The 72,089-nt window shown below is 37.7% G+C and overlaps 2 protein-coding genes across 2 annotated transcripts; both read left to right on the forward strand.

Annotated features, from left to right (window-relative positions):
* The first annotated feature begins 30,519 nt into the window (after positions 1-30,519).
* On the forward strand, positions 30,520-35,816 carry LOC136200614 (AP-4 complex subunit mu-like). The gene is made up of 13 exons (XM_065991024.1): positions 30,520-30,884; positions 31,078-31,172; positions 31,336-31,539; positions 32,178-32,294; positions 32,406-32,534; positions 32,753-32,879; positions 33,622-33,725; positions 33,818-33,922; positions 34,044-34,138; positions 34,755-34,842; positions 34,996-35,056; positions 35,167-35,240; positions 35,415-35,816. The coding sequence occupies exons 1-13, from the start codon at positions 30,827-30,829 to the stop codon at positions 35,511-35,513; spliced, it is 1,356 nt and encodes a 451-aa protein (XP_065847096.1). The 5' UTR covers positions 30,520-30,826; the 3' UTR covers positions 35,514-35,816.
* A 17,546-nt stretch (positions 35,817-53,362) lies between these two features.
* On the forward strand, positions 53,363-56,642 carry LOC136201474 (alcohol acyltransferase 9). Its single transcript, XM_065992152.1, has 2 exons — positions 53,363-53,984; positions 55,598-56,642. The coding sequence occupies exons 1-2, from the start codon at positions 53,553-53,555 to the stop codon at positions 56,513-56,515; spliced, it is 1,350 nt and encodes a 449-aa protein (XP_065848224.1). The 5' UTR covers positions 53,363-53,552; the 3' UTR covers positions 56,516-56,642.
* The last annotated feature ends 15,447 nt before the right edge of the window (positions 56,643-72,089 follow it).

Consider the following 72,089-nt stretch of genomic DNA (forward strand, 5'->3'; position numbering starts at 1 on the left):
ACCACTTGTTGATTATATAAATGACACATAAGTTTAATTTTCATATAAGAAAAAAAGAGAAAAGAGGGAGAGACATATATATATTTATCATGTTTATAATCTCATCTTATACATTGATATTTTTCTTTAGTAGTTGATAATTTGTTAAAGTTGTTCTTAAATTGATTTCCATTTTAGAATGTTTCAAGTTTTATAAAAGAAATGAATTTTTAAAGAAATGGTTTTATTATAGAAATGAATTTTGTTCTTTTTAAAGAAATTGATTTTCTCCCAATACACCCTTGTGGTGGGACCCCTCCCCGGACCCTCGCTCAGCGGGGACGCGTAATGCGACCGGGCCGCCCTTTTTTTTTATATATATATATCATCATTAAAACTAGTTTATAAAATGAGTTTCACATAAGCAAAATTATGAAAAGATGAAATAAAGTTTTATTTTTCTTACGACTCTTATGGGGCGTTTGGTTCAAACCTCGGAATCGGAATCGGAATCGGAATGTTACGGAATCAGAATCGGAATGACTATTTAATTCATATGTTTGGTTTAATTCGGAATCGGAATTCGGTTATTTTTAGGATCGTTTGGTTCAAATTTCGGAATTGGAATCGGAATCAAAATGGAACAAAATTAATTTTTTTTTCAAATATAAATTTTTTATTAGATAATATAATAAGATATTATATTAATGTATGATTTGATATATCATTTTTTTTTTGAAACTTAATATATCATATTCTATATAATATATGTTTGAAAAAAAAACCTATATGTTAAAAAATCTATTATTATGGATATATGGGTAGTTATTGGAAGCAATAGTGCTTAGCAGTATATAAGAAAATCGTGGGTTCTCAAAAAAAAAAAAATTTGAAAAAATATAACAAAACGTAAAACGTGGGATTTATTTTATTTTTTTTGTTTAAATTGAAAGGGAATGGGAATGAAATTTCATTGATGGGAAAGGAGGAGGGAATCAATGATTCCTATAGACAAGGGAATGTGATTCCTATTCTTGAAATAAAATGGTAAAATCAAATATTAAGAAAGGGAATGAACCATTGTCATTCCCATTCCATATTATATAATTGTCTAACCAAACACCCCCTTAAAGATTTAAGAGTAATGACGCTTATGGTATTTTGGCGATCGGTAAAATCGGCGGCCGACAACGGAGACCGGAAACGACATTTTGGTAACTGTATTTTAGATTTAAATTATTTTTTAAAATGTTATAAATATGATTTTGAGTAAGTTAGGTTCCGTTTCGTTTAATTTTAATATGTTTACGAGTAGTGATTTATCAAGTCTATATTTTACTAATTAAATATAAAATTTAGAGAGTTGTCCTTTAGATGTATCGAAGTGAAAGTTCGATTTGGTATTAAGGCTTTTAGTAGCACTACGAGTTTAGAGATATATCGGTCTAAATTAACAACATCGGTTTAAATTACTATCTTAGATATCAAAATAGACCAATAAAAATAGTTGATTATTTTATATGGTATTAATATAAAATTTGTGCAATCGTTTGGAATATAAAATCGGATAGACTCGTAGCACTGTCATGAGTCTAACTGAACCTTCGGACGGAGTTAACGATATCAGTTTAGTTTACACGTTACAATTTCAGTGACAAACGAGAATAATTCGATAAAAGTGTTTGGTTTAAAATTAGTTTTAAGTTATTTGATTAATATTTAAGTGACTTTAAATTGTCGAGTTAAAATAAATTATAAATTAGAAGGTTTAATGTTGATATTTACCAATTAGAGTCGGTATAAAATAAAATATATAATTGGTACATGAATTTGAATATGAAATTAGTAAAAATAGACTTATGATAATATAACGAGTCTAACCCTATATTCAGTCTAAAATAGCTATTACGATGACAAATAAAAATAAGTTTCAGTTTTAAATTATTTGAGTGGCTTTGCATACGTTTTATTAAATCGTTTAAAATATATTGTTTTAAAATATTTATATACTTGTGATTTTGATTATTTGAAGAATAATTATTTATTATCGTGGTATTTTGAAAATTTGGTCGAGAAAATGAATTTGACTATTTTATGCAAATTATTTTTGGTTTGAGAAAGCTGTTGCGGTTATTGTTGTTATTATTTATGTGATTTGGATTGAAGTCCAAATATGATTTTTATGTTGTGATATTTTGAACGATTGATAAAAATGGTTTTGTCCATCTAGGATTGCCCGGGGTAGGGGTTGTAAGTTGTAAGACCATACCTAAGGGCGGTATGGCCAAAGTGCACAGCTGGTAGTCCTAACGTTAGGCAAGGCGAGATATGAATGTGATATCTCGATTATTGATATGATTGATGTTATGATAAGCTACACGGGTGGAATTCGAGGATGGACACACACGAAAATTTAGTATTATGTTTTGAAAATGCTTGATGATTTGAAATATAATTTTATGCTTGTTTGAATATGAATTTGGTTTGATAAAGCTTCGGTTTGATGAAACGTTGTTCGACTTGATTGCGTTCGATGAAACGTTGTTCGATTTGATTCGTTCTGATAAAACGTTATTCGATTTGATTCGTTTTGATAAAATGATATATATATATATATATATATATATATATATATATATATAATTATATAGTAATCAAGTGAAATATACAATTAAATCATTAGCGTGTCAATCAACGTGTCAATAAGTTAAAATCAGTCAATAACTTAAGAGAACTACCTAAGTTAAGAGAACTACCTAAAATAGGTAGAACTACGTGGCTTTGATTCCCGATTTAAAAGATTAAAAGATGTTCGGGATACGTAGGAAGCTTGATAGAATTATCAAGTCCAAGCCAAATAATTAAATAAACTTTAGGTAGTCCAAATAAATTTGTATCTATTAAAAAATAGATTCGTATTTCAGACCGATAGGCGTTCGTTATCCTATTTTTCATTCATACCTGATGCCGTTTTGGGTCGGGTGTGACAGGAATTTTGTAAAATTGAGATTTTTCACGATTTTGTTTTTTATTGTGAAATTATGGTTCAAATGAAGCTATTGACTATGCTTCTATGTGAATTTTAGATTTTACTTGATTATGTTGATTTAAGGCTTAATTGGGTTGATTTACATATATACATATATGTTTTTGGCAGTCTTGATCACATGCACCTTAATGAGCATGTAAAATTTGCTCATTCACCGTTAGATCTAGGCTTATTAGAATCCTAAGGTGGAGATTCAAAGCATCCCGAGGCTTAGATTTAATAAACATATATCTAACGGTGAATGAACAAATTCACTTGCTCATTAAGGTGTATGTGAAAATTCCTGATGTTTTTGGTTTCAATAGTGTTGGGTAAGACCATATGGGATAGGCAATGTTAAGAGACGTCTCGACTATATATGTGGTTATGGATTGATACTTAAGGGGAGAAACTCGAGGATGGATACAATATTTTAAGTTCATTTGGATTATGTTTTCGGTTATGATTGATTTTGATATAAGGTTTTACGTTTGATTAAATACGAGTTGGTTTGATAAAACACTTATTTGATTACAATATTTTATAAGGTTTTGAACTCAAGAATGGATACAAGATTATATATTTTTATGGTTTTGGTTTACTACTTTGACTATATTATTATAGTTGATAATTTCTTACTGAGATTTTTGTCTCACGTTTTTAAATGTTTTAATGTTTTTAGGTGAGAAAGTACATGATATAGAGAAGGTTACCGACCGATTAGGCGAGGTTTGGAAGTTGGCTGCTTATAGTTAGAATTATGGTTAGAACTTTGGTATTGCAATTGTAATATAATGATATTTGGTTAAATTGGAGACTCCTAAGTATTGATTATGATCTTTCTATTTCACGTCCGATACCGATTGAGGTCGTTTAGGGTCGGGTGTGACACTTAAAATGTTATAGTTAAATTTATACAATTTCATACATTATGGTTAAATTTGTACTTCACGTGAAACGTTAAGATTAAATTTGCACAATTTCATACGTTAGCAATGCACTAAATATTTAATATCAACGTTTCAAATGAAGTCCAGATTTAATACTAACGTACAAAAATATGCAAATTTAACATAACATTTTCAAATAAAATCAAATTTAAATTTTACTCCATGATTCAGAATATCACCTTAAGGCCCAAGAGGCCCACCAAACGTCCACCAAGCAAATGGGCCAGGACGGCAGAGGCCCCCCAGGCCCAAGTCAAACCGATATAAATAGGCAATTAAAGGAAGGAGAACGGATGGGGTAATTCATATTCTCACTACTTCATTCACACTAGATTACTAAACTCTCTAAGCATAACTAACTGTCTTAATCTTCGGAGTGTCCGCAGGGACCGATCCCCACGCAGAGCCGACCCCCGAAGAAGCAAGACCTCCCCGACGGAGATCCGGATCACTATTCCGCATTCCCTGATTATTTGGTGCGGTGAAGGTGGAGATCAAGTGACTTCGGAGCTCCAAAAAAAATGCAAACCCCTACTGAATCTGCCCCGATTACAGTTCCCGAGATGGGAGCAACTAGCTCCATGACGCACGCTGAGCGCTCCACCCCGAACATTCTGATTTCCCCCAGAAACCTAGGGCCACTGATGGAGGAGGTGAGCCCTGAAGAAGAAGAGACCTACAACACCACTCAACTCCTTAGTGCAATCCAAGGTTTTCAGGCAACCCAGGGGTTCATACAGCGGCCCAGATGAAGATCATAGACCAACAAAGGAGCTTGCAGGAGGAGAATGCCAAAATCTGGCAATACCTTAAAGAGGCAACAGAAACGCAAAGAGAAGGGACGCTGCCAGGGGAGCCCGCGGGGCCGGTGGTCATCACAGGAAGAGGAGCTGGGGCCATTGTGACCGGTGAGGGCGGAGCGCGGCGTGAGGAGACTGCAGCTGCGAATAGCGAAGACTTGTTGGAACTGAAAATCCAGCGTTTTCTGGACAAGAGGGCCCTCGGGAGCGTCATGGGAGGAAGCATCACCTCCAGAAAAACGCCACTGGTGCAGAGGATCATCGAGACGAGGTTCCCACGGGACTGGAAAGCTCCTCGACTGTCCCAGTATTCAGGGACCGAGGACCCCAATGACCATGTGGCATCATTCATGAGCACCATCAACTTATACTCGAAGGACGAGGACATCATGTGCAAGGTCTTTCCGACCACCCCTTCGTCTAGTGCGCAAGAGTGGTATTGAGGACTTGCTCCTGAATCAATTGACTCTTTTGATCTCCTAAAAGATCTTTTCCTCTCCCGGTTTGCCGCAGCAGCGAAGGTTAGGAAGATCAGTTCGGACCTCAACGGGCTCAAGCAGCGAGCGACTGAGCCTCTGCGCAACTTCCTCTCAAGGTTTCACCATATGGCCTCACAAGTTAAGGGCCTTAACCTGGAGGTGGCTCATGACGCCTTGGCAAAAGGGACCTCGTGCGAGCCTCTAAAGCAGAAATGTTTTCGAAAGATGCCAAGATCTTTCGAAGAACTCATGCCCATGGCACAGACCTTCGTCAGATACGATGACTGTGACCGGCCCGCCGGCTACGAGGAGTTAGACAGGGACAAGGCCAGAGGAGACACGCACAAGCAGGAGAAAGGCAGACCGATCTCGGAGGCACGTGAGGAGGCCCGAGCCCGCAAGGAGGCCCCAATGTCTTTTCCGGCTCGGACCGAGCGGGCAAACTTGGAGCGTAGGGGAGATTGATCCCATGGCAAAGAGATACATTACGCTGCACAGAGCCAACCTCGCCGATTCACACAGCAAATTCCATCCGTCGACAAGAACAAGACCCGAACAGAAAAAAAGTACTGCAAATATCACAAATCCTCCGGACATTCCACGGAAAACTGCTATCAGCTACAAAAGGAGATCGAGCGAATCACGTAGCAGGGCGCGCCACCAAAGGTGATCAGGCAAAGGGAGCAGAGCCCGAAGCAGCGAGAAGCAGGTCGAGCAGAGGAGCCAAAACGGTCAAGGTACCATGGGGAAATACATGTCATAAGGGAGGGGGCGCCAGCGCTCTCCGCGCCACTAGAGAGCTCCCGTAAGAGGAACGCAGTCGGACAGACCCTGACAGTACAACCGCCCCTCTGGACCAGCCATTCGGAAGCTCTTGTTGTCACCATCAACATCGCCGGCTTTAAAACACACCGAGTGCTAGTAGACACGGGAAGTTCGGTGAACCTGCTCACCTGGACGGCACTCCGCGCGATGAAGAATATTCACACCGCCCTTCGAGCCGGAACTTTCCCCCTGGTTGGCCTGTCAGAGATCGAAGTCCCGGTGAAGGGAGTTATCGCATTACCGACTATATTCGCCGAAGGCGTCGAGGAAATCGAGGACACTGCAGAATGGGTGGTGGTCGATATCCCTCTGGCCTACAACGCCATCATCGGAAGGTCCCTGCTGGCCGCCTTGAAAGCCACGATTGATATCTCCGGATTATGCTTGACTTTGCCACTTCAGCACGGAAGGATCACCATCCAAGGACATCGCATGTTGGCCAAAAGATTGCAGTGGGAGGCAACTCAGCCTCGGGCAACGCTCTACCTGAAGGACGGCCTGATGGAAATGAGGGGTTACAATCCCGTGCCCATTGAGCCGGTCGATGACTGTGTCCTCGGGGACAACCAGACAGTGAAGATTGGGACCAGGCTCGTGCCCCCTTTGGCCGATGAAATCAAGGCTGTCCTATTAGAGCACTCGGATGTGTTCGCCTGGTGCACCGAGGACATCACGGGAGTCTCACCTGATCAAGCAGTGCACAGACTGAGCATCGACTCCTCCGTCGAACCCTTGAAGCAGAAGATGCGAGTACAGGCAAAGGACAAGCAGGTCGCAGTAAAGGCAGAGGTTGACAAACTCCTAGCTGTAAAGTTTATTCGCGAGGTCCACTATCCGGACTGGCTTTCTAACGTAGTACTTGTAAAGAAAGCCAGCGGAAAGTACCGCATGTGTGTAGATTTTACGAATGTTAATAAAGCTTGCCCCAAGGATTCTTACCCGCTGCCTAATATAGATCAGCTCCTTGATCAAACTTCTGGTCGCAAGATCTTGTCTCAGTTCGATGCCATCGCTGGATTCCAGCAGATCCCTCTGGACCCAGCCGACGCCGAGAAAACCTCCTTCATTACGCATGAAGGCACTTATTGTTACAATGTCATGCCTTTCGGGTTAAAGAATACGGAGGCCACGTACCAGTGATTAGTAGATAAGATGTTCGCCCATCTCATTGGCAAGACAGTACAAGTGTACATCGATGACATGGTGGTCCTAAGCACTGAAGAAGGCGACCATCCGCGAGATTTGGCGGAGGTGTTTAAGATTTTCAGAACCTTCAACCTTAAGCTAAACCCGGAGAAATGCTTCTTCGGAATTCGCAACGGTAAGTTCCTGGGTTGCGTGGTGTCAGAGAAGGGCATCGAGCCTAACCCCGCAAAGATCGAAGCAATCTTGGCAATGGAGCCACCACGCGACCTGTAAGGGGTTCAAAGACTCAATGGAAGGATCATCGCTTTAGGACGATTCATCTCTTACTCGGCACAACGGTGTTTGCCCTTTTATAAAGAAATCAAGAAGGACCATCTGTTTAAGTGGTCTACGGATTGCCAGGCCGCGTTCAACGCCATCAAAAGTTTCCTCGCCACACCCCCACTGCTGTCGGTGCCAATACCAGAGCGGGATATTCACCTATACTTCGCCATCGCCGATAAAATGGTAGGAGTCGTTTTAACTCAGGAAGAGGGGACGGAGCTTTACCCGATCTACTTTCTGAGCAAAGTATTGAAAAGAGCCGAAATCCGATACTCCGAAGTCGAAAAGGCTCTGTTCGCTATAACTCAGGCGTCAGAGCGTCTGAGACCGTACTTCCAAGCGCATACGATCGTGGTCAGAACCAATTACCCGCTGAAAAAGGCCGTCTAAAAACCAGAGGTCTCCGGTCGAATCACCAACTGGTCCGTTCGACTATCTCAGTTTGACATAAGGTTTGAGCCCAACACGACGATCAAGGCTCAGGTACTGTCCGACTTTATCGTCGAATTCACCGGCTCGTCTATCACCAACCCCAAGACAACGACAACTCCCACCTGCGACGTTTGGACCATGAGCATAGACGGGTCCTGCGCTCCAGGACGGGCAGGCGCTGGCATAGCCATTCAAGGACCTAACAATCTCCACATGCGGTACGCCGTCCGACTCGATTTCCCAACAACAAATAATCAGGCAGAGTATGAGGCTTTGATCGCAGCTCTTCGACTGTCGAAAACAATAGTGAACGGACAGCTGACGATATACTCGAACTCAAAGCTCGTCATCAGCCACGTCAGTGACACCTACAAGGCAAAAGATCCGACGATGTGCCAATACTTAGCCCTCGCCACATCCTTGATCAACGACCTCAAAACAAAAGGAATAACCCTCAACCTCATACTGGTACCACGAGAGGAGAACGAAGAGGCGGATGCTATCGCTGCTCTTGCAGCAGGCGAACAGTCCAATGACCCGCACACCCTCATCGAGATCGCCGGGGCCCCGACCATTCGCGTGGAAAGCTCGCTACAGATCGATTCAGTGGACGCCGCGGCCGGGGGATAGAGAAGTCCAATTATCAGATATCTTCAGGATGGAACACTCCCCGCGGATCGGACACAGGCGTCCCTCGTTGTCCGGCATTCTTGGCGTTATGCATTGCATGGTGGCTTACTTTATCGGAAATCTGCCACGCATCCCTAGTTGCACTGTATATCCGAGGAGAAGGGGGATCACTGCCTAAAGGAAATTCACCAGGGCGTCTGTAGCTTGCATCAGGGCACCCGAACGATCGCGAAGAAGGCCCGGCTACAGGGGCTCTACTGGCAGACCATGGATTCTGATGCAATGCATCTAGTTCGCAGTTGTCAGGCATGTCAGCTACACGCCAACACTCATCACGCCCCGACGGCTCCATTCAAAGGCATTGTCACACCTTGGCCATTCGCGGTATGGGGCATCGACCTACTCGGCCCTTTCCCGATGGCTTTAGCACAAAAGTGTTTCGTTGTAGTGGCAGTTGATCACTTTACCAAATGGATCGAGGCTGAAGCAATTGCCAAGATAACGGTAGATAACGTAATCAGTTTCCTCAAGCGAACAATCATATACCGATTCGGGGTCCTCCACTCCTTCATCACTGATAATGGGAGGCAATTCGACTACAGTCAATTCCGCGAGTTTTGCGCAAAATGGGGCATCAAAAGGCGATACACCTCGGTGGCGCGCCCTCAGAGCAATGGCCTCACTGAGGTAAGCAACCGAACACTCTTGCGAGGAATTAAAACACGCTTATCCGACCAAGGCAGGGCATGGCTCGACCACATTGCGGCCATATTGTGGTCATACCGCACTACCCCTCACTCGGGTACTGGACGCACTCCTTTTTTCCTCGCTTACAGGGCAGAAGCAATGGCACCGTCTGAGGTCATCCTTCGCTCCCCTCGGCAGACCAGTTTCGAAGAAATCGACAACAGCGCGGAGCTCGCGGAAGCTAGTGACTGACTAGAAGAGGAGCTCCTTAATGCTCTATTGCACATCACGGCCCATAAGCAGAGCATAGCGCGTTATCACGACAGAAGAGTTCGCCCCCACACTTTTCAAGTCGGAGACCTTGTGCTCAGAGACGCAGCGGCTGCACAGTCCCCATTGGCTCAAGGCAAGCTCGGACAATCATGGGAAGGACCATACAAGATCGACACTGTCCTCCACAATGGAGCTTACAAGATCGCCTCTTTGGACGGTTTGGTCTACGACAATAGCTGGAATATCCAGACATTGAAGAAGTATTATCAATAGCTTGTAAAGAAAATCATCAATAAAGGGTTCTTTTTCTCTATTTTCCTTTGTTGAAAAGCCCCATCTTGATGACAACAGGAAGCGAATTACCTGTTTCGGTCCTCGCAACACAAGAGCATCTATATGCTATCCAAAAGGCTTATCGAGCATCTCGATCGCCTTCGTAATCAACCAACAATCCCATATTGTTATTGATTGCTCAAAAGCGGGCACAACAACGCGTTTTCCGCTACAAGAGCATCTATATGCTATCCAAAGGGCTCATCAAGCATCTCGATCGCCTTCGTAATCGAACAACAATCCCATATTGTTATCGATTGATCAGAAGCGGGCACAACAACGCGTTTTCCGCTACAAGAGCATCTATATGCTATCCAAAGGGCTTATCGAGCATCTCGATCGCCTTCGTAATCGACCAACAATCCCATATTGTTATCGATTGCTCAAAAGCGGGCACAACAACGCGTTTTCTGCTACAAGCGCATCTATATGCTATCCAAAGGGCTTATCGAGCATCTCGATCGCCTTCGTAATCGATAAACAAACCCACACTGTTATCGATTGCTGTAAAGCGGGCACAACGATGCGTTTTCCACTGTAAGAGCATTTATATGCTACCCAACGGCTTATCAAGCATCTCGATCACCTTCGTAATCGACCAACAATCCCATATTGTTATTGATTGCTCAAAAACGGGCACAACAACGTGTTTTCCGCTACAAGCGCATCTATATGCTATCCAAAGGGCTTATCAAGCATCTTGATCGCCTTCGTAATCGACAAACAAACCCACATTATTATCGATTACTGTAAAGCGGGCACAACGATGTGTTTTCTGCTACAAGAGCATTTATATGCTACCCAACGGCATATCGAGCATCTCGATCGCCTTCGAACTAGCCTAGCAATCGCATATTGTTATCCATAATTTGCAGGCCAACACCGCATTGCGTTCCCCGCTGCAAAAGCATCAAAATGCTATCCACAAGGCTAGTCAAGCACCTCTGGTGGTCTCTTGGCCACCAAAACAATCTCGTGTTACAACTACATTATCATGCTCCGGTAACCAGTACTAGACAAACGTATTGAAAGCTCACTAAGGACATTTCAGGGTATACACGAAGAAGCAAAACTGCATAGACTTATATTTTATAACAAGCCAAACATTACACAAGTTCATAACAGAAGAAAGGCCCCAACCACGGCCAAAACACAGAAAACTACAGATCAAACACGTCGCAATCACTTGAGAGTAGCACAGATACTGTCAGGGTTCGGGATCGCATCCGCGTCCATAAGGGCTTGATGCATGGCTCGCCAATCGATGCATTCGTCGGTGTTATGCCCGTTCTGCCTATGGTATAAGCATGCTTTCCCCACATGAGTCACTCGGTGTGCCGGATCGGCCGGTATAGGCCCCAGAAATCCATGTCTCGAGAATTCAAGAAAAACTACGCTGCGAGGTTTCAACGGATCGACGAACGTCGCCCCATGGGGATGGCTCGGCGAAGCATGGCACCCTAGATGATGGTTCTCCAGCACAAGAGGAAGGTTCATAACCCTGTCTAGTTCATCGGCCAACAGCCGCCTAACCCAGGCAGGATGAGGATTTGTCACGGGTACCACTGACTCATCAGGGTTCAGGAACCCGATCCCATCCTGCGACCAGACTTTCTTCTCAGTAGAAGAAAAGGCGCTGATAAAAACTTCGCAGGAGTTAGTCGCAGATCCAGTATAGGGTGCGGAACTCTCACTCTCCCCGTTTCGACTTCTCCGCGAAAAACTTCGATTCATCCATACAAGAGAAGCATATCGCACTTTCTTGTCCAGCTCGTGATCATCCCTCGGGGGACAATACACATAGGGATGAGGCATCGCCGATATAGCTTTCTGGACTTCGAGCACCTTAGCAGAATCCACGACATCTCGGAGTGACATCACAACGAAACTAGGAGTAACAAAAGGCAACTAGAAATATGAGCACTTGAAGTAAGGGCACCACATGAACGAAAACCGCAAGCAAAAATCGACCCCTATTTATAGCAAAGAAGGACAAGACTTGAAAAACACATCATGCAAGCTCAAATCAAATCAAAATGCAAAATGATGATCACATTAAACTGCCACAAGATCCACAAAGATACCAACCGTACAGAAATTATTACACCTTTGAAAAACAAAAACAATGGATAACAGTCTAGATCACTTCTTCTTGAATCGAGCACAGAACTCTACGGCTTTCGCCTGGGCCGCCTTATCGTACACATTTGGAGAAAATATAACCTCCGGAGGCACATCATACCCAGCGGAGTGCGTAGCCGCGATCAACATCATCCTATCCATTTTGATTCAGCTTCTCCTCGCGCTGACCCGCAAGAGCGCGCAGCTCGCTAGCCTCCTTCCGAGCAGCTTCAAGCTCTCGCCTCAGTTTCTCGTTCTCCTCAGACAGCGCGTCAGCTTGCCCGCCTCTCTCGTCAATTTTCTCCTTCATTCGGCGAGTCCATAGGGTGGCGAACTTGAGCATAACTCTATAAGAGCGAATTTTCTCCACATCAAGTTTCAATTTTTTCGCCAGCTCCACCCTGCCTCCTGTCTCCACCTTTAGCTTCTTGGCCAGCACAGCAATCTCGCCCTCTCGGCGCTCCAGCAGCTCCCCGGCGGCGGTAACTTTCCCATTCGCCGTTTCCAGCTCTTTCACCGCGTTCCGCAGGCCTTGCTCCATATCCCGAAACAGGTTCTCGTCATTAACACACATGTCAAAGATAGTGTTAGCATTTTGAATGGCCTGCATCAAAATAGCATAACTCAGTGCACAGTGGTTGGGAACAAATCTAGGCGAACAAATCAAGAGAGCTTACCACACCAAGCGTCGATAGGGTCTCCATGCCAAGGTTCATCTTGGACACACCGTCCATTCGGACAACTTCCCCGAGGACCTTTGCTACACGAGCCATCGCCCAAGCTAGTTCAGATGTCGCCATATTCGAATGGACTGAAAAGCCCATAACATACTCACGGAACTTGGCAATCTTCACATCCATTCTCTTCATCATTTCAGGATGATCGCCTACGCGATCCATCATCCCTGCTCCGAGATCGGAACCACCCTCGGTACACGCTCACTTAGAGATGTCGGTTTCTCCACCAATATCATCCCCAGCATGAACTTGGTCGCTCTTCGTCCCAGCAACGGCCTTACCCTTGTCTTTCTTACGTTTCCGGGTAAGGGGCCCCTAAAGCTGCTTCTCAACCTGTTCCTCTTCAACAGCCATCACCTCAGCAGTTTGCTCGGCCTCCTGCTCCTCCACGGGCATCCCTTGTGGAATGTCTCCAGTAACCTCAAGGTCCTCATGCACCGAGAGCACACCACCCATGCTCTGAACCACCTGGTTCGCATCTTCAAGCGAAGAAAACGACGCTAGGGATCCGGAAGTAACAGCAAAAGCTTCCTCCGCGGTATCAAGGCCAACTCCAAACTCGTTTGGATCAAAGTCCATACTGACACGGGGATCTCCTGGACCTACATGATAAGGAAGAACGAGAAATTTAGACCACATAGACTACATAGTAACAATAGCACATCGAAAGAATTGAACAAAATCTACAAGCCCGACCCCTCACCTACAACAGCAACGTTCACAGAAATCGCTTCTAATTCCGCCAACTCTCCGGCTTTGAAGTTGTATCCACGTTTCCACCTCTCAAAGTCCGCCGCTGTCCATCCGGATATCTGAGCCATTCGCCATTGATTCCAAATATAGTACCCGACGGCTAACAAGTGACGAACAAGCTCGTCGACGTCTTGCTTACGATCTTTATCTGTTGGAAGCCCTTTTAAGTATGACACGAGCTGCACCTCAAAAGGCAACTTTTCTCGACACTTCAGCCAATGACTGGGATCCATGGCTTCCTCGTTCCACACTACTCGGAAAGGGAAGTCGCCGTCCAGCTTTCGCACCAAAAAGTAACGGTGCCTGTACTCATGAACTTTGTCTTTCAACCCACCAATCACCTTGAACTTTTGGTGCGAGAAGGTAACGTGTTGAGATCGGGGCCCCTTATTTGGCCGAAAGAACTCGCGGAATACCAACCCAGTTGCCCGATACCCAGCCGATCGACACAACAAGTAGAAGGCCACCATCATCCTCCACCCGTTCGGGTGAATTTGGCCTGGACACAGGTCATACTCCTTTAGCACCTCCATGAAAAAAGGAAGTAGGGGCAACCGCATCCCTAATTCAAGCTGCTCCTTGTAAACGATAAGCTCGTTCACGCCACCCGCATGATGAGCACGGATATCTTCCCCCGAGCGCGACTAACTCATAGGGCTTCCCCAGTCGATACACAGCGGAAATAGCGGCCAAATCCTCGGAAACAATAATACTATGCGCGTCTTCGACCGAAAAAGATTCCGGCCTTTTTGGCCGCTCCACTCCCTCAAACCGATGACCATCAATACTAGTGACCCTCGCGGCACGAGTCCATACCCTCTGGCGCATCTCTTTGTAAATCGAGGCCAGGGGACGCTGTTCGGTAATCAAACCCTCTGGTACTACAACCACTACCTCAAGAACTCCGACGGCGACTCCTCCTAACGGCCGCTCAACACTAGGCGGCGCACGCTCTACGTTTTTCTTCCTCTTTATCGCAGCAGAAGCACTCTCCTCTCCCGCGGTCGTCCGCCTTTTTCGTTTTACGACCCGCATTCGCGAAACGTCTCGCAGCGTAAAATCACCCGGTGTCACTGATGGCAATCTTCTCAGGGCTCCCCGTGAAGAACCCTCTGACATACTCCCCCTCCCCAGAAAAAACAACTAAAGAAAAGAGCGAAAGATAGGAGAAATTAGAGGTACGACTGACCTCGCAAAGGTTACGACAGACGTCGTAAGGAATGATCAGCAAAGCTCCGTCAACTAATATGACATGTACCCAGCAAGCGCGACTAGAATAGAAGAGCACCGACGGAGCGATCGGCAGGAAACAGCGGCTTCAAATATTGCACGAGACGATACAAAAACACAAAGGGATGAAACTCTGGCAAAATAAACCGCAAAAGAGGTTTTCCCCCTGCTTTTTATAGCCAACCAAAAACGGAGGCACCGGCAACGCACGATATTCAAGGTGTCTTTTACGGCGCATGCGGGGGAATTTAATGCAAGGGCAATAAATGATGCACTAATACCCACGGACGCATGCGCAGTTTTGAAAGGTCTCAAATGGGCAAATCGGGCACCTTTATGTCCAGCTGTCTACCACTTGTTAAAAGGGGAATAAAACTTATTAGACTCATGTCTCCTCGCATGAAATGCTCGGCTAACATCGCCGGGGGGACCACTTGATTCGGAATATCACCTTAAGGCCCAAGAGGCCCACCAAACGTCCACCAAGCAAATGGGCCAGGACGGCAGAGGGCCCCAAGCCCGAGTCAAACCGATATAAATAGGCAATTAAAGGAAGGAGAACGGATGGGGTAACTCATATTCTCACTACTTCATTCACACTAGATTACTAAACAGTCTAAGAATAACTAACTGTCTTAATCTTCGGAGTGTCCGCAGGGACCGATCCCCACGCAGAGCCGACCCTCGAAGAAGCAAGACCTCCCCGACGGAGATCCGGATCAATATTCCACATTCCCTGATTACTCCATAAAAAAATATTCAGTAATATAATTTTATTTTTATTTTTATAATATTAAATTTAAAATAATTATTCAAAAAAAAATTGTGGGCAGTGGCAGTTCTTGACAGGAATGCTGTCAACAACAAGCTAATAACGCCGTAATGGGTAATAAATTAATAAGAAAAACTTGTTTTTCTAACCCTGGTTGGCTGAAGGAATGAGTTGCCGTGAAGCTCTTAGTTGGTTGAAGAAGGAAGGTTATCCGAATGTTCATCTGGAAATGGATTCTCAGCTCTTGGTTCTTTGTAACCCCCCTCACTTGGATCACATGATATCTCACACAATATCAGTTATAGACATGCTTTAAATTCTCAACCATATAAACTTCCATCTCATATAAACTTTACATATTATACATAAGAGAAAGCATTTACAATACACGTTTAAGTCATTATCCTACATAGAGGATTTACAAAACAAAAGTACATCACAAGACTGCAAAATGCCTAGATGAGAATGGACTGACACTGCTGGTGCGACCTTAAGCAAGAAGAACTCCACCTAACCTGTAAAATCTGTTGGCAAGGGGTGAGCTGCCTACTCAATAAACATATTACACATATATGTATATACAAAAGTAATGTAAAGAGCACAAATCAAAATATATCATCAATACCAAGTTAGAATTTATTCATCTGTTTCACTTATTATAGTAATACTTATTTTAGAAAGGCCTTGTTGTACTTAGACAATATATATAAAATGGTCCTTGGGCCCAATCTGTATTCCGGCTCACTAAATTCGGAATACAATCATCTATGCTACGGAGGAGTTACACTCAACTCACGTACTCATATATCTCAACACATGTGCATCCGGCTCACAATATTCGGATAGCACTCTCAAATTGAACCATTTCACATATCCATCTAAGCAAGCTCATATTCATTTATAATTCAACCATTATTCAGTTCCAGTATGTGCACAAGGCTCAACATGCCGTATTTACAGCCAAATATGCACCTGCAAATGTGGCTACAGAAGAAGCAAAAGAGTTGAGGAAATTGTGAAAGATAGAGAACAACTTTTTGTAACCAAAAGGGCTAGATTTGATAGAGAGGGTCAGTCTAGCAGGCCATCAAAGAGAGGTGGATTCTCAGTTTCTTCTAGAGGCTATTCTCAACAATTTAGAGGTAGTAGTAGTATCCATCATGGTGGGACTAGATCACGGGGCGGATTTGGAGATGTTTTGAGTAGTGCTCCATCTGTTGGTAGTTACACTCAACTCACGTACTCATATATCTCAACACATGTGCATCCGGCTCACAATATTCGGATAGCACTCTCAAATTGAACCATTTCACATATCCATCTAAGCAAGCTCATATTCATTTATAATTCAACCATTATTCAGTTCCAGTATGTGCACAAGGCTCAACATGCCGTATTTACTCATAACACTGCAATATACTCAATCATATCACTTTATTATCAATCATGACGTATCACAAACACTCAAACATTATCCACATTATTCACATCAGATTCAACCACATCTCACACTCAACAAGTCACAAGGCACAATACATTCATACACATATATAAGCAATATGCTTACCGTCGCACTTGGTTCGATCTATTCAACACGATCGGGTGTGCGTTCAATTGCACCTTGCCCTCCTAATGTCACATAACATTTATACAATTAGCCTTAACATAAACTTAATGAAAATATAAACTAATAAATGCTATATGATTTACAAGACACTAACTCCACAAAGTTCATGCAATCTAATCCTTTTGTCTTAGATCATCACATGACCTACTTGCACACATTCTTCCATAACTCTCTCTATATAAACCCAAATGCCCTGTTTCTTGAACCTACTGAAACTAGACATATATGGGTATAACATATCTAAAATTCATATTAAGATCACTTCTACACAATCTATGGCATGCAAAATGATTCTGTCCTATTTCCAGCCAAGAAACAGACTACCCAGATTTGCATCTACCATAATGCACTCAACCTATCTCACAATAAACACAATGTATTTCCAAATTCTTTTACAGACATATACTTCAAGTAGTTAGGAACACTTATGTACAAAGAAACTTGCTCAAATTCTGACTCTAAGGTTCTCAAAATGCTACATCAACATGGCTGCCTCATATGACATTCAATTTCGAGGCAGTCATGTTCCATCTAGGTTTTCTTCCTCTATATATGGAATTAAAGTCCCATATTTTACAGAGGGTTTCATAACACATATAGGAACATAGTTTATTCTTTATGTATCTTCAAATTCGTACAATATCAATATGAAAAACATGCTCCAAAATGACTGAAAGCAGTACCCTAGATTTCTGTTTAGGGCACTTGATACATATCTTTCATTTGGACAGCCTATAACCACTTTAAACAACACCAAAACTCAACAAACTCAATCACAACAAATCCTATGATCATACCTAGGTATTTCAGAATCTCAAACTCATAGAAAACAAGCTAAAACAACATACTAACCTTCAAGTTGTGTCTATCACCTAGTATGCTTCCTAACTTAACTTGTTTGCCTTGAAAATGGAAGAAATTGGAAGAGTTTTGTTTGTAGGGTGTTAGGGTATGAACAAGGAAGGTTTTGCTGAAGCTTTGGTCGAAATTGTGGCTGGAATAGATAAAGAATGAGTTGTGTACATCTTTTTAAAAGTGAAGAGGCATCCTTTGTCTTACTATTGAGTGACATCATGCTTTGTGAGGTGCTACTTACTAAACTTCATTTCCAGCCCTCCATAAGTCTAATTTAATCAATTAAGGACATGTGCATTCATTCATTTAAGTCCAAACTCAATTAACCAATCGTTACATCTTAACGACACACTAATCGCCTCCTAATCGCACGGTAATCGCATTATGAATACGAAACTTCTAATGACCATGAGATGAATCTAAAATGCATGTATTCAATCATGAAAACATATATGAATGTGGGAAGACTCATATGTTAGGGTTTTAGGGATGTTACATTCTTACAATTTCTTGACATTATTGTTGATGATTGTAAAGCTCTGATTAGCGAGCTAAATATTTTATCTGTTTCTTTCATTAGGAGGTCAGCGAATAAGATTGCTCATATACTTGCAAGAGCGTCTGGTTCTGTGTCTGATTATGGGATATGGAAACATAATCCTCCAGTTCATTTGTAATGACTTAAGTGCTGATATTGAATAATAAAGTTTCTTTTGATTTCAAAAAAAAAACCCTGGTTGGGAAATAGTCCATTCTAGGGAAATATTTCCCAACCAGGTCTAGTGGAGCAATTTTTTTTTTAAATCGTCCCAAACAAAGGATTAACCCTATATTTTCTCTCCTAATTTTTTTATTTATTTTCTCCCATAAATTATTACTATAATTTTCATGTTTTCCTTATGTTAAAATTAGTAATTTATATATTCAATAAAAAATATAACCATTTAATTTTTTTCCCAATAATTGTTATATCTTATTTCAATTTTTTTCTTAAATTTAAATATCAATATGTACATTTAATATAAAAAATAATATAATTATTTCACATTACATAGATAATTACTAGTTTAGTACATAAATAATTCTAATTAGTATACTCATTACTACTTCACTATTAAGGTTATAAAAAATAAATAAGTAAAATTGTAGTCATTTTTCAGTTTTTCTCTTTTAGTTTTTTACTTTTTCTTTTTTTGTTTTTGTGTTTTACTTTGATCGTGTTAAAATCAATTGTTGAATTTTGTAATTATAGAAACATTAAAAATTTAGATTGGATTTTTATTTTTTGGTGGTATTTATCCATAAATGTTTTTATATTTTTAGCTTAGTTATGCAAAAAGACCAATATTTATTATTTTTCTTTTGAATCTTATGGTATTGATAACTTGCTGGATCCGATTTGATATTCCCTGCCGGAGTTACCTGCAAAACAGAACCGGAGACAGGATCTCTGGGAAAACTCTCCGACGATCAAGTCAGTTTTTGTAAGAGGGTTGGTAATTTGACAATAATATTGTAGGGCAAAAAATGTGAACGTACCTTTTTCCCTTGTTCTTAAGGCCTTTTATAGGTGTTTTTTAGGTAACCGCCGAGGGCGGTTACTCCTTAGTGGGCCACGTTATGAGGGCGGTTCCCCCTTTTTAGGCCATGTCCCTTTCGTGGCTTTCATGGCAACGAACGTGGTTCTGAGTGGGAGTCTTGATGCTCCGTTTAGGAATTCGGGGCAGTTACTCGCTTCACCCGTTTCCGCTTATTCGGGTCCCATTCGGGGCGGTTACTCGCTGCGCCCGCTTCCTTTATTCGGGTCCCATCCGATCTTAGACCATGGGTCTAAGTATGGGCTGGGCCTGCGAAATGAATATGACCCGGTTTAGCCTCGCGGGTCATCACATGCCTCCCCTTTAGTTTGATACAAGAGCCCCTTTAGGGTCTGTTCATAGGGGACGCTTCGTTTTTGCTTGTCTATTCAAAATTCAAAAACTTGTGAATTTTTCCTCTTTCGTTATTTCTTTTCCGGCGTCATCTTTTCCGGCGTTGACCTCTTATTTCCGTCACTTCTCTGTGTTGTCTTTCCCATGTAAGTTTTCCTCTTCATAACGTGTACCTTGTTCGGCTTTTTACTTCTGTTTATTTCTTTTCCTCAACATGTCAAACCCCGACCTCGACTTCGCACCGTTCGATGAGAACTACGTCCGCGAGGTTTCTCATGAAGTTGATGAGATGGTTGATGAAGTTTCAACCAGTTCTCATGGGTCTGATTCCCACCCCGCTGACTTCCTCCATCTGGCGAATACAACCGACGAGGGTCTAGATTTTGACCCTAAGAAGTTGATTCCGCCACCTGTCCCAACCCCCCGTTTGTTACCAAAGAGGGACAGGTCGGGAAGCCTAGTTTGTCGCGAGACCATTGAGGATTTGCGGGTGCAATATCCTTGGCTCCAAGGTCTCAAGACCATCATTCCCGGGGAGGATAGAGGACCGGGCGATTACCCAAAGGGGTATTTCACCATTTTCGTCGCCCAAATTATCTGCGGCTTCACTTATCCGCTGGCGGATGAGATTGCTTCCGTCCTCGGCGGTTACGGAATCGCACCCGGGCAGTTACATCCAAATGGATGGGCCGACTTGACCCTAGATAAATTTCTGGTGGATTGTTTGGAGGTTCCTTTCTCGCTCAAAATTTTCTCCAAGCTTCATCATTTCAAGAGTTCGGCGGGATATTTCACTTTCATCCGCCAGAGCGGATACTATGGTTTTGACGAGAAACTGAACAAGATCCGCGAGTGGGATCGCTCTTACTTTTTTATCAAGTTTAATGAGGGAAATCTGAACTTCCTTCGCCGTTGGGGCCGGCCCAATGTGAAGAGTTTGAACCTCGGTTACCCCAGCAAGGAAGAATCTGCTGTCATCGAGTTCCTGAAGAGTACCCCTCCTTTTGTATGGACATATGATCAGGCCTTCCATATGCTAAGGAGCGGAGTAGCGATTGCCTACTGCGAGGGGGATCGCGTGGTCTATATCCCTTATCGCGTTTTTATACAAGGTACTTTTTATTTCCAAGTTGATGATTTCTTTTAACCCTTTGCAGGGGTGATCCTTTATCTCAAATCGCTGCAGATCGGGAGGCTAAAGCCCTAGCGAGAAGGAAGAAGCGGATGGTTGGAACCGCTTCCGTTATAGGGGAGGATTCTTCTGGAGGAACGATTCCTTCCATTGAGGCGGCTTCTCCTGTAAGGGCCTCCGTTTCACAAGGTCCCGCTTCTGCCTCCGAGGATCTTCCTTTGACGAGGAAGCGGAAGATAAGTGCGGATACAGAGTCTTCTCGTCCCAAGAAGAAGAACACCTCCGCGTCCCTTACTGTTGGCGGTACACCCGTATCCGCCTCATCCAAAGGAAAGAGCAGTACCCCAATTCACGAGGTATCTTGATCTATTCCCTCTTTCTATATTGCTACTTTTTTCCTCATGAGCTATCTGCTGTTCTCTTGATATTTTTCTTTACGCCTTTGCAGCCAATTCCCGACATCAGCGGATGGTGGACTAGGACCTTTGGCATAGCCGTGAGTTTTTCTTGCAAGGACATTGTCTCTTCCATATGCAATGTCCTCGGGCGGCTTCCCTCTGCTTCCCGTGTGCGCGAACAAGTACCGCTCCCTACCGATGTGGAGGGGATCGAGAAGCGTTCTGTAGAGGTATATTGTTGCTTGTCATTCTCTTTCAAGGATCTTGCGTCCATTGTAACCGCCTATTTCTATTCGCCCTTTTTTATTCGTGAGCCGTCTTATATGCAGATTATCAATTTCGCTGAGGGCATTCTCCGAAGGGATGCCGAGCGAGCCAAGGAGTTGGAAGGTCTTGGTACTGAATTGGCGACTCAGAAGTCGCTTTATGATGATGTCCAAGGGAAGGTGAAGGTCCTAGAAGGCGCCCTTCAGAAGGCTGTGAGCGAGAAGGAGGAGGCTCTTAAATCTCTTCAGGCTAAGTCCGATGAGCTGCGAAAGGCCCTCGATGATCTAGCTGATTCCAAGGAGACACAAAAGAAGAGGGCTGAGGAAATTCTGGCTGAAGACGGTGCCCGCATCTACTGGTATGGGGAGCGGATTCATGCCGCTTATGAGCATGGACATCAGGGTCTCGTACTTAACCGCCCCAAGGTTCCCATCCCTGAAAAGGATTTAACTGAGAAGTGGGACAAGCTGGAAGCCGAGGATGCTGATATGGATGATGTACTCCTCTTAGATTGGAAGAGTTTTCAGGAATCTCCAATTATCGGCGAGATCCCTACCCAGAATGCGGAAGAAGGGGCACCGCAGGACATCTCTCAGCCTGAGCAAGAGGTACCACCCTCTGAAGCAGTTATTGATTCGAGGGTTGAGGATTCGCTTGAAGTAGATCCGCCCACTAGAGGAGATGAGGGAGTCGCTGGAGGCGAGGAAAGCAATAGGGGTGAAGGAGAGGAAGTTGTAGCATAGTTTAATTTATATTTGGACTTTTTGTATGTAACAAACTGCCCGTATATATTAATTTTCTTTCACTTGCCGCTTTGCCTATACGTGCGATTATTGTCACTTTATTTTCATGTATGATCCTTGCCTTTTGCCGACTTCATACTTGTAATTCTTCATAGTAATTTTTGCTTTCGCTAGGGTGGCCAAACCCTTTTTGCAATTTTTGAGCACTCGTTTATTCGCTTAATTTTATGCCTTACTCTATTATTTTTCTTTCGAAAATAATATAATCATAAGGTTAATCATAAGGTTTTGCGAGTGATGCGTAACCATGCATCCGTCTTTCTTTAATAGGCAACACATTTATGTGTTTTTTGAGTTTAACCCTAAGGGTTTTGCGAGTAATGCGTAATCATGCATCCACCTTTCTTTAATAGGCAACACATTTATGTGTTTTTTTTAGTTTAACCCTAAGGGTTTTGCGAGTGATGCGTAATCATGCATCCGCCTTTCTTTAATAGGCAACACATTTATGTGTTTTTTGAGTTTAACCCTAAGGGTTTTGCGAGTGATGCGTAACCATGCATCCGCCTTTCTTTAATAGGCAACACATTTATGTGTTTTTAAGAACAATCCCCATCCGGGCGTAACATATTGAATAAATATAATAATTGAATACCTTTATTGATAAAGAGAAAAGGTTTATTACATAGGTACACCAACTGTGTGGGATCAAAGCCTCATTAAAACCTTTTATCAGAAAACCCAATGGGAAAAACTCATAAAAGGAAAAAGAGTACTCGTCATTTCCTCGAACTACTCGGCCTTTTTATATAGGCGTAGATTCTCTAAATTCCAGGTGCGTGGGAGCTTCTTTCCGCTCATTTCTTCTATTTCAAAAGTGGCTGGTCCCAGCTTCTTGGATACTTTGTATGGTCCGATCCAGTTGACGCCCAGCTTGCCTTTGCCATCCCTGGATTGTATTTTATCCGCTTTTTTCAAGACCAAGTCGTTCTCGTTGATTATTACTTTTCGCACTCTTCTGTCATGATATTTCTTGATTCTATTGCGGTATACTGCCATTCGCATGTAAGCTTTTTCTCTTCGTTCCTCCACAGAATCCAAAGCATCTCTAATGTTGATAGGATTTTGTGTGTCGCAATAATAAATTATCCGATCTGTGGGCGACTTGATTTCAACAGGTAGGACTACTTCGGCTCCATAAACTAGCGAGAAAGGTGTTTCGCCTGTTGCTGCCTTTACAGAGGTTCTGTATGCCCACAACATATGGGGTATCTCATCCGCCCAACCTGTTTTTTTGTCTCCTAGCCGCTTCTTGATGCCTTGAATCATGGCCCTGTTGGTAACCTCCGTCATACCATTCGATTGGGGATGGTTTACGGAAGAAAAATGATTTTTGATCCCCATGCTTTCGCAGTATGCTTTGAACTTGGCACAGTTGAACTGGGTGCCATTGTCGGTTATAAGCTTTTGCGGGATTCCAAATCGCATGATAATGTTCTCTCGTAAGAACTCGATCATTCGCTCAGGTGTTTGTGCGGTTACTGCCTCCGCTTCTACCCATTTGCTGAAGTGGTCAACTGCAACTATCAAGTACTTCCTTTTCTTTGTCGTTTCTAGGAATGGACCCACTATATCGATTCCCCATGTTGCGAATGGCCACGCCGTCATTATAGCGATTTGTTCGGCTCCGGGAACATGCTTTTCATTCGTATGTATTTGACAATTGTGACATTCCTCAACCATCTTCTGGGAATCTTCCACCACCTTGGGCCAGTAGTATCCCATAAGTTTGACCTTTCTTGCCAACGCCGCCGAAGCTTCGTGCGCGCCACAAATTCCTTCATGTAATTCCCGCAGCACGTAGTCTCCTTCATTGCGACTAATGCATTTCAACCATGGACATGTGTACGATTTCCGATACAAAGTTCCATCCCGAACTGAGTATCGAGCTGACTGCCCAATTAGCTTTCTGGCTAAGCTCTTATCAACCGGTAAATCTCCCTGCTCCAGATATTGGCGAATGGGCATCCGTCAATCTTCATCGTCTTCCAGTTCTTCGATGACCATAATCTGATCGACCTCGAATGCTGGTGCCGATTTTATTTCCAAATTGCATGCCTTTTGACTCCATGGTTCTCTACTTGCCGCTGCTTTTGCCAATTCGTCAGCCTTTGCATTTTGGCCTCGCGGAACATGCACCATCTCCCAAACGACTCCCTTGTGCGTTAACTCTTGCGTCAATCTGCCGACTACCTGATGGTATTTTACTAGCTCCTCCTGTTTCACCAGATAATTTTTTGTGATCTGGTTTATCATGAGTTTGGAATCGCTGTAGATTACCACTCTTTCTGGGGTGAGTTCATTGAGCAACTTCAATCCGCATATCATTGCTTCATACTCTGCGGCATTATTGGTAGTTTTGAAAGTTAATTTTGCTGCATAGCACAGGCGAATAACCTCCGGGCCCTTGATGACGACTCCCAGCCCAGCTCCATCTGTAGATAATGCCCCATCTGTGTACATGCTCCACTCTTCTTTTTGTGCCTTCGGACATTCATCGTCATCCCAGGTGAATTCGTTCACGAAATCGGCGAGTACTTGGCTCTTTAGCGCTGGTCTCCCTTCATAGCGAATATCGAATTCTCCCAGGCGAATTGACCATTCCATCAACCGGCCGGATGCATCAGGTTTCTGTAATACCTTTCGCATTGGGATGCCAGTTCTCACAATGATAGTATGCGCCTGAAAGTATGGTTTCAATCTAGCCGCCGTGGTTATCACTGCGAGGGCCATTTTGTCCAACTTCGAATACCGGAGTTCTGCATCCTTCAGGACTTTGCTCACGTAGTACACTGGATATTGTTGCCCTTCTTCTTCTCGCACCATCACAGTGCATATCGCCATATTGGTGACGGATACGTAGAGAAATAAATCTTCTCCATCCTCCGGCCTACTCATTAAAGGCGGATAACACAGTAATCGCTTTATCCCCTCGAATGCTTCTTGACAATCCGGCGTCCATTCAAAGGACTTGGATTTTTTGATGGCATTGTAGAAAGGTAGACATCTCCTAGCTGAGCATGATATGAATCGCCCTAATGCCACCAACCGCCCATTTAGTCTCTGTACTTCTCTTATGCTCCTCGGCGTTTTCATCTCCATTACTGCTTTAACCTTCTCGGGATTCGCCTCAACTCCCTTGCCGCTAACAATGAAACCCAGGAACTTTCCCGCTCTTGCTCCGAATGTGCATTTTTCTGGGTTCAATTTGAGGCCATATTTGATTAGCACTTCCAGGATTTCTTTGATATCCTGCGGGTGGTCTTGCATTTTCTTGCTTTTGATGATCATGTCATCAACGTAGATCGAGAAGTTCTCGCCGGATTTGTCTGAAAATATCTTGTTCATCATCCTCTGGTATGTTGCTCCCGCGTTTTTCAATCCAAAGGGCATCACCTTGAAGCAATAAGTCGCCTGGTGAGTTATGAACGATGTTTTGATTTCATCCGCCTTCTCCATGGGTATCTGATGGTAACTGGACTTCACGTCGGTGAATGATAAAACTTCATATCCTGCAGTTCCATCTACCAATATATCAATGTTAGGAAGCGGATACATATCCTTCGGACATGCCTTGTTCAGATCTTTGAAGTCGACGCACATTCTGTACGTTCCATTTGGCTTTTTGACTAGCACCACATTGGCTAACCACTCCGGATAGGTGACTTCTCGAATTGCATCTGACTTTAGCAAATCCGCCACTGCTTTTTCAATCGCCTTTTGCCGCTCAGGAGCATGTCCTCTCTTTTTCTGTCGCACTGGGGTTGCACCTTTGTCTACATTCAAACGATGGGTTGCTACATCTGGACTTATTCCTTTCAGTATTTCATTTGGGGCGGCAAATTCCGACTCACATTGGACCAGCACCTCGGTAATGGCTTTCTTCGTTTCTTCGGGGAGGCCCGTCGCTATTCGCACATTTTTGTCGCTTGAGATGGCGAATAGTTCCGTTTCTCCCAATGCTTCCGCTGGCAACTTCTCTTCGACTTTATCCTCTTCATCTGGCTTTGGTTCGAGTGACAATGTATAGGCCTGTTGAGATACAAGTTGATCACCTTCAACTATGACTCGCCCTTGGTGTGTTGGCAAATATAATGTTAAATGTTTCATTGAGATGAGCGACTCCGTTTCCGACAAGAATGGGCGTCCCAGAATTATGTTGTAGGCCAATGGGAGATCAACAATTGCGAATTCTAAATCACCTCGCCATTTTAGGTTTTTATCGCCCATTTCTGCCTCCAACACCACCTGTCCACTTGTTTGAGAGGATTGACCCCCAAAACCAGTTACATCCATGAAGGTGTGTTCCACTCGCTCGTCATTAATTCCCAACTTGTTGAATGCAGTCCGAGTAATAACATTACAAGAACTGCCAGTATCAATAAGGACCCGCTTGACGTCCCATCCTTCTACAGCCATTGTAATCACCAAAGCATCCGCATGCGGCTCCGTGATTCGTGCGAATGAGTAATTGAGGACATCCCCCCTATGAGTGTTGCTTTTTCGCTGTTCACGGCGAGCTCTTTTTGTTGGAGGCTCATAGATCCCGTCGGCTATCACGTTTATCACTCCTTTTTTCTGCTTCTTTTCGGGCCTTGCCTCTTCTTCATGTGGTAACGTTGCTTTCTCGTCACTAGTCTCCTTTCGTACAAATTGATTCAGCTTGCCCCTTTCGATCAGCCTTTCAATCTCCTTCTTCAATTCATAGCAATCGTTCGTGTCGTGGCCGTTCAATCTGTGGAACCTGCAATATTTGTTAGGATGTCGCCCCAAACTGGTTCGACCTTTTACCTCGGGGAACCGCACATCCTTCTTCAGGGGGCTCTTTTCGATCCAAAGTAACACCTCCTGGCGAGTCGTGTTTAATGGTGTCTGATATCCGCCACTTTGAAAGGGGCGATCGCCTCTTCGAACAAAATTACTTTTGGACTGGGTCTGGCGTCGATTGTCCAAAGTGGATCCAGCGGCATCTCTTTCTCGCCGGGTTTGAGCCCTATGTTCCCTGTTGACATCATCCACTTCCATGAATTCCTTTGCTATTTTCATGAGTTCGGCCACTGTGCGCGGCTTGTTGCGGATGATTTCCTCCCGCATACTCCAATCTGTGGTTCCATCTGCCATGATGTTGCGGATGCTCACGATATCCGGGTTTTGCAATCGCACCAGAATATCGTTGAATGCGACAACAAATTCCCTTAGGGAATTATAGTTCCTCTGTTTGATCTCCTTCAGCTGCCTATCCGTCACATCCGCTGCTTTACAGCCCATAAATTTCGCACAGAAATCCCGACTATATTGATGCCAATTGTGAATAGATTCTGCGGGTAAAGATCGAAACCAATCAGATGCGGCTCCGCCCAAAGTTGTCGAGAATAACCTGCAAATGATGCTTTCACTCGCTCCTGCAACATCCATTAGTTCTCTGTAGTTCCTGACATGAGCCTCAGGATCAGAATTTGGATCCCCCATAGTATTTAGGTATCGCGGGCGCTTTGATTCTGTGATCTGGAATGAATTCCTGCAACGAAGGGGCAAAAGGTGAATCGCTCTGGACCTCTGCTCTCGGCCTAGGTGAGTACCCCATTCGCTCCATCATGCTCCGTAATTGATCTTCTAAGTCAATATCGGGTACTCGCCGGACTTCTTCCATCCGCTGCTGGTGAATTCTGGGTGGCATCCACCCGCCCATCGGTGTTGAGACGTGTGCCTGCTGGGGGACTAACCGCTGTCCCGTTATAGGATCAAAGTTCCATGTGTGCTCTCGCCCAGGAGTCATCAACTCCGAATGTCTGTGAGGAAAAGGTTCCACTTGCTGTAGCGGAAGAGTGCCTTGCACTCCTGGCAACGGTTGGGATGGCTGCCAGGTCGGATGTATCATCGTAATGAGATCTGGGTGCGAGTAGTTGCTCGGGTGGCTGTGTGGGTTTGTGCGACTACTCTGGCCCACTTGATTTGGCGCCTGAGATGGCTGCGGGAGGGCCGATATGACAGGGATAGTCGGTGATTGTGTTGAGATAACCACAGGTTCTTGAGGAGCAGCCGCCACAGCGGTATTGTGTTCGGTGAGGGCAGTTAGTAAATTAATCATTCGATCTCCAGCCGCCTGGCTCATGTTCGAAGCCAAGACTTGTCCTGCCATCTGCACGAAATCACTATTGGACATTTCCATCTCAGTTTGCACTTGGACTTCCAATAAGGGACTCAATTGTCCCGAAGGACCCGATGAGCTAGGCACCACAGGCTGTGTACTTGCAGGTTGCGAATTCGCAATCCGTGGTCCCTTGGAGTTCATACTGGTTGATCTAGTGGTAACGCCGGTCGTTCGTGATGGTTCTGACATGTTCTTCGCGTACCTTTAACCAAATGTTGGTAAAAAAGGTCCACATTCACCGCACCAATGATAACTTACCGGATCCGATTTGATATTCCCTGCCGGGGTTACCTGCAAAACAGAACCGGAGACAGGATCTCCGGAAAAACTCTCCGACGATCAAGTCAGTTTTTGTAAGAGGGTTGGTAATTTGACAATAATATTGTAGGGCAAAAAATGTGAACGTACCTTTTTCCCTTGTTCTTAAGGCCTTTTATAGGTGTTTTTTAGGTAACCGCCGAGGGCGGTTACTCCTTAGTGGGCCACGTTATGAGGGCGGTTCCCCCTTTTTAGGCCATGTCCCTTTCGTGGCTTTCATGGCAACGAACGTGGTTCTGAGTGGGAGTCTTGATGCTCCGTTTAGGAATTCGGGGCGGTTACTCGCTTCACCCGTTTCCGCTTATTCGGGTCCCATTCGGGGCAGTTACTCGCTGCGCCCGCTTCCTTTATTCGGGTCCCATCCGATCTTAGACCATGGGTCTAAGTATGGGCTGGGCCTGCGAAATGAATATGACTTGGTTTAGCCTCGCGGGTCATCAGGTATAAATTTAGCATTATGGATTTTGAAGGAGAGTGAATTTAACTTTTACGTAGAAAACATTGCATTCTGAACACATTTACGAGTTGGTGCAATTTCAAGCCTAGTTGAAAAAAAATGGCTTATTGAAGCCTGATAAGCCATTTCCTTACCAAACAAAAGGCTTGAGGTCAAGTTCTTTTCAAAAAATGGAGAATGATGAGGGCATTTCATTAACAGACAAAAGCAAGAATAACCGGATGCAGCAATCGACTCAAAGGGGACACAGAACGGAGCGTGAGGAGGAACAAGAACAAGAAGTGTTCAGGATGAGTCTAGGTATTAGACTTGCTGAGTCATATACGGTGTGTGAGATAGAACCTCCCGCACGGAGTTGACTCGCCGAGTCTACTTTTGAGGTGATTTTCACTCGTTTTTTTTGCTATAATTTAGATGTTTTTACCACTTTTTTGTGTTTTCTTGTCTTTAAGTAATTATGGCGTTGAGGTAATTTACCATTTAAGGTTAGAAGGTTATAAATTGATTTATTTATAACGAATAGCCACATTTTTCAGCATAACCTAACCCTTAGATTTATACCTAAAATTGATTTTTCAGTTTCTTCAATTTGAATTTGAGAATTTCTTTATTGATTTACAATTAAAACATTTCTTATTTCTTTCTCTCAATCTCTATTTGCATCAAACTTAAACCTAACAAAATAAGGATTAATTTTTTTTTTTTTCCAATGAATTAAAGAATTGAATGTTGAATACAAATAAGATTGGAATAGTAAGAATTCAAGTAACTTAAGCTTAAGCTTGAAAGCCCAAATTCAAGTTTTTAATCAGAAACCTCAAACCAATTTATTCCACCTGATTAAAAATCAATTTTGATTTATTTATTTTTAGATTAAAAAGGACAGTATTTTTCACATGGATCCTGATGACCACGTGAATTTGATCATTAGGTTGATTAAATCTAAGCCTCAGGAGTCTTTGAATCACCACGGTTAAAAACAAAGTGTACTTTGTACCCCAAACTCAACAGCCTGGTCCTAGGAAACTGACGACAACATCATAAATAGCTTGCAATTCAATTTTTCAATGTCACTCACACATTGAAACGCTTCCTGTTTACACTAGAATTGCACGAGAAAAGCTAGATATTTTGCAATGGACACATGGAGAAAGTATGAATTTTATTGAAAATGTCCTGATTGGAGTTGAGGATGAGATTTCCTTTTAGGAAAACGACTGCTAAACAAACCACGATTAACACACCATAATCGAGCGTAAATAATGAAAGGTAGCGTCTACACTACCCCCAATACATCTCTCTTCGTCACCAGATGCCGAAACCCCTACTCGGAATCCAACTCAACTCGGAATCCAGAAGCCAAGTAGTAGAGATAATCCATTTCTATCATGATCTCTCAGATCTTCGTCCTATCTCAGCGAGGCGATAATATCGTCTTCCGCGATTGTGAGTATCTCTCTCCCTTCCATTTCTGTTTTTATTGTTTTCATTGTATCTTTCCCCAAATTATTACGATTATTCATTGCCTTCATATCCGTGCTTGTATTGGAGGCTATTGATATGAATTTCTTTCTGTTCATTTTGCTGATTTATCATCTGCCATGTGAGGATATTTTGTGATGTTATTCAACGGATGCAGATCGTGGTGAAGTTCCAAAAGGCAGTGCTGAAATATTCTTCCGCAAAGTTAAATTTTGGAAAGAGGATGAAGGAGGGGATGCTCCACCTCTCTTTGTAGGTATTTTGTAGTTTCTTCCGTTAAACTGATATGTCTATTTCGTATCTAATCACGCATTGTTCGTTTGCCTAAAATTGAGATTGTTCTGATTTTAGCTTTTTGTTGAATTTACACTCCTCTTCTGATACTTATGATCTGCTTCTTCTCTGATACTGTTAGAATGTGGATGGAGTGAACTACTTTCATGTGAAAGTTGCTACCTTGCTGTTTGTTGCTACAACGAGACTTAATCTCTCACCTTCACTTGTTCTGGAATTTCTTCAAAGGAGTGCTCGAGTAATTAAAGATTACCTTGGTGTTCTCAATGAAGACTCTCTACGCAAAAATTTTGTACTCGTGTATGAACTACTGGACGAAATTATTGTGAGTAATTCTTTTCTTCATTGCACATCCTTTCTTTGTTGGATGCTATGTTTAGGAGTTAACTGTTAGGCTTATGGAGAACCCACAGAAGTTTATAACTAAAGGCAGAAGAGATATGCAAAAAAGGTTCATCAATAGATGGTTTCGGGACATAGTATCTGTTGTTTAGTGTACTCTCATTGTCTAATTAATTTGTACGAGTGTCAACAGTATTCCCATATCAACATTCTGTTTCCAGTATGACTCTGCAAGATTGAGTCCACTGAACATATTGGATGATACTTCATAGCTGCGGTTTAATATCATTTTATTAGGAAAGCATCATTTGCCAGCTATGTTTTCTTTTCCATCAGAAGCTTCTTGAAAACTCAGTAATGCCTTCCCTGTCTTCATATATGGCTAGTTAGGTTTTTCGGAGGAAATTGGGTTAAATAATTTATCTCGGGATGCCATTTATTTATGGTTGGATATTTCTGGCTGCCTAGGCAGAAGTTAGTTTATACACTGGATTCTCATTTAAAAGGAAGTTCATTTCCTGTACTGGATTCATAGCTATTCTTGGATAGGATTCATCATTAACTTTTTGAGAACATTTCCATATTTATCTGGTAAACTGTTTATCGATTACTTCTTTCCAGGATTTTGGTTATGTGCAAACAACTTCAACTGAGGTTCTGAAGTCCTATATATTTAATGAGCCGATAGTGATAAATGAAGCACTAATGCCAAGCCTGGGTCCTGCATCCATCTTCATGGTATTTATTTATATAAGCAGTTGCATTGTATATAGTGGTAAACTCCTATACTACTTTGGCTGTTACATTAGAAAATATTTTGATTACTTTTTTGAACTTGCTTTACCGCAGCAAGGGGCCAAAAGAATGCCTGGAACAGCTGTTACCAAATCTGTTATTGCCAATGATTCACGAGGCAGGAAAAGGGAGGAGATTTTTGTAGATGTAATTGAAAAAATTAGTGTGACATTTAGCTCTAGTGTGAGTATGCAAGACATATAGTTGCTGCAAAACTAATTGTTGCATTAAAGATTGAATTTGCAAACTATGTATTGGCAATCAAGTGTTGCGTTGATCTCTCGTTGCTTCCTCCCCGCAGCCTCTCAAAAAAAAAAAAAAAAAAAGAGAGAAACAACTGCATCATTTTTGTCAATTTCTCCTTGTTTATTGTCCTGAACACTTTAGTGTTTGCCATACAGGGCTACATTCTTACTTCTGAGATTGATGGAACCATTCAACTGAAGAGTTATCTTACTGGCAACCCTGAAATTCGAATTGCTCTAAACGATGACCTAAATATAGGAAGTGGTGGAAGTTCAACCTACGGTATGTACATATTTTAAATAAATGGTATAAGTATCCAAATTTCATTAAATGAAGGAGATGTGAAATATTTTACATCAAAAAGCCAATCCTTGTCATTTTGGAGCTCCAATGGTGCTTAACTTTTTTCTCCTTACTGATGAGAAAACTAGCTTTTTGTGTGTGCTTGAAAGTTTAATAGTTGTTAGTCATTTCTAGATGAGGTATGTAACTTTAATCTGGTGGACAATATTATCCGACTTAATCCCGTAGCCAATTTTGGTTCCATCCTTCCCCCTTCTAATCTGTGCTATCAATCACACTCTTAAGGAAGTTACACCATTTAAACTCACGTTCCACCTGTCTGATAATAAGAAGCTTTGAAAAGTGTAATGTCTAACATGAAATCAATATGACAAGTTTTGGTTCTAATTCAACTGAATTGGCCCAAGTCATTTAGTTTCATATTAAGTGTTACTATTGGTAGGAACAAAGCTGTTGTAAGATTTGATGTGTTAAGTTATATATTTACTTCTTATTTGGCTAGAGTTTGAGACATTTGGTTGGTAGTAGATATTAAATTTTCACTATTTCCCTCTTCTACATGCTTTGATTTTTCATTCTTACTAGGTGATAATATTTTGTGGAGGTTTGTAAAGTTTTGAGATGTCAACTATAGTGTTTGTTTCCAAGGAAAATTTGCAAGAATGTTATTGAACTTGTCACATCATTGCCTTACATTTTCTTTCGCTGCTCTCTGCAACAGATTATAGGCGTTCTTCTGGAGCCGGGACAGTGATTCTGGATGACTGTAATTTTCATGAATCAGTACATCTTGATAGTTTCGACGATGATAGGACTTTATCTCTGGTGAGGACAAGAGAGACGCTATGAAATGCAAGGGCATATTGTGTCATGCATTACCCTCTTGTTTGATTCTTTTTTTCTTTTCGCTATGATAGGTAGCATCAGATGGTGAATTTTCTGTCATGAATTACCGCATAACTCAGGAGTTTAAACCTCCCTTCCGTGTTAATGCATTTGTTGAAGAAGCAGGATCCCTTAAGGTGATTAAAGCTGCTTAATTTTTATCCAATCGGAATTCTGTACCAATCCCCCACCAAACTACATAAATAAAAGAGTAAATTTAGTGTCAAGTCTGTAATGACTGGCACTTATTCTTTGCAGGCTGAAGTTATTATTAAAGTGCAAGCTGAATTTCCCTCAAGTGTCACTGCGAATACCGTACTTGTAGAGATGCCATTGCCAGCATATACTAGCAGGTATTTCGACCCTCATTATGCAAAATTTTGTTTGGATGAATCATCAGAGCTAGTTCCTCCACACATAACAGAAAATTTGCTGTTTCCTATAACTACTGTTTGGTTCTTAATGCCTTTCAGTTATAGAGTATGCATGAATATAATGTTTACTATAGCTTTCCTATGTCTCCATCCAACTTGCATACATGTATGATTAATATGATAAAATATGGTGAATGACAGACTTCAAAAGAAAAGAGCAAGAAGAAAGTAGGATGGAACAATAAGTAATTTATTATGTCCTAAATACTTTCTCTACGAGCTTTGCATATTGCTGACTCATCTTTTTCTTCTTTTCCTCCCCAGATAAATTTTGTTTTAGATTTTTCCCTCCTTGCCACAATTGATTGTTTTTTCAACTAACGCCCATAAGAAGTAGTTAACAAAATGTGGCCTAATCTTAAACAAGAAAACATCAAAATTTTGCTTTCATAATGCCAAAACAGGTAAGGATATTTGACACACAGTTTAACTTGTGTTGCATGATCAGAAAGAAAGTGATAACCAGACCTCATGTTGCTAAAGTCATAATTTTATTGATTATGCTGATAATAACATGGTAAGATACTTATTTCAGGGTTAACTTTGAATTGGAGCCTGGAGCAGTGGGAAACACAACTGATTTTAAGGAATCAACTAAAAAACTCGAGTGGGGATTGAAGAAGGTAATTTCTAAATTCAGTAATCTCTTTGGATTTTTTTCTCGGAATTTAAATTTTAAAGTTTAAATTACATTCATTTTTCACTTCAATTACATACTTCAAGAATGCATTACCGGTTATTACTGATTTATCACTGATGGAAGCATCACATTTTAGATTGTTGGGGGATCTGAGCATATACTGCGCGCAAAGCTGACATTTTTGCAACAAGGGCATGGTAAGTGCTATATATATATTTTTTTGGTATAGGTTTAATGTAACGTAAATATAGTCTTGATGTTTTAAACAATGAACATCAGTCATGAGAGTTTTACATCTTTGTTGCAGGTAATATAACTAAGGAAGCTGGACCAGTTAGCATGAACTTCACTATTCCAATGTACAACGCCTCTAGACTTCAGGTAGGATGCTCTACTTTGCCAAGGATTTCATTAAAAAAAGGGGTTACATATAAGTATGTTAACAAGATCTCAGCATCAACTTCTCGAGCTACAGCCGCATAATTAGCACAACTTCTCTAGTTATATCACTGTATTTTTTTGGAAGTCAAAATGTCTGGTTCTTGATTGATGCAGGTTAAGTACTTGCAAATTGCAAAAAGTACAACAACTTCTAACCCGTATCGATGGGTTAGATACGTCACACAGTCAAATTCGTATGTTGCTCGGCTGTGATTGACCTTGGCTTCCACTGTTAGTCATCTTCACCTTGTGAGAATTGAGTGAATGAAAAGAAGAAAAGAAGAGGCAAGCATGGTATTAATCAACTGCATAACCCATGAGTCCAGGAAGTTTATAGATGAACAGCTACCAATCTCTAACGACTGGTTTATCATTTCTGTAGTAGGTTCTAAGCTTCTAATGCTCAACTGGTTTTTGTTTCCTTAATTTTGGTCTGTTCTGTGTTAATATTTTCAACGGCGAACACATTAATGATGATGCGGAATAATATTACCGGTACTTGCATGATTTGGTTAAGTGAAATATAGAAAAGAAAGTTGCATTGGAAGAAAATACAAATATCAGTAGTAGGAAATATTACTGATTCGTTATTGTCTTGAACCAAATCTATGAAGTACCGATATGGTACAGCAAACAGCATATTTTTTTACGGGTACGGCGGAATACATCAAATTATATATATATATATATATATATATATATATATATATATATATATATATAAAAGTCAAACTATAAATCACATTCATAATAACCTATAAGTCATTAATCTATCTAAAAGAAATATTTCATATTTCATATATATATTCCATATAATAAATATTGATGGTAGCTCTTAGTGAACACAACCACTTAGTAAACTTTAACTACTTGGTTTTTTTTTAACCGGTTAGTGTTCGTTAGACTCCACTATACTCTCCCTTATTGGATAGTATAGTGGAGAGAGGTACACGAGTGGTTCATTACTGGTTTCTTTTAAAAATAATTGCTTCACTCTTCAATATCTTTAGCAATCTAATTTTTTTGTTATTGCTCTGTTCTTGGGTGTAGATATATTTGTTGACTTTGAATATATTTATTTAACATGGTCGGATCCGGATCTATAATCTCGCATGTAAAATAGGTTGAGTTTATAGTTTGTTTTAAAAGCTCGAATTTAGTACGGTCCCATTAGCCTTATTATATTTTATATACTTTTTCTTACATTGATTTGATTTTTATTATCTTGTTTAAATTATTGTTTTTGTTTTAGATTATATTAGTTGAGTTTGTTGAATTAATTAACTCAATTTTCATTTATTGCATTTTTGTAATTGTTTAATTTTAAGTTGTTAAGATAAATATATTTAGGTAAATATGAATATATCAATACATGCAAATTGGAGATTCTAGCAAAGCCCTAATGGACAATGAAAAAGAGTGTGACTTTTTCGTAAGGAATTAGATTAGTATAAGGGGGCAAGTGGCAGCATAGGAGAGTGGAATCATAAAATGAATTATCTTCTTATCTAAATTTACTATACTATGTCAGCTGAGGTAATCTTGTAAGAAGTGGCTCATCTAGTAAAAGATATTCTTTAAAATATTATCTTTAAAAAAAAATTAAGAGATAAAGTTGACGGATAAGGTGCAAAATATCTCTAACGTTTATAGTTAGGAATAATTTTATCTTTAACGTCTAAAATGGTGCAATTTTATCTCTAACGTTGATAGTTAAGAGCAATTTTACTCCTAACATTGTCAAGTTGGATCAATTTTAGAAATAATTCATCAATCTGTCTTCCCGGTCATGAATCTTGTCATCTACATTTCACATGTGAGTCATTTTATCACTCATTAGTGACAGATTATAAACATATAACTAGACGTGAAAAAAATTAAAAAAATAAAAAAAATATACTGTCTATTTTATGAGTTGGAAAAAAAAATTCAAAATATTTCGTCGAATTAATAAATATTAACCTCAAATTCTATTATTAAATCACAGAAAATATAAAATCTTTTTTTAAACGAATTGATATGCAATTTGTGCAAAATAAGGAACAAAATATCAATGTTTTATAATAATGTCTAGGGGTGCAAACGAGTCTTGGTAGTTCGCAAACTATTCGAGCTCGGCTCGATGAAAGCCCGATCAAAGCTCGGCTCGATAGGGCTCGACTCGAGTTCGGGATCGGCTCGAGCACTAACGAGCTGAGTCCGAGCTTCCTTAGATTCGGCTCGAAAGTTCGTGAGCAGACTCGATTATTTTTAATTACTATATATATTTCATATTATATATATATATATATATATATATATATATATAATATTTAATATATATTTCATTGGTTATTATTAGTTTTCATCACAATTCACAACTCAAATAAGATTTAATCCATAGCAAAATGATAAAAAAAAGCTTAGACATTTGAGACTTTAGCTAAACAATTAGGTTTTGATAAGGAATAAAATACATTACAAACTTTAATATATATGTCATTGTTTGAAATTTTTCTCCGAGCTTGTGTTTTTCGATCACAAATATCATATACTATTCTGAAATCTCGACAATAACATGATTGTCTTTGTTTATGAATATTTTAAACTCATATGAAGTATGTTATAAGGCTTTTCTATTTTTTACGCTACTTATTCTATGCATATATGATGAATTTGGTTAAAGCTCGAAAAAAGCTCGGTTCGGTCAAAGCTCGGCTCGGTCAAAGCTCGTCAAAACTCGAATCGAGAGGGCTCGGTTCGAGATATTAACGAGCCAATACCGAGCCTACCTAGAGTTCGGCTCGGTTACACCCCTAATAATGTCCGAAATTGATCTAACTTGCCAATGTTAAAGGTAAGATTACATCATTTTAGATGTTAGGGGTACAATTACTTCTGACTGTAAACGTTAGGGGTATTTTCAGCTTCTTTCACTGTAAGTAAGGTAAGGATTGGTTAGCGGGATAAGCAAGCTCAAGTAAAGAGAATAGACGTGTAACTTAACAGGTGCAGCCACGACGGCTTGTTCCTAAACTGCATTAGGTCTTTTTCTTCTTCCTTCTCAAAGGTCTCCATTTGTGGATTGTCCCAAAGCAGGATCCACTTTATCCCTAAAATTTAACTCTAACGTTCTAATAGAAATGAAGATTTAGTTTTAACGTATAATATAAATTTAACTTTAATATTTTTGAGCAAAATCAACTTTAGCTCTACGTTATCGAAATTTTTTAAAAATTGGTTTGATTGATATTTAACTGTCACTTCAGAAATTTCAAATATCAATTATGTAAATTATAAAATTCTGTTAAAATGTTAAAACTAAATTTATGATAGTTAAATAATAATTAAACCAGTATTTTTAAAATTTTGGTAGTACATCATCTTTGAAAATATTAGAGTTAAATTAATACAATTTTATTAAGTTAGAAATGTTAAAGTTGTTGTTGTGTGACCAAAAGGTCACGGGTTCGAGTCTTAGGAGCGGCTTCTTACCAAATAAATTGGCAGGGGAAGACGTGCCCCCAATACATCATTGTGGTGGGACTCTTCCCCGGACCGTCGCTCAGCAGGGACGGGTAGTGCACCGGACCCCCTTTTAGAAATGTTAAAGTTAAATTGGTTTGTCAAATAAAAATAGAGGTGCCAGACATGTCCTGGTGATAAAGGCATATACATGGCCGTTCCTGACCTTTTATAGGTCCGGGGCGAGATGATAATTTGGGCCCCCATATGTACGTTCTACTTTTTTTTTAATTTGTAGGCCATATGATTTTTTTTATTATTACAAAGATAAAGTACAAATTTAGTCATATGGTTATTAGGAGAGAGCAATCATCATTCATGCATAAAATAGTGCAATTTTAAACCTAACGTTTATCAATTGGTACAGTTTCGAACTTAATTGACAAAAATGAGGTTTTTTATATGTAATTTCTTGTTCTATCCTCGCTCCAACCTCCACTGTTCTAGTCACTCAATATGGTTTGAAGTTGCACATTTCATGTTAATGAAAAGAACTTATTTTTAATCAACTAGACTTGAAATTACACCAACTCGTAAAGGTTATTTAAAATTGTAATATTTTCTACATAAAAGCTAAATTAGTAGTGTAGTAGTAGTGAGTATACTAACTAGAATTATTTATGTACTAAAATAACAAGTATATATGTCATGTAAAATTGAAAGAAGTAAATAAATATTGGCAGAAAGCATAATTAAGCCTCTGAACTTTACCTGTTTTAAGGATCAAACTGCTGATCGATTATTTTTTTACATTGAATCCTTTATCATTGATTTTGTTATGGATTTGGTCATTATTTAACTTTTTCGTCGAGTTTAGTAGATGAGAAGATCGATTTGGCGATTCTAAAGTTAAATAGGGCCTAATCCATAATAGAATCAATGATCAAGAATTCAATGTGGAAAAATAAATGATTAGAGACTTAATCCTTAAAACATCCAAAGTTCAGAGTTTAATTATGCTTTTTGCTGTAAATATATTATTTTTCATATTGAATATATTCAATATATTGACAAATTAATTTAAGAAAAAAAATTGAAATGAGATAATAAATTTTTTTTAGAAAAAGATTAAATGGTTATTTTTTTATTGGATACATAAAAAAAATTTATTTATAATTTTGATTTAACACAAAAAAAAAATAATAGTGATAAAATGGGGTGGGAAGGGAAAAAATATTTGATAATAGTAAAAATGAGAAGGAGGAGACCTCCGACTACAAGCTTAATTAAAAATACAAGCCTCTTGCTTCTACCAACTGAACCAATTAATTTCTATGTTATTTATGCATCTCGGTTTTATATATCTACAATAAAAAATATTTTTTGGGCCCTTAATATTGTGGGCCCTGGACGGGCGCCCCTCATTTCATAGCCCAGGGCCGGCCTAGGCATATATACCTAGAAAAGAGAGGGGTTTGACGAGAACTTGATTCCCCCTTTTTCCCAAAGTCCGTAATTAATTTAAAGTTGGACGGCCTAATCTTTCGGTTATATTATATCAAAGTCTAACTCTAAAACAAGCAAATATTCTACTTTTCTATTTCCTACAACCCAAAAATTTACAAAACCATGTGCAATCCATTGATTTTTTCTTTAAATAATCATATATTCTAATTAATTAATATACCAACATACATATAGTAGGGAATTCCAAAAATAAGATCATTAAATTTGTGCTCTCAATTTTGACTACTTGTCATACATTTTTTTTTTCACTCATCATCAAGACTTGACCGGATTGGATATCATGATTTTTCATTTTCTATATATAGAAAAAAAAACGTTATTTTTCATGATTAAGGTATCGTTCTTTATCCAATGGTGTCTTACCCTCGAATAGTTCCCTAACGAGGTTCCTCTCCCCCTCAGCAACATTTGAGTTAAAAAAGATTCCCGATTTCTCCAAGTTTATAGCCTAACCTGAACATTTCTCATAATTAGCAAGAATATCTGACAATTTCCTGCACTCCGAGTCAGTTGCACTACAAAACAAAAAGTTGTCATCTGCAAAAAAAAAAAAAAAAAAAACAACAACAACAACAAATGGGCAATGTTAAACGCTCCCGGACAAATCTTACAATCTGTAAGTGTGTCATCCATCTCATCATGTGATATCATACGAGAAAGAACTTCTGCACATAGTATAAAGAGGTAGGAAGACAATTGATCTCCCTGCTTTAATCCTCGCTCATGCACAATCGGTCCAATCAACTCTCCATTAATAGCCACATAATATGAGACCGTACTGATGCATAATGAAATCCAAGTTACCAACAACTCACAAAAGCCCATTATCACCATTATTGACTTCAAAAAGCCCTAGTCAACTTTATCATATGCCTTACTGATGTCAATTTTTAATGCAACCACCCCGTTCTCGCCCCTTTGCTTTCGTTTCATATAGTGTAGAACCTCAAAAGCTACCTACACATTATCAATCAAAGACCTACCCGGTACAAAAGCAGACTGACTCTCAAAAATCACATATGGCGGCATAACTTTCAATTTATTTGCCACCACCTTAGCAATAATTTTATTGCACATTAAGATAAGTCGTGATTCAGTCATTCATTTCGGGTTTTCAGTTTTGGAAAATAAAGTGATAATTCTATCTTAAGGTTAGCCGGGAATTCACATCTTTCTAACCACCTCACACAAGCTTCAAATATGTCATGTCCAATATGAGGGAAAAAACTGAAAAAACACTAGGTTAAGCCCATTAGGCCCAAGCAATTTGTCCGGGTGCATTTGGAACACATCAATTTTAAACTCATCTAAAGTAAAAGGCTCGGTCAAACTTGAATCCATCTCATCCGTCACAACCAAAGGTACACAATCCATAGAATTGTAATTAACTTTGTGCGATGCCCTAAATAGATCATTAAAATAAGACTTAGCAATCAGACATTTACCTTCTCCGTTAGAACGATCAACCCCTGTAACGTCAACGAGAGATGTGATCAAATTGGTCCTTCTCCTAGCCTTTACTGAAGCGTGGAAAAATTTAGAATTGTGATCACCCTCCTTTAGCCAGAATATCTCAGCCCGTTGCTGCGAATATAATTCTTCATGCTCCAGCACTCGATTAAGTTGACTCTTCACCTGCAGCAACCGTTGTACTAGATCTGCAAACCCGTCTTCCTTCACCCAGGCTGTATTGAAACAAGGCCTCCTCCCTTTACCTCAAATTAATACATCCTCCGTACTCAAAAGTAGTGGGTTATGATCCGAGTATGATGTAGTCATGTTGCGGACCTGATAACCTTCAAATCATTGAAGCCATTCGGCAGATCCAAAAGCTCGATTAAGACACTCTAGAACCCAGTGATCCATACTCGAACTTCTTTCCCAGGTAAATACACTCCCATCCATTATAAGTTCATCCAAACTAGTAGATGATATTGATAACGTAAACTAATCAATTAGGTATTGCGGATAAAGTGGCCCACTCCGCTTTTCATCCTGGTGTAGGATACAATTGAAATCACCTATAAAGTAACTAGGTAGTAGTGACCTATTAGATAATTGCTACAGTAACTCCCATGATTCGCATTGTCTACTCTCGGTCCGCCCATCCATAAAAACCAATAATCCTCCAATCACCATGTACAGTGTCCCTAACAGCTACCTCCATGTGATGATCCGAAAAGCTACTAATAGCATAAGCATTGGAGGGTCGCCAGAGGAAAGCTAACCCTCCACTATGATACGAGCATCCAATGAAAAACAACCTTCGTACTCGAACTTTCTCCTAAGCCCCTCAATCTATGTTTTATCAATCAGTTGTCTCCATCAGAAAAACACAATCCGGGCTTTAAGTCTTTAAAAGCTCACCCAATGTCCGAACTGCCCGGGGGTTACCGAGGCCTCGATAATTCTAAATTAGACAACTCATAATGGTTAACGAGTCTGCACCTTAGACCTCGTCATTCTGTAGTTATAAAACTAACATGATCCTCGTTACTTAAGGAAGAAGCTAGCTCTCTGTATTCAGTTCCTTCATCGACCCATCAGAAGACTGCACCTGAAGCCGAGCCCCTGTTGCCAACTGTGCTTCTGCGCGTCATGTTTTTCGGTCATCCTAGAATTCTAACATGTCATCCTCTCCAGGATCATTATTCATTCCATCTTCTGAAATGTTCTCCATCATCCCTATCCGACCACCTCCCCCGATCTTCCGTATTTAAACCTCCATCCGTAGTCCGTACATTCCAAAGTGATCCTGATCCCCCCTTATGGGTTTCACAACCATCTTGAAACAATCTGATTGTTGCCTCGTCGAGTCGGAGCAACAAGCCATACGCCCCACTCGCACACCAATTCATGAGTTTAAATGCCTCCGTATGGCCAATAATTCCACACAGATAGCAAAAGTTACATAGTCGTTCATATTTGAACTTAAGCATTACCTCCTTATTCTCCACCTTCCCGACCTTTTGAATCTCTTTAGCAGTTTTCTGACATCTATATTAACTCTGATTCTCATAAAGCTTTCTTTGCGTGTGTTCTAGTTGTTCTTAGAGTTGTATTCAAGAAAACTTCCAAGGAAAACACCTATTTGTTTACCTACTGTCTCCAACATTCCCACAGGCACTTCAAAAACTTGCACCCAAATGTCCACCCAATAAAGTGGTACCGTCTCTGGCAAGTAACCTTGTGTTAAGGCATTCAATACCAACATTTTATTGTCAAAAGACCAAAGGCCCCCCTCCTCCAGTACCCTAGTTTTGTCCACCTCGTGAAAGAACTCAAATGTAATTAGATTAGGTTCAATGTCCACAATCCATACCTCTCTTTGGCATCCAAATATCAGTAAGCTTCCTTTCATCACTGAAGGGTTCGCAGGTCGTTCCGAGCGAAAACGCCCGACCAAAATGAGTTGTTCACTATGACGCGTGTTTGTAGTATCTCCCGATGGCATATCCAGGATCCCATCTTCCTCTGCCATCAGCGTCAAACCGGCTAAACTGTCCTCCATCGTTCCCTTAAAGAAAGCTACCACCTTCCAACCCCGTCTTGTCGGCGCGACATCAGCAGCTTTGACAATCCAAACACCTGGCCAACGATCAACCTTGGATTCATAAGGAATCACAGCAACACAGCAGTTCAAAACCTAGCAAAACTCTCACGAGAAAGAGACCTATATTTTATTTTATTTTTTTTATTGATGAATGAATTTATTTTTCGTTCTTCAATATATCTAATTGATTATAAATTCAAACTTGAAGGAAAACTAGAAAAGGTAAAACTCAGAAATAATAAATTTTGAATTTATAGATTTTAGTTGAGGTGTATTAAGTGGGATTTCAAAAACTTATATATAATTTATAAATAGTACTTTTTATATTCATTAATTATCTCATTAATGTGAGAAATAAAAAAATAAAAAATAAAAAAGGATATATAAGTCAATATACTGTATTTGATTACCTAAATTTTAGGTTTCATCTTATCAACAAACAAAAAGATTATATTATTGAGAGAGGAGATGCATATATAATAATGTTTCTCCTTTAAAAAAAAAAAAAAATTTATTGCTCAATTGGTCACCATTAAATTCAGAAAAGCAGAATACCAACTCATAAATAATCTTATGAAAAAGGACATTGCTACGTATCCTAAAGTATCTTATCAAAAAAATTATGAAAGAAAGTATCCTATAACTACAATTAGGATAAAGTATAAAAACTACAATAACTTTATCCCCTAACAATATAATTAAAGATTTAATATTGACCGATTAAATTAATTTAAGATATCATTAAAATTTTGTTCTGTGTTTATATTAGTTTTTTTTTTTAAAGACTGTTTATATTAGTTACATTAGTTCAGAAAGAACTTTATATTTTTTATGATTTTAAAATAATACTTTCATGCTCGATGAAATAATTAGATTTTCATTATTATTTTTGTCCAATATATACACGATACAAAATAATTTTTTTAACTTTTTTAAGTGTTTACATCTTTGATTTATTATTGATGAGTGAAAACATGATAAAAACAACATAAATCATAACCATGGAAAAAGATTCTGCTAATAATAATATCTGAATTTATCCAATTTATCAATATTAAGTTTTCAATGGTATAAAGTCTAATTAATATTAAATTGGTTTCATAATTTAATTGATACACCTTTAAATTTTAGAGGTGGGAGATTATGAATTAGACGTATTAGATACTCCTTCCGTCCCATTATATAAGTCGTTTTAGAAGGTGAGATTTTTTTCAAAATATAAGTCGTTTTGATTTTCTAAGAATTTTTAGTTTAGTTTTTTGGTCTGAACATTAAATTTTTTTATCTTTATCTATGCGTTTTTTAATATTCCAATGCTTTTACTAAGTTAGTCAATGTAAATTCATTAATTTGACTCTATTAAGTGAATTTCTTAATTTATGTGAAAATCTCTAAAATGATTTATATTATGTGAAAATCTCTAAAATGATTTATATTATGGAACGGAGGTAGTATGTTGTTTTAGCTTATTTCTTTCTAACTATATATGAGTTATTAAATGCATATTAATTATTATTTTTGTCATATATTAATAATGTAATTAATGCGATGCATGTGTTAATAAGAATATATTGATTTGCCATCATTTCTGACTTTGTTGAGGTGACTAAAAAAAAGCACAAAGGGGAATCTTAGGCTGTCCAATTGGTAGATATTGTTGTGGGATATGTATTCTATCAACAAAAACAATATTAATATTAATCTAAAACTAAATATTCAGTCGGATAACCCCTAAAATTATTGAAAATATCAAATTTAGTTTTATGGTATAAAATAGTTTAACAACGACATAATTTCTTAAAAGGGTAAAATTGCATTAAATTATTTAACTTGAGAATAACATGAGGTCATTTTATAGAATAATATTATAATAGTAAAGCTTATCTTTCTAACTATATATTTATAAGATAAAAACTTAATAACTACGGATTATAATTTAGTTCACACAGGAATTTTCACATGCACCTTATTGAGCAAGTGAATTTGTTCATTCACCGTTAAATATAAGCTTATTAAATCTAAACCTCATGATGCTTTGAATCTCTACCTTAGGATTCTAATAAACCTAGATCTAACGGTAAATGAGTAAATTCTACATGCTCATTAAGGTGCATGTGATCAAGACTGTCAGTTCACAATATGCATATTGAGTTTGTGAGAAACAGTTCATGTTTGATTTTTATTAAATATATCTATAGGGAAAGGTGAAAAACATAAACTGTAACTGATGTAGGTATCTAGTCAACTAGATGAGAGAGGACAGGTGATGGAAGAAGCCGGGTCAAAAGGACAACACACCAAAGCAAAGAGAATACTCTTTATGTACAAAACAGAGCCCAACCCACACGCTGTGTGGCTCTATTGAAAAGCTCCCGATCCTCATTTTGGTAATCCACCCACCGTGTGGACTACCAAAATCATCAGCTATTTTTCGGATTAAAACCCCACACGTCGTGTGGACTTCTAAAATGTTGTAAAAGATCAATCTTCCTCTTCATTCCAACTTTTCCCTAATTACAACTTTGTCACCCCTTATTTACAACTCATGACACCTTCTTACCTCTATCCAATTTTACCTTTTAAGTTTCATCTATTTTAATTGTATGCATTTACTCTTTTATGTAATTTCATCTTTAAGTTTAGAGATGATATGATGCGGTCATCTCCTTTAAAGGTTTGAGTCGCGGCGAAGGCAATCGGGCGGAACACGAAGCACGGGCGAGCATGTAGGGGAAGAGGCACAAATCTGCCCCACACGGGGTGTGACATGCCACACATCGTGTGGAGCTCTACTGCCGCGAAGGAGCGACACAAGATGGATACCACACGCCGTGTGGCCCCTCCATATGCATGTGGCACCCAATTTCAGCGATGACGAACTGAATTTTAGCGACTAAAAGTACAAGGGGACTAATGCTGTCACAATTTTTGACTTCTTTTATTTACAACTATGCCATTCTGACTTTATTATTTGTCATTTGTTTTAATTTCCTAAATTTCCATTTTGACATTTCATTCCTATTCTACCAACTCTTTAATTGTTGTTGTCACACCCAACCCTAAACGACCTCAATTAGCATCGGGCGTGAAATAGAAAGATCATAATCAATACTTAGGAGTCTCCAATTTAACCAAATATCATTATATTACAATTGAAATACCAAAGTTCTAACCATAATTCTAACAATAAGCAGCCAACTTCCAAACCTCGCCTAACGGTCGGTAACCTTCTCTATATCCTGTACTTTCTCACCTAAAAACATTAAAACATTTAAAAACGTGAGACAAAAATTTCAGTAAGAAACTACCAGCTATAAAAACCAACTTTACTTAACATAGCTACATATATACGTTTATAAAGGGATTTAATCAAAACCTTATAAAATATACTCAAAACTTAAGTTCATAATATAGTCAAAGTAGTAAACCAAAACCATAAAAATATATAATATTGTATCCATCCTTGAATTCCACCCGTGTAGATCATAACATCAATCATAACAATATCGAGATATCTCATTTATATCTCGTTCCTTGCCTAACAGTTAGGACTACCAGCCGTGCACTCTGGCCATACCGCCATTAGGTATGGTCTTACAAATACAACTCCTACCCTGGGCAATCCTAGATGGACAAAACCATTTAAACTTTCGAAATATCACAACTCATAAAAATCATATTTGGACTTCAATCCAAAATAATAACAACAATAATCGCAACAGATTTCTCAATCCAAAAACAATTCGTAAGAAATCATCAAATTCATTTTGTTCAATATAGATATATATTGAAACCAAAAACATATATGTATATATGTAAATCAACCAAATTAAGCCTTAAACAACATAATTAAGTAAAATCTGAAAATCACATAGAAGCATAGTCAATAGCTTCATTTGAAACCATAATTTCATAATAAAAAGCAAAATCGTGTAAAATCCCAATTTTACAGAATACCCGTATAAACCCTGAAATATCAATTTCTGAAAATTCTTTGTATATATCGATATACATAAAACTCAAAATATAGTTGATAGTTACTTACCTTGGCTACTAATTGACCCGATCGATTATTCTCTAATTTCTGTCTAAGACGTTTCCCTCCAAACACTGCCGAAACTCAAAAACTCTTCGGTTAGGATTTAGATCTATACATAAGGATGCTATGGTTCCAATTTCGAGTGATTCGGACGGTCGAATCTCCGTAAATCAAAGAAACGGTGGAGGAACAGTCGAAGAACGATGAACTGATAAGAAGAAGAAGAAAAAAAATAGGAAAAGATAATCTTCGCCCACCTCTTCAACATTTCGAATATATATATCCAAATTTGACAAAGATCTCGTTTGGTCCTCCATCTTTATATAATCTTTTAAAAATTATCTAAACTTTTTCAAAGATCTCGTTTGGTCCTCCATCTTTATATAATCTTTTAAAAATTATCTAAACTTTTAATATACACCTAAAACCATCAAATTAACTCCAAACTTTCCTTATAACACCAAATTACTATCACATACCCAATAATTATAATATATATTACTATCAAGGTATAAATTCTAGAAATTTATACACGGACATGACAGTTGTAACCCTAGTTAGGACAATTATGTCTTTTACATTTTATTATGAGTGCTATATAAAGCCTCTTATTTGTAATGATCCTTTAACTTTTAATCAATCAAATTTTATGTTCTTCTTTGTAAAGCTTTTGTTAAGGTTTCAACCTTCAACAATGGGAAATTTATGATTTCCTATGGTTTAGTCCGTAAATCCCGGGATTAACTCTTTCTAGTTTAGCTAGAGAAGAACCCTCTTGGTTGATTTAGGATTAAAATCAACTCGTCCGAAACCGATCTGTAACAGTTGGTATCAGAGCCGATCGTTTTCCTAACAAATACTTCTTCAATAATGATTCAACTGAGTTTTTTTACAAGCCATAAGAGAGTATGCCGTCAATAATCTTGAAGCCAAGACAAGAGATATGGAGTTTGAGCGTGCCGAGACAATAAGAAAAACCATAGAAAACATGGAGCAAGAAAGGATGGAGAAGCTACAAAGAGGAAACTGAAATAGTCGGAGGCGACTCCGTCAAGCCCAACAGAAAAAGGATGAAGAAACCTCCATTTTACCTCCTAATGAATCCTCCCAAATATGTCCTCCATTACACAAGGAAGAGGTAAATCCAAAACTTTCAATTCTTAATGTGGAAGTTATGGATAAACCTATTGCTAGTGAGGATTTGGTTGTTTATGATGTTGTTAGTGATTTAAATTCTCATTGTGGGTTTGTTGACAATGAAATTATGGATGCGAATTTAAAAATGCATGTGTGAATGAGGAGGAAGATGGGTTAGTATGTGAAAAATTTGAGGAAACTCATGTTGAGAAGGGTACTCCCCATGTGTTTGATGAGATGCCCCTTATGCATAGCTACATTTGTATACTTAAGGAACATGAAAGTGTTTATCTTGAGGAGGGGGAGAGTGAGTTTGGGCTTGTTAATCTCTTTGAGGAGAATGATGAAATCACATTATGTGTAGAGATTGATGGCTATGGTGATGAGAGAAATGTTGGTGGTTCAACCATGTTATGGTGTAGTATGTTATTTGAGTCGGGCACCTTGGCACGTGAATTAGTCGGTTTGAATTATGAGGAAGAGCAAATGGAAACGAGAGGTCGTGGGAAAAGATGGATCTTGGATGACGAGGGAAACTAATTTGAATACGATCATGAAGAAGATGAGTTAGAAGAGGAGATTGATGAAGAGGAGAACCAATTTGAGAATGAGCTAGAACAAGATGATGAGCTTAGCTATTATGGTAGTGAATTCGAGGATGGGGTTGAAGAGAGAAAGAGAGCATGCTTCCAAAGATAAAATATGTGAGGATGGTGAATTTTATCATAGTGCAAATGAGTTTGATTATGATGAAGATGATAGAGTTTACTATGATGAGGAGGAACGTCGAAGAATTGAGTGGAACCAATATGGGGCCGCTTATGAAGATGACAAATATGGGGTCTATCATGATGCAGATGAGCTTCAGTATAGTGAGTCGAATCAACACATGGATACTTATGAAGATGATGAAGGTAGATTCCATTATGATGATGAATTGGAGGATGTTGAGTGGAACCAATAGAATGATACTTATGAGGATGATGAAGGTCGATTCCATTATAAAGATGAGTTGGGAAGTGTTGAGGAGAGCCAAAACAAAGACACCTATGAAGGTGATTATGGTGGAGATAAGTGTAATGTGTATTTGGCGATGAGGGTGCTCATGACTAGTGAAGAGGAGCATAGACCACGATATAAATTATTTAGAACTCAGTCCTTTGTTCTTGGGAAGAAATGCGAGGATGGTAATTGACGGAGGAAGCCAAATGAATATCATTAGTCGGTTCGTCTTGAGTAAGTTTGTTTTGGTTCCTGAGCCACATCCTAGACCTTACCATATTGGTTGGGTCAACGAGGTGGAAAAGTGTCAAGTTACTCATTGATGTAAGGTTTCTTTCACCATTGGGGCTTATTGGGATGAAGTTATGTGGGATGTTGCGGAGATGGATGCTTGCCACATGCTATTAGGTAGGCCATGGAAATTTGATTGTAATGCCTCACATGCGGGAAGAAGCAAGATCTACACCATATGCAAGGGCGGAATCCGGTACATCCTTACACCTATAAAGAGTTCACCTAGTGAGAAAAGGAAGACCACCTTGAGAGTTTGTCCAATTCGGGAGTTGAATGTGAATGGGCGCATCGGTAGAATAGGTGAGACATCGAGTCACATTGACTTGGGTCCTATGGATGAGTTAGCTAGCCTCTCTCCTAATGAAGTCAAATCCAAGTAGGGGAATGAGGTTGAGAAGAGGAAGGGCAATGTTGAAAATGAGGAAGTTGAGCCAACCTAGAGGTGACAAGTACGTGTCTTTCAACGGAAAACCTAAAGGGCTTCCACCTTTAGGAATAGTACCACGTGATATAGCATGGGATTCAGGAGATAGTGCACCTAGTCCTACACATGGTGAATTGAGCTCTAAAGAGGAGGATGAAGGTTACTCTATGACGCCTCTTGATGGAACCGGGACTCCTATCACATGCATGATGCAAAGGAATCAAGTCACCAACTTGGTAAAATCTAAACTTATTCTTTTGTGCCTTGTTGAAATATATGTGTTGGGATCTTTGTTGTGTTTGTTGAGGGAGAACCTATCCTATGAGGAGTCCATGAGGGGTGATCATGTGGTGAAGAATGCGAGATTCGTGGGACTTTTATAAAGGGGAATGATTCCCTGGGGAATATAGAGTAGATGGAAGGAATTCAAGACTTGCGGGATAGTGGCCAAGTTAGTGAAGGGGCGAGTCTTGAAGTCCCGAAATTGTTAACCCAAGGCGAGGAGGGAGCTAATACAAATGTTCGTGGGCTCACTATGAAGTGGGTTGACAAGTGTCGCTGAGACATTCCATTTGAGGCAGGCCATGAGAAGAAGAAGGTTTTGACGAGTCCTCCAGTTAGTGGTGTGGAGACCGAGAGGGTCCAAAGGTGGTCTGTTCGACATGTCGTGGGAGGTTGAAATCAAATGCAAGATACCATTGGGAAGTGGTTCGACGAGCTTCATTGAGATATCCTATTTGATGCCGGTGGGATGTGGAAGGCGGATGTTAAGGTGGATGAGAACCGGGGCAATAGACAAGTTGAAATATGGGGTGACGTTCATGGGCTTTTTGAATTCGTGTCAAACAATATCTTGGTTCAAATTGAGTGTTTGGAGTCCGTTCAAGACTAACAAGTTTAGTCCACACGTAACAAGTAACTTGAGGTCAAGTTCCTTTAAAGAGGGAGTGTATGATGCGGTCATCTCCTTTAAAGGTTTGAGTCATGGTGAAGGGAATCGGGCGGAACACGAAGCACGAGCGAGCATGTGGGGAAAGAGGCACAAATCTGCCCCACACGGGGTGTGACATGCCACAAACCGTGTGGAGCTCCTACTGCCGTGAAGGAGCGGCACAAGATGGATGCTACACGTTGTGTGGCCCCTCCACACGCCGTGTGGCACCCAGTTTCAGCGACGACAAACTGAATTTTAGCGACGAAAAGTACAAGGGGACCAAGGCTGCCACAATTTCTGACTTCTTTTATTTACAACTATGCCATTCTGACTTTATTGTTTGCCCTTTGTTTTAATTTTCTAAATTGCCATTTTGGCATTTCATTCTTATTCTACCCTTATCACTCTTTAATTATTGTAACCCTAGTTAGTACAATTATGTCTTTTACATTTTGTTATGAGTGATATATAAAGCCTCTTATTTGTAAGGATCCTTTAACTTTTAATCAATCAAATATTATCTTCTTCTTTATGAAGTTTTTGTTAAGGTTTCAACCTTCATCAATGGAAAATTTATGATTTCCTACGGTTTAGTCTATAAATCCCGAGATTAACTCCTTTTACTTTAGCTAGAGAAGAACCTTCTTTGTTGATTTATGATTAAAATCAACTCGTCCGAAACCGATCTGTAATATGATATAAATTCATCTCTTTCATTTGTAACACCCAATGTTTTATCAATCAAATTATTATTTTCTCTTTGAGAGCTTTGTTTAGGGTTCATCCCTTTAACAATGGAGATTTCACAATTCCTACGAGTTTAGCTCATGAAATCTTGAGATTAACTCAGTGTAGTTTAGCTAGAGAAGAAACCTCTTTGTTGATTTACGATTAAAATCAACTTGTTCGTTACCGATCCGTATCACTAACTAAGTCCCGATAACAGAGGTCACTAATCTCCCTGACGCTCCCCGAGATGGCATCCTTTAGTAGTTATAGAAAAACAGGGTACCCATCAACTATCCTCCTAAGATGATGAAATCAACCACACGCACTAAATAATAATATAATTTTATTACGAATGTTACTTTTCATACTTGCATTAATATAATAAAGAAATTATATAAAATTTTGAGCAAAATACAAAAAATATTTGTGACTTGTCTATTTATAAACACAAGCATGTGGTTTAAAAGTTTGCAAATAAAAGTTTGTGATAAGTTTTATTAACAAAATACGATATTTTAAATTACAATATTAAGTTCTGATTATATGTATAATTGACAACCAAAAGTTTTTTTATCTTTCAAAATTTACATTTACCAAAACACACCATCCTCTAAAATTACATTTACCAAAACACATCATCTTCCAGATCGAAAGCATAAATCATATAGTGGATATTTCACCTACCATAAATTTTTATTTACAAACATTTATACCACACACTTCAAAAAAACATTTATACCACATGCCAGTATTTATAAATCGGAGAAATCACATTCATTCTTTGTATTTTTTCCTAAGACGGAATTAAAAAAACAACTATATAAATTAATTAGTTTATATAATAATATAAGAATACACCTACCATTTATATAACTAAGTTATTAATTTATATTTTCTTATTCAAAATAAAGAAAATTATTAAAAATATATATATACCTTATCCCCATAGAAATATGAATTTGCAATAGAAATGACAGAAAATGCTTAAGATGTACGGAAAGGATGAGAAGTGAGCTTATAAAAACCATACCTATGCCCGCACTCTCCTGAGCCCTTCCCTTTCTCCTCCTCCTCCTAAAACGAATCTCCTAGATCTCTGTCTCCTCCTCTCTCATCTCTCTTCAATTTCAAATTAAACCCTAAACCACCAGAAATTAACTTCACTAATCATGTTTAATTCATCGGAACTTCCAGATTGTTTCTATCAAAATCAACCGGTTTTAATCCCTCCTCTAACCCCTACCCCTAACCATTCTTTGTATCTTTCTAATCTCGATGATCAAAAGTTCCTTAGATTCTCCATTAAATATCTTTACCTTTTTAAAAAATCTGTTTCCGTAGATATTTTGAAATATTCACTCTCCAGGCTTCTTGTTCATTATTATCCACTAGCTGGCAGATTGAGACCTAGCTCCGCCGATGACAATCAAAAGCTCGAGGTCGATTGCAATGGTGAAGGTTGTATTTTCGCTGAAGCTTTCATGGATTTTACATCTGAAGATTTTCTTCTACTTTCTCGGAAACCAAACAGGTCTTGGCGAAAACTTTTATTTAGAGTCGAAGCACAAAGTTTCTTGGATATTCCCCCTCTTGTTATTCAGGTATTAACACTTTCTTCATTTATTTACTAATTTAACTGTTGATTAATTTTATTTTATTTTTCTTTTCAAAAAAATATTTCTCCTACTGTTTAATCTTAATCTGTAGTAGTCACAACTTAAGTTTTTGAGTAAATTGATTTTTAGAGTTTCTTAGATAAGTCATCGAGAATTGGAATCGTAATCGGAATAGTGACTATCCTGTTGAGTGATGAAATTTCAATGCATAATAAGATAGACCGGTGTTATACTCGCTTCAAACTTACGGACGTTTGGTTGTTCCTTTTCACGCTTGTTTTAGTTGTTTGGTCAGTGACATTTTGTTTGTTTTTTACGCTTGAAAAGTAGCATTTTACGAAAACTGAGTATCTCTACCTTTTTTTTTTTTTTTTTTAAGAAACAGCTTTTTCTAATAGAAAACAGCAAACCGCAGGGAAAACAAACAGACCCTTGAACTTAAAGACAAGCGAAACATTTATCAAATATTATAATAAAACTATTATTTTAATTTTTTTCTTTTTGACAAAAGTATTATTTTAACTTAATTATTAGCATAAGCTTTTTATTAAATTGATTGGTAAATAATATAATATGATGGAAGTCATTTTCAGGCGAAACAATAGTTTCCTAGTTTTTGAGCATGATATGATATTATCAATCTCTTTCAATCATATCCCCAGTGCCAAAGCAACCACCAAATTAAAGGAAAACAATTTTTTTTTTAATTTTTGTGGCTGGCGGACTGGTCCTTTTACGACGTCGCTTTTTATAAAGACGTTGGCCCAGGCACCTATATATGCTGTCACCTTACAAAAAAAGTCTGGTCACCCTTTTTCTTCCTCTTGGCTTGAAAAATAATACATTCATCCAATATTAATCTAATACTAATGCATAAAAAATAATTGGTGTTAAAGAAAAAGATATACACATATAATATCAATTATTTAATAAAATTATTGAATTTTGTATTGAATTCATTACAGTTGATTTATATTTTAAAACTGAGAAGAATATTGATATCGATAGTTATGTTCCTATTTATCTTCCATTTCCAATTCCTCTGAAAAAAAAGTCAAATAGTCCAAAGTTCTGTTTGTTTATCAAAAAATATTTTTTGGTATTTAACCACAACACTAAAAAAACGAGAACCAAACATCCCTATAGTAAGATTCCAAAAGCTTAGAAAAATATTTCTATTTTCAAAATGGTAGAACATTTTCCTCACTGAAAAATATAAAAAATATTTTAATGCATAATATTTTTCGGTAAACAAGCGAGACCTAATGCTATTATTTTTTTAACTATCTTTTTTAATTTTTTTTAATTAATTTAGGAGTTACTAAATTTGTGAAAATTCTCATTTTTATTTAAAATCTCAATTAAATGAATTAATTTCAATTTATAAAATTATTCAGATTAAATTATGTTTCAATAACCATTTTTTTATTTTGAATTTCTGAAAATGACTGACTTGATGGGTCACCAAATTAATACTGCCATATTAGACACGAGTTGAAATTTCCGTACCATGTAAAATACTAAAATCCATAAAAAAAATTTTCCGAACCAAATTCTGAATATTTTAATAAATATTTCTATAAATGGTTTGTTTGCAGGTAACGAATCTACTCTGCGGAGGAATGATAATATGCGCCGGGATTAATCACTGTATTTGTGACGGGATCGGAAGTTCCCAATTTCTACAAGCATGGGCTCATATTACCACAAAACCCAGCCACGACCTCCCAACCCAACCCTTCCACACGCGCCACCTTCTTAAATCCCGAAACCCCCCTTTTGTTAACTTCCCGCACCATGGCTACATAAAAAACAAGGACTCACACTCAGACAACCCAATGGCTCTTAACCACTATTTACAATCACAGCCACTGGTCCCAACCTCCTTAACCTTCACCTCTTCCCATATCCTACGCCTCAAGAGACAATGCTTCCCTTCTCTAAAATGCACCACCTTTGAAACTTTAGCATCTCACACGTGGCGTTCTTGGGTTAAATCACTCGACTTGTCGCCTTCGCTTAACGTCAAACTTTTATTCTCGGTTAACGTCAGGAAAAAGGTGATTCCTGAAATTCCCCAAGGGTATTATGGGAATGGATTTGTTCTCGGATGTGCAGAGTCGTTTGTTAAGGATTTGACTAGTAATAATTTACAGCACGGGGTGAAGTTGGTCCAACATGCTAAATCGAGTTTAAATGACGATAATGTTAGGTCTATGATTGATTTGTTGGAGGATAAAACTGTTAAAACGGATCTTTCAACGAGTTTAGTTATTTCACAGTGGTCCAAATTAGGATTAGAGGATTTGGATTTCGGAGAAGGAAAGGCGTTGCATATGGGTCCTTTAACCAGTGATATTTACTGCTTGTTTTTACCGGTAATCGGTGATGACAATGCAATTACCGTACTTGTTTCGGTGCCGGAAAGTGTGGTCGGAAAATTTGAATATTATATGAAGGAGGATTTTTGGGATAAAGAAGCTAATGGTAATGGGTATCATTTCCAAGAAATTTGATTGATTTGATTTCAAATGAGGAACCATATTATATATGAGGGGATTGACATAATTAATGTATTATGAGTGTAATATTTGTATAATTGAAATCTGACTGACATAAAAAAAAACTTATCTTGCTTTTCAATTCATGATTATAAATTAATAATTGCTACTATGATTAAATAAAAGCAGGCGTGCAATGAGGTACACCTAGCTCATAAAAATAATTGTTCATTCCATTACTAGATTATTTATTTATTTATTTTATCACTTTTTCGTATAACTGAAATTTGGAATTTTTTTTTATTAAATTACAAACAAGTATTAAAAAATTAGGAAGTGCTCAAGTAGAATCAATAATATATATAAAAAGCATGATAGTTTTTTTTTTTTTAATTTCATTAAGCCTTGATCTTGACACACTAAACTCTTAATTATTATTTTTAATAGCATAAAATCTTTACTTTCTAAATTAGCTAGTTGTGAATGTTTAATTTAATAAAAAATAAATTACTTATTTCATCTGTGTTTGAAATGATATTTATTGTAAAATAAAAATTTCAAATTTTCTTATAGCCATATTATATATATTAAGAACTGTTTTCAAATTGTGAAAAATATAAATTTCAAACGCATATGAAATGAATAACACTATGTTAAACTCAGTTTTATGTTTAGTTATAATATTTTCGTCATCATAAACTTAATGCAACCAGAGATAAATGATATTGAGTTTAATGTATCCAAATAAAATATCAAAAACTTAATGAGTAAAAAAAATGAAAGATCAAAACCAGCGGTGTAATTTTGCTAAAAAAAATCAATGATTTATATTAAGTGTGAGCAAAATGCATAATCATTCACGTATGTCATTAAAACGACCTGAAATGAAATTTATATCACATAAATATTTCTATTTATTGTAGCTCAATTGACAATACAAATTGAGTTTGTGGTAAAAAAAATAATTCAAATTGCATTCTCACTATATACATCTATATACATCTGTAAAAAGAGATAACATTTTAATGTCTAAACTGTACTTGAGCATGAGCGTAATTATTTGAATGAGTATACAATGTTGTACACATAAAAAAGAAGAGAAACATTTTAATGTCTAAACTGTAATTGAGCATCGAGCGTAATTATTTGAATGAGTATACAATGTTGTACACATAAAAAAAAAGAGAAACATATAAAAATAAACCACGCGGGTTGATGTATTTACAAACACATTCTCATGGTTTAGAACTTGACAAACGAGTACCATGTGCTTTCAACTATAAGCAAACACGTTGGAAATCATTAACATTGTTAGAAATGGATGATCGTGGTTTATGCTCATATTCCTCGATTCCCCCTCCTTTTATCCTTTTTTTTTTTCATTTTGTGAAGTCCGTCTCGTTCTGTGGCGTTTTTGCATGAAGTTATCAGCCTCACATCTTGTAGTGAAGATTCTAGACAAACGAACGTGTTGAATATTATGTGGCTCTACATGGTATGTTGTTCATTGTTTCATTTTATATAAATAGATGAAAAACCAATTTTATAATTGATAACATGCAACTATCACTTTTTGGATTAGTCTATAGAAGTCCTGACCAGATGTCCTAAGAACACCTATAAAAGGTTCTGATATAGGTTGACGAGCAGCCACCATGATGTTTTGGATCCAAACATTGAACATTCAGTCGAAATCCAATTCAAGATTGTTCCAAATCCCCAACTTCTAGGAGTCCGAAACTCGAATAAAAGTCGGTATTGATAGCTGAGGGGAATGAGCTTACATGACATATATCTAGAGAATGTTAATATGAACCCAATGAAGAAAAAGTGATATACGTGAAGGGTTCTTATTTGGACAGTGAGATCTCCCAATAAAAATGAGATATGTTGGTAGTTAGGGTTAAAACCTAATTACCGGCTATATAAGCATAGCTAACTAACCCTAACTCTAACTAATGCTAGAAATCCTAGACATAATGTGCAAGTGAAGCAAGAGTTTCCCCCTTCCTCCTTCCATTGCCGCCGTCCCGTCTCAGTCTCAAACGATTACTCTTATTTGTGGTTGTGGATCATCGTTTCCTCTTTCGATCAACCTCATCGTAAGTGTAGTCGAAGTCTGACCAATAATAGGATATTATTATAGTGTTATAAGTCGCTAACTAATCTTATAAATTACAAACTAGTCTTTTAACTATGAAACTTATATTAAGTAATCCAATTTTAAGAAAATTGGGATTGAAAAGTGATAGTGTCGGTAGGCATAGGCTGAATGTTGATTTGTCTTGCTCTCTTGACTTATACTCACCTTTTATGGCGTGGTATGTAAATAAACTCCACATGAAGATGAAGGTGAAGGTCCTTTTCTTTTCTTGGTGACATAACTTTCCTTTTCATCATCACATCCAACTTTTACCTATCCAATCCAATACATGTCATTTTCGTCTAATTTATCCAGGAGATTTTATATCACCAATATTTTTATTTTCAAGTATATTAGCACACTTGAAATACCAAAATTGACCCATTGTTTATTTCTTTTATGTAAATATATAGGTATTTTGATTGAAATAATTATATAATAGGACTTTATTATAGTTAACAACTTTTACCCTTTTAAATGTGTTTAACCAAAATCCAATCTGACCAATTAAGTGAAAATTTATATCATTATTGATTCTGTTCGCTCAGATGATACTACGTCATTTCAATTGCTGATATTGCATTATAAATGAATGAATGTTAATCTCGACCACAATAATTGACTTTAGGTTTCAAATCACTTAAAATAAGGGATAAGGTGCAAAAATACTTACAGCCAAGAACAATTTTAACCTTACCGTTTAAAATGGTGCAATTTTACCCCTAACATCGACACCCAAGAGCAATTTTACCCTAACGTTATCAAGTTGGGTCAATTTTAAAAATAATTCATCAAACTATCTTTTCGGTCATGAATCTTGTCATCTACACTTCACATTTGAGTCATTTTTATCACTAATTAGTGACAGATCATAAACATATGTTTAGATGTGAAAAAAATTAAAAAATTATAAAAAATATACTGTCTATTTTACGAGTTGGACAAAAAGATTCAAAATATTTCACCGAATTAATATATATTAATATCAAATTCTATTATTAAGTCATAAAAATGAATTGTTTTTTTTAAATGAACTGTTATGCAATTTGTGCAGAATAAGGAACAAAATATCTGTGTTTTACAGTAATGTCTGAAATTAGCCCAACTTAACAATGTTAGGGATAAATTGCTCTTGAAATAAATTTATACCATTTTAGATATTAGAGATAAAATTGTTCATGACATTAAACCTTAAGGGAAATTTTGCATGTTATTCCCTTAAAATAAAGATTACTAGTTCCAATTTATAATATACATAAAAAAAAAAAAAAAAAAAGTAGATTTAATAAATAATTGTAGTGACTTGATGATTCATATAGAAAAATCTAGATAAGCACAATATGATTCGTTAATCATCTAGTATCTATTTAGCTCTACCTGATTCAATACTATAATCATTTCCTACATACATATATAATCATTTAAACATCAAAATTCGTGTTTCTAACAATATCTCTAAATTAGGTTATACTACTATCCTTTGTTTTATTCCTAGCTACGTACCTAACTTTTAAACATTACTATTTCTATAAAAAAAAAAAAATTTGATTGCATTATATCCTCCTCATCTTATGTAGTTTCTTTCAAAGGATAATGCTCGTAGTTTTTAATTATAGTTTTACTACCCTTTAAAATTTTTAAAAAGCATTAAAGGATCATATATAGACAACAAAATTAGAATTTGGAAAAAGGATAGGTTTATCATACAAATTATTCCAAGGTTAAGTGATGTCTTTTCTTTTTCTTTTTTCTATTTTCTCCCTTACCTTGTTAAAAAAATAATATAGTACAAAGATAAATTACATTATTTGACTAAAGGTAGATAAACATATATATTTGATTTATGAAATTTGCTTGTAAACAAATTTTCTGTAAAATAATATTTATGGTTTAGTTAATTTATAAAATCCAAATTTTTAATTACTCCAAATCACTCCATTTTGAAATAAATAGCCACTATAATATTTTTTTACGAAATGCACGAGTTTGTAAACTGCACAAAACACAAACATTTATTTGTAAACTTTTAAATCATGTAATTGTATTCTCAAATCAACCAAATCACAAAGTTTATGTTATGCCTTTCTCTAATACTTATAACAACCAATTAGAAATCCTCTTAAAGGTCCTATCTATTAACAATATATAAAAGATGAAATATCGATAAATATCTTACTCCCTTCCTTGATAGGGAGTGGTAAAAGGGGAACTTTAAGTTTTATTCGAGACGGGATTTGGAACTATGTGAATAATTGGAATGCGAGGATGCTTTCGCAAGCTGTCAGAGAGGTTCTTATCAAATTTGTGGTGCAAGATATCCTTCATAATGCATAAGTGTTTTCCTCCTTCATGTTTCATTTTGTTAAGAGATTCAACGAATCATGAATTCCTTCTGGTGAGGATCTAAACCGAATGAGCATAAACACATTCATTGGACTTCTTGGGAGAGATTATATGTTCACAAAAAGATGGTATCATGGGCTTTGTCACCTGTATTCTTTCAACTTAGCCATGTACTAGGTAAACATGTGTAGAACCTTATTCAAAATCCTAATGCTCTTGTTAGTAAACTTCTCAAAGCAAAATATTTTTCTAAGGGGGGACTTACTCTCGACTCCTTTGGGTTCCAACCCGAGCCAAACATGGAGAGGCATTTGACATTCGGTTTAACATTTGTCTAGTGGGTATCATTGGCGTGTTGGTGATGAAAGGTCCATCCGTATATGAGATGACCCTTAGATATTATGCGGTTCTTTTCATGTTACGTTTAGTCCTACCTCGTACCCCAATATCCACTATGTTAAAGATCTTTGGCTCCCGGGGACTACCTACTGGAACAGTGCGCTCATGCATCATCTTTTTAATGTTCGGGGATTTCTGAGCTATTATGAATTTTCTAGGGGGAGTTAGAGAGGTGGAAAATAAGCTCTGTTGGCACTATGACAAGAATGGGGTCCATAGGGTCAAGTTGGTTGTTGTGTAATTGTTAAGAACCAAAGCTTGAGCAGTCCCAGTAACTATCGTATGGAGAGATAGTTAGTGTTGTGGAGCCTTCACATCTTTCCTCGTGTTAAAATTTCACGTGAAAGCTTTACAATAACCTTATTCCTTTAAGGGAAAGAATGTTTCTTAATTTTGAGAATATTTTTCTGACATGTCAAGAGGAGGTGGGAAAGCATGTTTTAGACACTTTTGTTGACTATAAATTTGCCTTTGATTTTTGGACAGCGAGTCGCTTAAATATGTTTGTCCCGTTAGTGGACTCTTTCACAACTTAGATTGACACTTCAAATCGAAGCCATGATAGTCAAGTGATTGCAAATTCTTGTGTAATCCTTTGTGGTATTTGGCGCCCCCGAAATGTTGTTGTTTGGAAAAAAATCCATTGATGCCAGCATATGCCTCAGTTAGTCTCTCTATTGGTTTTTTCACTGAGTATCAAGAGGCTCAAGTAAAGTTGTTTCACTCCTTTCCAGCTCGTCCTCTAGACCCCTTTGCCAACTATCCAAACCTCATGATGAGTTCCTTAAAGCTAATGCTGATGTGACTCTTTTTGCAGACTTACGCGATTTGGTGTGGTTTTGTGGTTCAAGACTCTTTTGGTCAAGTTGTTGGAAGTGGCTCCAATCTCATTCTTAGGATCCCTGACGTTAAAAATGCAAAAGTCGTTTGCATATTAAGGAGGTCCTCTCTTGACTGACCCCCGACACTCATCATTTTCGTTTCCGTCCATGAATAAGTAAGTAAGAAGGCAGATCCATATGATAAAAGTACCATCGCATTATTTCATCATATTAAAATAGAGAGTGATCAATTCTATGAAATAAGTGCAGCTTTAAACAACCATTTAAAATAAACATTCTTTCATTAATTAGGGTAGAAATACTTACAACCACCAGCTTAAGCTGGCTAGACTTATTTTCGAACTACTCCCTCATGGTCACGAGGGAACACGCATAATTCGTCTAACAAAGTGCTTCACTAAGTTAGAAGCTCCCAAAAATTTAAAGGCTGGAGGTAGAAGACAATGAATGTCTTACCAATAAGAAAATGTACTATTTACTAAAACAAAAAGCTAAAAAAGTAAAACAATTGTGTGATCGAAGATTTAAGTTAATCTTTACTATTGAATACAAAAAGTAATGGATTACAAATCAAAAAGTTTATGCCAGTTAACCAGACATTTTATGTAAGTTGAGATGGCTATCAGAATACTTTGAAAGTTCAGAGGGTTAATCATAATTTTTTGGATAAGTTTAAAGGGGGGAACGATGTAATTAAGCCTATTTTATTAGTTGTACACATTCAACAATTGAAAAATTTACGATTTTCATTTCCTTTTTACCATTTTTTTCAATTGTTGGCAAAGTTGTATGCTTCTAATTTTTTTCACGACTTATTTGGTTGAAGTTATGGCTGCGTGAATTGAAGCATCCTACATATATATACACATTGGAGATTAAAGATTTAAAAAAAAAAAAAAGTGAATTTGATGTGAAGGGAAGGGAAGGGAAGGGAAACAAACAAACTATTTGGAAGTGCTTATAAGGATGCTAAAAATTATTGACTTTTCTCTATCCTCTCCATTAATTTGATTTAAATCTTTGTATAAGCTAAAACAAAGAGTATGTTACAAATTTGACATAAAAATATATTTTTGTCACGTTAATAAAGCAAAAAGGGTGATTAAGCAACGTAAAAATATATTTTTGTCACATGCATATAAAGATGATCATTTTAAAAAAAATTCCTCCTATGTAATTTTTTTTTTGTTGATAAAAACCTATTAGATAAGCAGTATTATAAACCGAGCAACGTGCGGGATTTCGACTAGTTGATGTATTAATTGGAAAAAACATCATTACTAATGATACCCTATTTGTAATGAGATTAGACGTGAATTTATATAAAAAATAGCTAAAGTTTGAGTACTATAAATGTAATTTACCCTATTGAAAGAAATAGAAAAACGAAATAGTTATGGTTAAGGGTGATTAAGCAATGAATCTCCTCCATGATATGGTGCCAAAAGAGCCAATGATAGGAAGATAAAAAGTAAGTAAATAATGGGTATGCATCACATCTTGCCTATATATATATATAATTTGTCTAGGTAGAGTTTGTTCATATCGCAAAGGATATGAGGGAGAAGAGGGATTAATGATGATCTCCTTTGATTGGAGGAATAGATAAAAGTGAAACCTTTCCCACCATTTGATGTTATCTTTCATATCTATCTAATGCTTAATGTCTATAATTTGGACTTGAAGTGGTAGGGAGATTTCCATTAACTTGATATCCATCCAAATAACTTGGTATCTTCGTATCTATCTCATGTTTAAGTTCGCATGCTCAGATATTATTGGTGCGGTGAATGTGGACTCCGAACAACACTAGTAAGAAATCAAAAAATTTAGAGATGATAGAATCAAATCGCATACAGTCAGAAGTTCACAGAAACAATAGGGAAGAATCCACTCAGGAGTTTAAAAGCCAACCGCATCTGGAATCTGAATACCAACTGATGGAGGATGAAGTTTCTCGTTGATTTGGGCAAACTTAGGAGCGATGCAGTAGGAGATGGATGGCATACGGGCTGCACACGCAGTAGAGATGGCAGAGCTTAAGTAGAAATTGAGAAAACCCGAAGAGAATTTGCAAAACAATCTCAACAACAATGCAAAATCTAGCCACCGATCAACAAGAACACCCAAAAGACACTTTAGAAGCTCATCTACAACAAGATATTCCCGATCAAGAGCCCCTCCAGGTGAAGGGAAAGATAAAAAAAATCCCAAAAGCAAGCCCAAACCCTGTTTCGAGGAAAGAAGTAAAAGTAGAAAACGATCCCCTCATAAACCTCAATTAACTCACAACAAGCACACTGGCAGGAATAAACCGAAGGAGGAAGATAAGGATAAACATGCCAACAAGAAAGAGATGTACAAGATCCCCATGAAATAGATTTTAGAAAGGTCTGGTACATACTTCGGTCCTTCGGCCCTATCAGACACATGCATGCCTCTGTCTAAAAAAATCCAGCATTTGCCGGTGCCTAGAGGATTTTGTATCCCTACCTTTAGCCAATATGGATGTAGTGGAGATCCGATAAACCACGTCAAAAACTTCAGACATATCATGGAGGCCACTACAGCCACAAACACAGTTCTTTATCGTCTCTTCCCCCATGACTTTGAAGGACTTAATAACCTTTTGGTACAAATAACTCCTTCCTGAATCCATTCACGACTTTAATGAGATGGCATAATAAGAAGACAAAGGTGTAACAACTAAAGGAACGACCAAAGAAGTTGAAAGGATAGACAAACGAGTAGTAGTTGGCGAAGGCACTCCTATTAATAAAAATAAGTCAAAAGAAGAAAGATCAAAGCCAAAGCCTGAGTTCAAAATAAAACACTCACCGGTAGTAGACTCCCCACCCACTTCCTTAGAAGCTCCTAAGGTGCTGGAAGTAGAAGTAGTCTTGGACCCTTAAGGAGTTAATCCTTCAAGAAGCTCCGAAGAGGAAACATCCCATCTGCGATCTATAGCCTCCTCATTCACAGCTCTGCAGCTTGCCGAGCTAGCAATTTTTGGTAGAAGGAAGGCACGTTAGCACATGCAAAGAACATGAGGAACAAAATAAAAAACATAATGAAATATTATGATGCTACCTTGGAGAAGAGTATTATATTTAGGCATGCCCTCGAAATACAAAGGCATTATGGGAGACCGAAAAAGGAAGGTGATGTTGTTTGCATGTGCAGGTTTCCTTAGAAAAATCCAAGGGCAGGTTCACCAGGAGATCCCGAGTCTCATTCTTTGCTTCGGTTAGAGGCCACAACACATACCACTTTTTTTATTCACGTGACTTGGGTTCCAAGAAGACCTAGAGGGGAAGTCGTTCAGATACAGAGCCCCCTTCATCGGCTTTCCCCTCTTGTCAATATGGTATGCAATTTGGAAATCCACAAGGAATCGTCTGTTTCTGATCTCACGGAAGGTGTCCAGATTCTTCAAAACAAGGAGCCAGTCAGCTTAATATCAAGGTCCTCATATACCTTCACCAATCTAAGAAACTTTAACCAACCAATGGGGGAAAGTTAAGCATGCCAAATATCAAACTCATTCAGGATGTTGACTATACTGGTAGAGAAGGGAAGCCAAACCTCATTTTCCAAAAATAGTTCATAAAAACCCAGAAATCGATCTGGGCCTAGGTTATTACTTGGTCTTGGCTAGGAACGTCAAAACCCAGGTGCTCGAATTCTGGGTATTGGGAGGCTAACTATGTTAATAAGATGTCATCTAAGGAAGAAGGTTGCTCAAAGTTCTCAAGGTTTTTTCTTCACATTCTCAGCATATGAAGTTTCACTCGCTTGAGTTTTTTTACGACCCATTATGAAACAAAAATAAAACACAAAATGAGGAAAAGCAAAGTAGGAAAAGGCACTTACTGAAGAAAAAGAGATGGAAAAGAGCTTGAAATGTAGTTAATAATTAGCATGAACTAAGAAGCAAACGAGGTAAAAAGAAACAAGATAGCTAGAATATCATTTCCATGATAGAGGTCCTTCAAAGGATCCCAAGCTTGTTTGGTTGTGTCATAACCCATGATTCTTGAAAAAATTGACTTAGTGACACCAACATGGATTTGAGACAAGGCTCTTAGACCATTGGTTTCTTCATCTTCATGAGCTCGAATTTGATTGAGCGTCAAGTTGTTTCTTAGAGGTTGTATTTCCCTCTCAATTTCAACTCACTACCACACGCCAATACTTTTTAAGTGGATTTCATTTTGATTGCCCAAACTTGATAATTTTGTCCATTAAAGATTGGAGGAGAAAGATTTGATGAACTGCTTATTGACATCTTTACTGCCTCTCACTCACAAGCCCCTCAAGATCAAAAGGCTTGATACAAATTTGTTGGTTTTTAGACTAAAAAATAAATGAAGAGAAGTATTTGAATAATAATTTTTAGTTGCTCAAGTTTCTGCAGGAGAAAACCGTACATCAAATGTCTATTATATAGGCTCACAAGCAACTAAATTAGAGATAAATCAACTATATATCAAGCTATTATCACACTAACTTATTAATTTAAATATCTAAACTAAAAGCAGTAAAAGTAGGACATGTTTAAGAAATTAGTTTGAATCAGTCAATCAATAAGAATTAATCGAGTTGTCCTCAAAGCGGAAATTATTAGATACTATCTATATCATAATGTAAAGGGTAGTTAGTTTAGTTGTTAGTAAGTTCTAGGTACTAGTTTTGTTATTTAACCAACAGTTACTTTATCTGTTATAAATAACAGATCAGTTGTAATTAAAGTTTTCTATTCTCTTTCGGATTCTTAATGGAATTTTATCATTTTGATTCTTATATGTTCTTAATTCAAGCATCGTGGTACGGTAAAGAGTGATTATGAGAAGTCTTCCGCTTATCATTATCGTGTTAATCAGGAAAGTTGTCAAATCGAAAGCTTTTAATTTTTCGTTTCTTCTTTTTAGTCACGAATCACAATTTCTTATTTTAAATCAATTGCAAATTACAATTTCTTTAGTCAGAACTTTTGTCTTGATTTCAATCGCTAATTACGATTTCATTTCTTCGAGTTTTTCTTCTGATTATTGTGGTCTTGTTCTTTGATTTTAAAATGGCCGCAACCAATCCAACACCTAATGTTACAACTCATGTTGTTGATCCGTCTTCTAATCCTACTAGCATTTACTATGTTCATCCTAGCAAGAATACTAATTTGGGGTTAGTTTCGCAAATTCTTACTAGTAGCAAGGAATATCATTCTTGGGCAAAAGCAGTCAAGAGGTCTTTAATCGCCAAGAATAAGTTGAAATTTATTGATGGATCTTTGTTGGAAGAAAATGTTGAAGAAGCAAATTCTTTGGCATATAACTGATGTAATCACTCATCCTTCATTGCATGAACCACCCAGTTTCACCTTCGATTTCTCAACTGTAAAATATGTCCTATGTGATATTAGAACCACATACCTCGATCTTGATCTTTTGACTACAGCACACTTTTCGCAATGAACTTATTTCTTTGCAACCGAGTGATTAATATACTTCGTTTTAAGCAAGTTGAAGGGTTTATCTGGACATTTTAAGCAAGTTGAGGAGGCTATCAGAACACTCTGAAAGTTTATAAGGCCAATCAAATTTTTTTGGATAAGTTCAAGAGCGAAGGATGTATTAAGCTTAAAAAAATATTATAATGTTTCCAAATGATTAAATAAGTAAACCAGATGTTAAATTAAAACGAAAATATAAAAAATAAATTATATGGTTTGGTCGATTTAAAGATACAGTTTTGTAGTTTAAAATTCTGCAAACCACAATATGGAGTTCTATAAAAAATTTGAGTTGAAAGATATATGAGTCAATTTTTTTTATCAAATAATACTTGTAATTTAGTTAAATTATAAAATCAAACCTTATATATTAGATAATTTGTAATGCTAGTCTTTTTAATTCCTCAAAATCCTTTTCTTTTAGGGTAAACCACAACTGTTTACAATGAAATGCTTATGACAATAGAATGTACCTATTCTATTTATAAACTTTTAAACTACAATCAAATCCAACGAAACTACAAAATTTATTTTCATGCTTCTCCCTAATTTAAAAAACTACAAAATTTATTTTCATATTTCTCCCTAATTTAAATTATTAAATTTGATGTTGAAAGCATATTAGTACTACTTTAATTGGCCACCTAAGCCACATCAGCAGGTTACTTTATAGACCAACATGAGAGACAGTGCTTCAACTATGTTTTTGAAATACTGTATTACAGTTGCGTTCACATGGACCCTGATAACCACGAAAATTTGGTCATTCACCGTTATACTGTATTATATTTCAGATTCCATTTCCAAACACCACGCAATATTGGTTCCACCATGTTATTTTAACTTTCAAAGATATTTTCATAAAAAAAAAAACTTTCAAAAATATGCTATATTTATCACGCGTTTACCAAAAACAAATTAATGTTCGAAAAATCAGTATTGGATTTAAAATCTTACAAATATGGAATAATACTTATTAGGACTTTGAACTTGAGTTAAAAAAATGGATTTCATTAGAATATCTCGTTAGTCCACTATACTTGTTTAATGTGATCTATTAATTACGTAGATTTATTTAAAGTGATTTATTAGCATTAAACTTGCTTCTAATGCTTTTAAAAACTTTAAATGATATCCATTTTAATTTGTTTAAATCCCCTCTTTTCTACCATTTGGATTTGGGAGAGAGATAATCATATTACTTTAAGCAAATTTAAGAGGTTAACGAGACAATTTGTAAATTTCAAGGGACCAATCAGTTTTTTAACCAAAATTCTCCTAATGTATTAAGCTTTTACTAAGATAGAGTATAAATATAAGTCAATTTGGTATAATTTTGATGAGCCAAAAAATGAGTGTTTTTACAAATTTTTTTTTTTTTCCAAAATAGAGTATAAATATTCTGAAAGCTATATGTAATTCGTCATCCAATCAGCAGCCTAATTTCCTCTCCGATAGAAATAAATAAAGCAAAGCTCTCAATCTCTACCCAGTCAGTCGTCCGATTCTCTTCCCGGTAATGATTTTACCCAGTCAGCCTGATTTCCTTTCGGGTTAGTTACATAATGATCACTATTGCATTAAATATTTAGAAGTTTCTCATACTCTGAAAAGAAATTCTGAAAATGTCAAATGCATCTAATTTAAAACTGAATTTAACTTTTTCAGAAAAAAAAAACTGAATTTGCGTAAAAATGGTTTGTTTTTAAATAATAAAAAATCAATTCTTCATCTATGCATAAATTAACCCATCTTCAAAAAAAAAAAAAAAAAAAAAAAAATAGAAGGAAAAAAAAACAGTTGAGGGTGATGGTAATAGCCATTGAAGGCAATCAGAAACTCTATGTTACAGCAGAGTTTTTTTTATTCCAAATTCATTTGAAATTACAAAAACCGTTTGATATATTTGAATTAAAAACAATTCTGTAATTAAGGAAAAAAGGAAAGAAGAACGAAACTGAAAAAATGACAAAACTATAAATAAACCCTTGAAATTCCGATATGTTTGGATTAGAAATCATATTTTGATAAAATAAAGAAATAATATTTGGTTAACTGTAAAATAAAATTAAAATCTGTTTTTTCAATGTAATTTTCTCTTTCCTTTCCGATAGAAATAAATAAAGCAAATTTCCTTTTGTTTTCAACTAGTATTTTGGTAAGCTAGATGGACTATTTACATATATTTTCAAGAAAGGTAAAAGGAAGGGAAGAGGGGCCAGCCCATAGCTCCTGGCATCGTAATGTCTGTCTACAAAGAAATTGGGCCTAGGCCCATTATTCTGGCTTGTGAAAGAGTCGGCAGACAACTTGCCAACATGATTTTGAAAGGCTTAAGAAATGATAAACTTATTTTACTTTAGGTTTAGATTAAAGTTAACATGTGGTTAATTTTGATGATAAGGATATTTTACAGGTTGACATGGTATGTTAGGAAATTTTTTGACCTAATATATCTATTACTCCTAATTTTTTTTACCTAATACAGTCTTCCTAAATTTTTAAAAGTTTCAAATGATTCTTTATTCTTTTTCAATTGCATTTAATAACCCTCAATTTTTCAATAGAATTTATTGAATGTGAAAAATGAAAAACATGTTCCACCATCTGTCGTCACTGTCAAAAAGAAAAATGCAAAAACAAATAATTAGGAACTTTTGAAAGTTTATGGAGCAGTTAAGTTTTGAGGTTATTGAATGTAATTGAAAAAAATATAAAGTTATTGAATGCAGTTAAAAAAATATATAAGGTTATTGAATACAATTGGACTATAATAAGGGCTTATTGAATAAGAATATTACTTAATGCAATTATACAACTTTAAACTTTTAAAAGTTTAGAAAGGAGTTAGACGTTTTAGGCCAAATATAGTAGCAAGAAATGTATTAAGCCATTTTTTTTAAAATAGTCATTTATGTGTTAGGTGGGTTCGAGGCGAGGCCAGGCCAGGTCAGGCCAAGCCAATAATCTATATTATGTCAAACTAATTAAATTATTTATAACTATGCCAAGTAATAATCTGAATTATATCAAACTAACTAAAATTATTATTATGAATTGAGGATATATTTTTTAGGGTTTAAGATTTATTAAGTGGATTACTATACTTAGCCATAAATTCCTACACTTAGCCTTGTGAAAATACAAGAATACCCTTTCTCATATTTTTGAAAAGCCATTATTTTCTCAAACTCTCTCAAATCATTCTTCAAAATTGATTATACGTGTAATGGCGAGCAATCTCTCATCTCCGGGAAGAGAGGAGAACGACCAATCGGCTGAAGTCGAGGTATATTTTGGTTTTAAAGTCATATTTTATTTGTGATATATAAAAAAAATAATATATTAAAATTTATTTTAATGATATGATTTAATTATAATTTTGTAAGTAATTATGACATTGGTATAGAAACCCTAATAATTAGACATATTCTGGTCCAATCTATTAAAGGTGGGTTTAGATGGACCGGATTGCCGACAGATCCATAAAAAGATCTAATTCAGTCCTTTAAGAAAAAACAAATTTAGATGTGATCAATCTGCCATATGTAATAGTTGGAAGGTATTAATCTCATTGTGCGGACTCACTATTTTCAAGCCTTTAGACAAGAGTTTATGGGTTCATTTTCATTCTATATTACTTATAATACATGGCTAAAATACTATTTATCTCTCTTTATTAATAATTCTGAGCTGGTATAATAGTCAAAGAATAGGGCATGCATAGTGCGTGAGGCGGATGAGAGAAGTCTTAGAAAGTCCTCACAGCAGTACCTGTAAAAGCTGAGACTGCTGAATCAATCAGCTGTGAACGAATTGGATGTTGGAAGAGGAAGGGCTTTTCTTTTCCAGGCTATTTCATAGCACATCCCTGACCTATATTAGGGAAGTACTAACCTCTTTAAGCTATAGTTGAGAACGCAGTGTTTGAGCGTTAAACTAAACGCTGCAACATTTGTCAAATCCACGGAGCTCATTTTTTGTGTCACTTATTAAATTGAACGACTCTCTATATATTGAAAATTTAAAATGACAAAATGTGTCATTAATATTAAACTCATTAATAAGGGTAAAATAGGAAAATGTTACATTGGAAACTAAAACTAATAAATAGGGATAAAGTGTAAAAATGTCCCTAACGTTGTGAAGAGCAATAATACCCCTACCTAACGTACATAATAGTACAATTAAAGACCTAAGGTTAACAACTTGGACCAATTTTAGACCTTTCTAACAGATTTATTTTGTACAGTTATGTTTTCCGTTTCTTTTTCTATCTATCACGTGATTGAGAAAATAATTGCAATAATTTGTCTTCTTTTGGAATAGAAAAACGCAGGAACCTCACTC

Source organism: Euphorbia lathyris, chromosome 7, assembly GCF_963576675.1.
Source record: "Euphorbia lathyris chromosome 7, ddEupLath1.1, whole genome shotgun sequence".
Lineage (NCBI taxonomy): Eukaryota > Viridiplantae > Streptophyta > Magnoliopsida > Malpighiales > Euphorbiaceae > Euphorbia > Euphorbia lathyris.

Excerpts from the sequence above, each read along its gene's own strand:
- LOC136200614 (XM_065991024.1), top strand. The coding sequence starts at position 30,827 with ATGATCTCTCAGATCTTCGTCCTATCTCAGCGAGGCGATAATATCGTC. Across the intron at positions 32,880-33,621 it reads TGGTGGAAGTTCAACCTACG|ATTATAGGCGTTCTTCTGGA; the intron begins GTATGTACATAT and ends TCTCTGCAACAG. Across the intron at positions 34,843-34,995 it reads TCGAGTGGGGATTGAAGAAG|ATTGTTGGGGGATCTGAGCA; the intron begins GTAATTTCTAAA and ends ATCACATTTTAG.
- LOC136201474 (XM_065992152.1), top strand. The coding sequence starts at position 53,553 with ATGTTTAATTCATCGGAACTTCCAGATTGTTTCTATCAAAATCAACCG. Across the intron at positions 53,985-55,597 it reads TTCCCCCTCTTGTTATTCAG|GTAACGAATCTACTCTGCGG; the intron begins GTATTAACACTT and ends GTTTGTTTGCAG.